The sequence below is a fragment of the Sturnus vulgaris genome, unplaced genomic scaffold (genome assembly GCF_052056855.1).
Source record: "Sturnus vulgaris isolate bStuVul1 unplaced genomic scaffold, bStuVul1.hap1 Scaffold_87, whole genome shotgun sequence".
Taxonomy (NCBI): Eukaryota; Metazoa; Chordata; class Aves; order Passeriformes; family Sturnidae; genus Sturnus; species Sturnus vulgaris.
Window position 1 is genome coordinate 3,140,795 of NW_028276756.1, and position 72,089 is coordinate 3,212,883.

The following is a 72,089-nucleotide window of genomic DNA, read 5'->3' on the forward strand; positions in this document are numbered from 1 at the left end:
AGCTCTCCGTGCCTGCATTTCCCACACTGCAGCATCCCAATCGACCCTTGGTTCCATGGGGACTCACAATGGCAGAAGGGTCTCCTTGGTTCCACAAGGTCCTACAGAGCCCCTTGATTCAACGAGGCCTCAAAGTGTCATCATGGCCTCCAGGATTCCATGAGGCCCCACAGTGTCACAATGAATTCCTTTGGTTCCATGGAGTCCAGCACTGTTCCATGAATCCTCAGTTCCATGGGGCCCTGTAGTGTCACAATGGGCTCCTCAAATCAATGGGGCTGCAAAGTGTCACAGAAGTTTCCATGATTCCATGAGACTCCACCGTGTCACAATGGCCCCTCAATTCCATGGAGCCCCACAGTGTCTCTGTGGCTTCCTTTGTTTCATAAGGCCCTGAAATGTCACAATGGTCTCTTTGTTTCACAAAGCCTCAAATTTTAAAAATGGCCTCCATGGTTTCATGAGGCCCTGCTGTGTCACAATGGACCCTCGGCTCCATGACACTACAAAGTGTCACAATGGTCTCTTTGATTTGCAGTATGAGAATGGACCCTTGGTCCCTTGGAGCTCACAGGGTCACTCTTGTCCCCTTAGTTCCATGAAGCCCTGCAGTGTCACAATGGTCCTTTGGTTCCATGATGCCCAGTACTGTAACAAAGATCTCCTTGGTTCCACGGTGTCAGAATGGCCCCTTGTCTCCCATGGAGCCCCACACTGTCACTGTGCTCCCCTTGATTCCATGAGGCCCTGCCGTGCTACAATGGCCCCAATGGCTACAATGGTCTCCAGGGAGACTCTCTACAACCACCTGAACAGAGGCTGTAGTCAGGTGGGGGTCGGTCTCTTCTCCCAGGCAGCACCTGACAGAACGAGAGGACACAGTCTGAAGGTGAGCCAGAGGTAGTTTAGGTTTGATATCAGGAAAAATTCTTCAGTAAAAGAGTGATTGGGCACTGGAATCTTCTGCCAAGGCAGGTGGTGGAGTCATTGTCCCTGGAGGCATTTATAAAAAGACTGGATGTGGCACTCAGAGTCATGGTTAAGTTTTTGAGGTGATGTTAGGTCATAGGTTGGATTTGAAGATCTCAAAGGTCATTTCCAACTTCGTGATTCTGTTTCATAATAATCTCCATTGTTACATGAGGCCTGCAGTGTCACAATGGATGTTTGGTTTTATGAGTTCCCACAGTGTAACAATGGACCCTTGGTTCCATGAGGTTCTGTAGTATAACATGGTCACCTTGGTTCTGGGAGGTTCTGCAGTGTTACAATGCACCCATGGTTGCAGGAGGTTCCACAGTGTCACCATGGCCTCCTTGGATCTGCAGTATAACAATGGCCCCTTGGTTCCATGTGGCCCCACAGTGTCACAATGGCCCCTTGGTTCCATGAGGCCTTTCTATGTCACAATGGACTTTTGGTTCCATGAGGTTTCTCAGTGCCACAATGGTGTCCTTGGAGCTGCAGTGTCACAATGGACCATCAGCTCCATATGGTCCCACTCTGTCAAACTGGATTTTGGTCCCATACTGTCAAAAGGCGCCTTTGTTCCTTCAGGATCCATAGTGGAATATTTGACTCCTTGGTTCTGTGAGGCCCTGCTGTCACCAAATCTCCAAAATATCAGAATATACCTCCTTAATGTTAATTTGGTGTTAAAGGGGGCATCATTTTATTCAGGCCTCAGGTCCAATGTGAGATAAAAACTAATCTTATGTGCACATGTTATTCTACAAGTGTGTTGCCTATATTTAGTCACAACATGTGCTTTAAAATTTACCCATTCCTATGAAATCCACCCAAAGTTACCAGATTCAGTTTCTATTTTTTCTATCACATCATTCATGAGCCAGATTTCTTATTTTTCTCTTCCAGCTTTTCTGGCTGGGAAAGCAGTCCCCTATATGACTTATTCCTGTGCTAAAAGATCACAGGCGCAGCAAAACTTGAATGAACCCTTTTGGTATCAAGGCCAAGGCTTTGTGTGTGCAGGCAGAGGCAGGCAGGAGGCAGAGCTGTCAGCAAAGGAAGGGGCCAGCGAGGTGGGGCAGCCGGGGGATGACGACAGCCTGCAGGGACAGAGGCGCAGGGCATGGACACCGTAGGACAGCCTGGGCTGCAGAGGGCACAGGGATGGGCAGCAGCTGAAAGGCCCTGACACAGCCAACTCCTGCAGCACTTGGGCCATGCAGGCTGGCCCTGGGCCTGAGGCCAGCAGGGGACAAGTGAGCCTTGCTGTGCTGGGGCCTCATTGCCTCCTTGTCCCTGCTCAGCAGCCTGGCAGGGGCCGCCCCATGGTGCTGCCCTTGGCATTGCACATGCCCAGAGCCCAGTGGCCCGGGAAGAGCCCTGAGGAATGAGGGAGGGACAGGAAATGGGAACTTGGGGTGGGTTTCATTCAAATGGGTAAATTCTAATACACATGCAGCAACTGCATATGAGCAACATGCTTTTACAGTCATGTGTCCAGTCCAGGTTAGCTGTTATCCCCTGCTGGACCTCAGACCTGAATAAATGATGCCCTCTTTAACAGTAATTTAGTGTTAAGAAGTCTTATTCTGATGTTTTGGAGATTTGGTCACTGCATGGCCTTGCAGACCCAAGGAGTGAGCTGTGACACTGGAATCTCATGGCACAAAGGGTCCATTGTGACACAGCAGAATCCCATGGAGCCAAGGGGCCATTTTGACATTGTGGGGCTGCATGGAACCAAAATCCCTTCAGAAACTGCAGGGCCACATGGAACTGATGGTCCATTGTGATACTGCTGATCCAAGAAGACCATTGTGACACCATGGAAACTCCTAAAACTAAAAGGTCATTGTGACAGAGAAAGGCCTCGTGGAAATAAGGGGCCATTGTGACACAGCAGGGCCTGACAGAACCAAGGAATCCATGATGACACTGTATAAACTCATGGAACAAAGGATCCAAGGACACACTACGGATCCAAGGAAGCTGTGAGTGACAACATGACAGTTCATGGAACCAGACGTCCATTGTGACACAGAAAGGCTTCATGGAACCAAGGGTCCATTGTGACACTCTGCAGCCTCCTGGAACCACAAGCCTTGGTGATACAGCAGGGCCATGTGGAGCCAAGGGACCATTGTGACACTGCAGAACCTCTTGGAACAAAGGGTCCATTGTTACACTGGGGAGGCCCTGTGGAACCATGGGGACCATTCTGATACTGTGGTGCTCCGTGAAACAAAGGGGCCATTCTGACAGTGCCAGGCCTCATGGAACCAAGGTGCCAATTGTGTCACAGTGGGGCTTTATGGAAACGAAGGTCCATTGTGACACTGCAGGGCCTTATGGAACAATGGAGACTATTGTGACTCTTTGGGACCCACTAGATCCAAGGGACTATTGTGACAGTGCAGGGCCTTGTTTAACCAAGGGGCCATTTTAGCACAGCAGGGCCTCATGGAATCAAGGGGACCACAGTGACCCTGTGGGGACTCCATGAGACCATGGGGACATTCTGACTCTGTGGAACCAAGGATACCACTGTTACACTAAAGGGTCCATGGAACCATGGAGACCATGATGACACGTTAAGGCCTTGTCTAAACTAAGGACCATTGTGGCACTTCAGGGACTCATGGAAGCAAGGACACAATGGTGACACTGTGAGCTGCAAGGGACCAAGGGGGTACTCTGTCCTTGCAGAACCAAGGGTCTATTGTGACATTGTAGGATGTCACAGAACCAATGGTTTGTTGTGACATTGCAGAGCCTTATGGAATCATGGAGACTACTGTGACTCAACAGGCCTCATTGAACAAAGGGGCCCTTGTGACACTGTGTGGCCCCAGTGAACTAAGGTGACCCTAGTGATATTGTGGGGATTAATGGAACCAAGAGGCAACTGTGGTACTGTGTGGCACTGTTATGAGTGGATGTGGGGGTTTAGATAAGTCCCTGCCATTTGTCTAGGCCTCTAGCAGCAGTCAACAACTTTATTGAGGTGGCCAGCAGCCCAAAACCCACTCTGGTTCGCAAGTTCTTTAATAATGGCTGATTCTGCTGTCTATTATAGAATGAATTCTTGTTTAATAGATAGAAAACTAACAGACATAAGACTTAAACTAATAAGGAATAAAAGACAAAGAGAGGCTTCTAGCAGGTTTATACAGCACAACGTTAAAAGTTACAGCTAGAGAAGAAATAATATAACTTAGGATTCAATGTATCTTACCATCCAATTGTTGGTGAGGTCTCACATTGAGATCCTTTCCTTCAGTCCCCAGGGAAGTATCAGTAGAATCTTTGTCCAAACTACACGGAGAAGTCCTTTACACCTTCAGGGTGTGTCTGTAGTGGTTTCTGCCTCTGTGATAACTCATATGTCTTTTATAGTTTGTAAAACAGTGTCTCTCAGTCAAGAATATTTCTTTTATCTCTTCCCACATCTGCTGTCCAGACTAAGATGTTGATTCTTAGCTGAGACCTGAACCCTTTTAGCCCCAGAGATGATCCCTTGCTGGGTCTCTCAGCCTGGGTTATCTCTTTATACACCAACTGTCTGTGCTAGGGGTGGGTGGACGTCCTGCCACAGGCACCCCTGAACCAAGGAGACCCTTGTGACCCTGCAGGGCCCATGGAACTAAGGGTTCATGTGACAGTCTGGGACCCATGGAACCAAAGGCTGGATGTGACATTGTGGGGCTTCATGGAATACTGGAGACCACTGTGACACTTCAAGGCCTCGTTGAATTAAGGGGCTGTGCAGGACCTTGTGGAAGCAAGGAGACCATTGTGACACTGCAAGGCCCCATGGAAGCAAGGGACAGTTGTTACACTGTGGGGCCCCATGGAAGCCAGGGGCCAGTGTGACACAGCTGGGCCTTGTGCAGCCACGGGGCCATTGTGATCCTGAGGAGCCCAGTGGAACCAAGGGACCCTTGTGACACTGCAGGACTGTATGGAATCACAGAGACCATTGTGGCACTGCAGCCTCATGGAACCAAGAGGCCATTGTGTCATTGTGCAGTCCCATGGAACCAAGGAAAACATTTTGACCCTGCAAGGCATCATGGAAGAAAGGGACAATTGTGATATTGCAGGGCCCCATGGAAACAAGGGAACAGGTAACAGGTCTGGTGGGCTTGGCCAAACTGGTCCAACTGCCCTTGGCTTGTCAAGGGTCTCTTCTCATGTGCCCTTGAAACACTGGGGCTCTGGGCTTTCCTTCAAATGGAAAAGAACTGTCCTTCTCATCCAGGTGCCCGTGGCCAAAATGGGATTCTGCCTCCAAAATTATCAATATTCAGAGATTACTCCTAGACAAAAGCTGCCATTGACAACAAGGCTGGCTGCCCATGGCTTCCTTAGAGCCAGCTCTCATCTGCCTTCAAACACTGAGGCCATGGGTTGTCCTTCCGGCCCAGACATCCATGGCCAAAACTGGTACTTCTCCAAAATTCCCTATGTGCAAGGGTTTAATAGACCAAAAAAGCTGCCAGGACTGACAGGTCTGGCTGGCCTTTGCCTCTGGTGATAGCTTCTAATTCACCCTGAAATACTGGGGCTCTTTGTTTTCCTTCCTGTGGGAAAGAACTGGACTTCTTATCCAGGCTGAAATTGGATTCTGCCACAAAATTCTGTATATCCAAGGGGTGGTCCCAGATGAAAGCTTGCCTTGGCCTCTGGTGGCTACTGCTCATCTGCCCCTGAAGCACTAGGGCTCCATGCTTGCCTTCCTATGGAAAAGAACCATCCTTCTCTCTGTGTGCCCATGGCCAAAATTAGGATTCCACATTCAATATTCTGTATATCCAAGTATTAGTCCCAGACAAAACTGTCAGGAAAGACAGGTCAGTCTGGCCTTGGCCTCTGGTGGCTGCCATTCATCAACTCCTTAAACAGAGGGGCTCCGTGGTTTCCTTCCTGTGGAGATCATGGTGACACTTTCTTTGCCTTGTGAAATGAAGGGGCCATTGTGACACTGTGGGGACCCCATGGAACCAAGGACATCATTGTGGCACTGCTGGGCCACACGGTCCTAAGGGGCCAGTGTGAATCAGCAGGGCTTTGTGGAACCAAGAGGCCATTGTTGCATTACAGGGCCTGGTGCAGCCAAAGGGCCGTTGGGATCCTGCAGGGCACCGTGGATCCATGGAGACCATTGTGGCATTGCAAGGCCCCATGGAATCATGGAGACCACTGTGACACTGTGAGATCCCATGGAACCAAAGAGCCATTGTGACCCTGCAGGGTCTCATGGAAGTAAGGGGCCATTGTGACACTGCAGAAGCAAGAAGAACATTGGAACACTGAGGGATCCAATGAAATCAAGGGCAGATTGAACAGGTCTGACTGGTTTGGCCTCCCGGGGGCCACCTGACAGGTCCAGCTGACCTTGGCATGTCGAGGGTCACTTCTCATTTGCCCCTGGGCACTGGGGCTCCATCCTTGCCTTCCTATGGAAAAGAACTGTTTGTCTTTCCAGGCGCTCATGGCTGAAATTGGTATGATGCAGAAACAAGAACTCTCTAACTAGTAAAAGTTAGAAAGTGGTATGTTTATTATGACGCTGGGCACACCTCAGACAAATGTCCCACAGGGATGTGCAAAATACAAGGGGCTCCTGCCTTCTTTTATCCACAAAAGTCTTACATATCATATAAGTACACAACACACTTTTAATATATGCATTACCTAACCCCACCTATCCCAGTTTGTATTAAAATTAGTTCAATGTCCATTTATGCTTGTGCAATTCTTTCCTTCAGATGGGTCCCTGGGTTTTGAAATGGGTAGGTGATCTTAAGACAAAGTCAGGCAGTCTTCCTTTCTTTCAACTTTTCACCATTGTCTTGTTGGCAGGCTCTCAGGGCCCTTGGCCGTAGTTCAAGCTCCCAAACCTGGGTCTGTCTGGTTTCATCATCCACGTGCAGTTACGGTTTCTTCACTTTAACAATATCCCATCCTCCCGTCCTGACACAGCAAAGTTAAGCAAGTGATTTATTGTCTTAGCTCTACTGGCTCACCACTTCCTATATTGCTTCTACTCTACTCTAATCATCATATGTAAAGCTTCTATTCCTTAGCTTCAGCTCTTAACGCTTTGATTTTTGCTTCATTTCCTCCCTTTTTCCATAGAGTTAATAAATACTTTTACTAATACACAGATTCTTCTTCATCCAACCAAGTCATATGGAAAGTATTCCTCAGGACTGTACCATAGCTCTTGATAAGGAGGTCAGGGCTGCTACTCATCGTAGCATCCTCCAATTCCAAATGAATATCTCAATAGATAAAATCAAACTTATGCTGACTAAAAAAGGCAAAACAATGATTGGGTGAACTAGGGCATTATGTATACCAGATGCCTGCAGTGACCATCCAGAAAGAGCATCTCACCAGTGATGGCTTGCCTCTTGTTTCATTCCTTGCAAAACTTTATGGATTTCTTTTGCATCATGGTGGACAGTAATTAAAATCTTTTCTCCATTCTCTTTGATTTCCTTTTAGATTTCATTGAGATCTGGCTGTTTTATTAACTGTTCTACCAGTATAAAGTTCATGCCAATGGGTGTGGGTGACAGATGGTGGTACATAGTATAGTTGGCTTTTATTAACTGGTGGGCTAGAACAGATTCTGAATATGTAAAATCACATCTGACAATATTAACAAAATTGCAAATGCAACAATTAGAATGGTTTTTAACAGGTAAGTATTTGTTCTTATTGTCTACTCTTCCTGAAGCACAGGCAAGTCTTAAACACACACAGCCTTGGCCAATATATATGAGCACAGTCTTTTGAATGATGTCTGGATGGGTCTCAGTGACACACACCTTGTTCAGTATCTAGGCATGTGTCCTGGGCATCAATGGTATTGCTTTCACAGAGGAATCCCTGTTGTTCTCAGGTGACATAAGATTCTACATTTACACTCTGCCATTTCTTGTTTACTACCTGGGCCCATGCTCTGTGTTCAGAGGGGTAGAGTACTGTTTCTCCATGGATTAATCCTAAAGCAATAATAGGGTGGATAACATAAATGGTGGCATTCTGTATAGAAGGCAGTGGTCACATTAGTGATGGGGTCATAAGTGAAGTTTACCTTAGTCCACCAGGACTGCAGTTTCCTTTCCAAGTTCATGGCATTATCCCAAACAGCTTTTCAGATTTCAATTGGAAAAATGCCTTCACTTCTCTCTCATGGCTAAAGCAACTGTTGACTGCATCCACAACTGTGCCTGTATACAACTAAGAGCTAAAGACTCATTATCCTGAGCTACATGAAATGCTTTCATTATTAGTTTATGGTCTTGATCTTCAGCTTCTCTCAAATTCGACAATACCTTTGAAAATTACCACTCATTGGTTCCTAATGCTAACCAAGATGATTGCAAAGGCTGCCTTATTTTTGCCAAATCACTAGTCACAGTGACCAGCTTGCTCATTAGTATTTCTGAATCAATTCCATTTAAGACTCCTGTACCTATTATTCCTGTTACATCTCTTTGTGTTCTGTTTTTAAAGTGAGCCTGCTTCCCCAACCATGCTGCCCAACATTCAAAGGATGTTTTCAGAAAAGTGGAGCAGGCTGGCTGAATTTTTCAAATGTTGATCTTCATGAGCAGCTCAACATGCTTGAGAGACCATTCTGGGTTAAACAGCAATTGCTGCTGGCCCACGTTTCTTACTACATATGATCCAATTTTATAAATCCTTGGTTCAGGCTTAAGTGGCATGGTTAGGGCTCGGGTGGTCCAGATTTTTTATGCCTGTGCTGGTAAGGTTGCATCATTCTGAGGTTTAACACAGACTTGAGTTACATTGTAATCAACTTCAAAAGCCTCGACTTCACACCCCTCTATTGTAAACCTGAATACAGGACAGTCAGTTAAGCATGTGTCACAACATTCTTTACCAATTCAGATGGGCTTTTATTTGGTTTATTGTTAGAATCCGTCCTGAACAAACACAAATTTACAATCCCAGACATCTTTCCCTGTCCAGACAGTTGTGTTTGTGATTTGTAACACCTGCCACAGAGACTTAGTCATAGTCAGAAGCTCTTCCCTGACACAATGAACACCAGTCATATCGTATATGGGAGGTCTTGTACTATTGTCTCCTGTAGCCATAGTCATGATTATGATCATAAAAGCCACAGCTTTCCAGGTTGCACCTGTTTGATTCTGGCTGGGAATACTTTTCTGGATCGTCACAAGCAAAATCAACATTTTCACCAACAATCTATTCATTTTTTCCCGCATAAGCTTTAGCTTTAGTTCATTATCACCCAGTGTTTCTTTCCAAGGTCTTGTGGAGCCTTTTTCACTTGGGTACGGTGAATCCAGTCACTCTGTTCTTTGATCTTGATTGCAGTAGAACTGGTGAGAAGCACCTAAAATGATCCTTCCCACATGCCAAGGAGAGCCAGACCTGTCAGGCAGCCCACAGGAGCCCCAGCAAGCCACACCTGTTCCATATTTCCTTGGTTTTGTGGGGCTCCACAATGTCACAATGTTCTTCTTGATTCCATGAGTCCCTGTAGCGTCACAATGTTCTCCTTGTCACAATATTCTCCTTGTTTCTGTAGTGTCACAATGGCCCCTTGATCCATAAGGTCTTGCAGTGTCACCATGGCCCCTGGGCTCCATGTGGCCCTGCTGTGTCATAATGGCTCCTTGGTTCTATGGGCCCCACAGCTTCATCACTGACTCTTGGTTTCACTGGGGTCTTGTGTCTCACAAGGGATTTCACCCCCTGATTCCATGAGGCACCAGAATGTCACAATGGTCTCTTTGGTTCCATGAGGTTCCATGGTGTCACCATGGTGTCCTTGGACCTGTATTGTCACAATGGCCCCTTGGTTCTGTACTGTCAACAATGGTTCCTTTGTTCCACTGAGGCCTCGATGCGTCACAATGGCTCCTTGGTTCCGTCATTCCATAGTGTCACATACAGAAAATCATACTATGAAAAGCCAGCGTCCATTAAGGAGATAGGGGAGTCTTCAACTTTATTTCAGTAAAGGGAAAGAGTCCACCAGGGCACACGCTCATGCAGTTTTCTCTCTTGAGGTTCTGGAGGCAGCAGCCTCCATTATCCTAAACTCCCCCGTGCACATTGCCCTCTTCCTTTCCCCATTGGCTGAGGTACTAGGAAGGTACAGCCTTTCTAAATCACCTACCCCATATCCCCTCTTGAACCTGTCATTTTACCCCAAAGTTCATAAACTCAAGCTCATGCAGACCCTTGTCTGTTTCAGGAGCCAAGCTGACTGGGCTCTGTAATAAACCTGTTGCTTGTAGTTAGTAGAGAAACGAAGACCCATTTCAGAGATATTAACACCCATACTTTCAGTCATTGAATTATTTTTAAAGACAACTTACTGATCAGTCACAACGGACTCCACAGTTCCATGAGGCCCCACAGTGTCACAACTGGCCCTGTGTTCCATGAGGTTCCACAGTGTCCCCATGGTGGGTGTCAGAGGCTGGATGAGATCAATGTCCCAGACACCTCAGGATGCTCGGAATGCCCGTGTGGGGCCAGGGCCTGGTCTGGCCTTGGTTTGTGGGACAGAGCCCTGCCTTTACCCCTGGCATGGCACAGCTGCCAATCACACAGCAGGGGTGGTGCTAACCCAGCTCTGATTGGCTAAGCTGTCATTCAATCAAACATCAGAGGTGATGTTAAGCCGGCTCTGATTGGCCAATATGTCCATCACACAGTAGGGGCAGTGATAACCCAGCTCGGATTGGCTGAGCTGTCAATCAGTCACACACTAGCAGCAGGTACAAACACTGACTCTGATTGGGCAAACAACTGGAAATCCCACCCAAAGGGTGGGCCCATACAGGCTCAGGGGATTAAAAGCTGGAGCTCGAGGTCAGCTGTGGTCTGGGTTGTGCTGTCTGCTGGGGTTCTTCTGTGAGCTATGCTGGAACCTGAGCAGCTGGTACCTGTGTGCATTTCTGTCTATAGATCTTCTGTGCTTCTGTTGTTCTCTATTTCTTTGTCAAATCCTACTTACCTGGGACATTTTTGGGTAATTTAACATCTTCAGGGTTAAAGGTTTGTAGGTTAAATGGTCTTGTGTTAATTAAGTTAATGGTATGAGAAGAGTTTTATGGTGAGTTAGAGCTTGTATAAATCCTTCTGCCCAAGTTCTTTGATTGTCTATATTTTGCCTGTAAAAATTTGTGTCGTTGGGATCTCTTAGCTCAGTTGGTTGGAGCAGGGTGCTGGTATCACTGAGGTTGTGGGTTCAGTCCCTGTGTGGGTCATTCACTCAAGAGCTGGACTTGATGATCCTTGTGGGTCCCTCCCTACCAAGAATATTCTTTGCATCTGGCCATGTTAACAATACCTGGCTGGGGTTTCTCCTGTGCACCAAACTCAAGTAAAGGAACCTTTGGTCACCCCCAGCATTTCAGTGTTCTGGGGTGTTCCAGCCCTGCAGGCTCACCATGGCCTCTTGTTTCCATCAGGCTCTGCTGTGTCACACTGGCCCTTGGTTCCATGAGCATCTGGAGTGTCACACAGCCTGATGACATTTGTCCTTGCTGCCCCTGCCATCCCACTGCCCCAGCAACAGCCCCGAGCCACCTGTGAGGGACAGGCCCTGCTGGCCCAGGCCTGGGCTCAGGCCTTGGCCTTTCTGCTTCCTCCACCCAGCCCAGGCCTTGCTCAGCATTGCAGTTCCCTGCTCACAGCCTCGGGCTCCTGCAATCCTGCCCTCAAGGATCTGCTCTCACCAGTCCCTGGGGAGCCTTTGGCACTCCCTGCCCTCAGTGGGGCCACTGATGCTCCAAGGGACTTGGAGTTTTGCTTCTGCCTCCTTGAGCAGCTTCTTCAACCTTCTCTCAGTGCCTGAGGCTCCTGGACTCAGCCCCAAATCCATCATGGGACTGATCAAAATACAGAAAGCCCACAGGAGTACCTTGTCTTCCTTCAATTGTCTCCAGGGCTTGTGCAGCTGTTTGGAGTCAGTTTAGAGTTCACTTAATGAGGAAGATTTCCTAGTGGACCTCATGATTTTTTGTTTTTAATCAATGGATTTCTTTTTTTTACTTTTCAGCTCAGAGAAGAGGTAATTGAATCATTCTCCAAGTTGTCTTGATGCTGAATGTCTCCTTAGGAGGTGTGGGCACACAGAAGAATGAGCCCCTTGCAGGCTGACCCTGTTTGGACAACCTGCTCCTCACCCCCAACCTCACCATGTCTGACATTGCCCACCTGGGACTGACATCCCTGTGCCCTGCAGCAGAACCTTGTCCCCTGAGCTCTGCAGCTGGGTGTCCCAGCCCATTGCACCATGTCCCACCTGCTCTCCTCAGGGCTCTGCCTGCACACAGGCCCAGGAGAAATTTTCCTGTTTGTGAGGAAAGAATGGAAAATCCTGAGCAGGTTTTCTAAACAACAAACCCCACTCAGGAACTACATGCTCAGTCCAGGCTGCCTGGAATGATGTCACCTTTCTGCAAGGGACAGTATGAGCAGAAATGATGTCTGTAAGCAGAATTCTCTGAGTCTTTCAGCTGAATTCTCTGTCCCTGTCCTTTCTCTGGATCTCTGTTGCAGATGGAAGCTGCTGGTGCCATTCTCACCTTTAAGCCCTCTTTTGAATACAGACAGATGTTCCCAGGTGTGTTAAGCAGGTGTTGCTCAATGTTTATTCAAAGCTTTTGTATCCTCATGGAAGCAAGGGGACCCTTGTGACACAGGGGGGGCTCATGGAACCAAGGAGACAATTGTGACAGTTCAGAGCCTCACAGAAACAAGGCTCCATTGTGACACTGAGGGCAATCATGAAATCAAGGAGACAATTGTGAAACAGCCAGGCCACATGGAACCAATGGGCCATTGTGACAATGCAGATCCAAGGAGACCATGGTGACACTATGTGACCTCATGGATCCAAGGGGTCATTGTGACACTGAAGAACTTCATGGAACCCAAGGTCCATTTTGACACTCCAGGGCCTCGTTGAACCAGGGAGACCATTGTGACACTCAGAACCTCATGGACTAAGGGTTTATTGTGACAAAGCACAGTCCCATGGAACCAATTGTCCATTGTGACAATGTGGATCCCAAGAGACCATGGTGACACTATGGAACCTCATGGAACCAAGGGTCCATTGTGACACTCCACGGCCTCGTGGAACCAAGGAGATCATTGTGACATAATGGAATCTCGTGGAACCAAGGGTCCATTGTTACAGTCCAGAACCAAGAAGACCATTCTGACAGTCCAGAACCTCATGGGACCAAGATTCCATTTTTATACAGTGGGGCTTCATGGCACCAAGGAGCCACTGAGACACATCAGGGCCACATGGAACCAGTGGTCCATAGTGATACTGCAGATCCAGGGGCACCATGGTGATACCACAGAGCCTCGTGGAACCAAGAGTCCAGAGTGACACAGCAGAACCTCTTGGAATCAAGGCAACCATGTTAGGCTATGGAACCTCATGGAACCAAGAGACCATGGTGACATTGCAGGGCTTCATTTGAACAAAGGACATGGTTGATGGGACAGAAGTTCATGGAAACAATGGGACATTGTGACATTGCAGAGCCCCATGGAACCAAGCAGACCACTGTGACACTGAGGAACCTCATGGAACCAAGCCATTTTCACACTGCGGACCCAAGGATAGCATTGATAACAGTACAAAACCTCATGGAACTGAGGGGCCATTGTTATCCAGTGAGGCCTCGTAGAACCAAGGGGCCATGGTGAAACTGTGGGGCCTCATGAACCAAATATTCATTGTGACATTGCAGGGCTGCTTTAACCAATTGTCCATTGTAATACTGAGGATCCAAGAGACCATGGTGACACCATGGCAGTTCATGGAACCAAGGGGTTGTTGTGACACACCAAGACCTCGTGGCACCAAGGAGAGCATTGTGGCAGTGCAGAACCAAGGAGGCCATTTTGACAGTATGGACCCAAATGGAACCAAGGGATCCATTGTTATACAGCAGGGCCGCATGGAACCAAGGGGCCATTGTGAAACTGTGCAAGGGCCATAATGGAGACAAGGACACCACTGACACTGAAACACACAGGATAGAAAGTTTTGAACACAGTTTTGAATATCTGAAAACAGATATTCTTCATTACATCATGGTAGTCACCGTGGCAAACCTTCCTACATTCGAGTGCATGGAGCATTGAATGAACAGAGTTTTTATCACACACACTGGTTACATACTCTTTAGCTATTCCCCGCTTTCTTTGAATTTATTGGACATAGTTACACTCCTTATCACAAGTCCTTATATGGTTCTTTGGGGTCTGTCTTCAACATCCAGTGCCCTTTTCAGGGAGCTTCTTCTCAACCTCCACTTTTGAGTTAGGGCAATACTATTGTTTTTTATAATTTCTGCTTTATCAGCCTTGCAGAACTGAGCTGGCATCCTCCTTGCATTTTGTTTGACTTCTGTTTGCCTCAGCTACCTCCTTTGTCTGTTTCTCCAAGGCTGTGCTGTTCTGTTCTCTGCCCTTGATCAATGTAAATGTTGTTCTGTTCTCCTGTCCTTGTCACAGTGCTCGCCCCACGAGGCGTGTTTGCAACCCCCTCCAAGCCATGGGCTTGGGGTGGGCAAGTGTTCCTGAGGGAACAGGGATGGGACAGCTGGGCTGGACTGACCCAAGGAATGTTCCATTCCATGGCACATCATGATCAGCAATAAACTGAGAGAAGCGACGGGCATGGGGCATAGGGAATTGATTTGTTTTTTAAGAACATTTTTATTCAAAACAGCACCTACACATACAGAATCCACTCCTGCTACAATATGGTTAAGTATTTTCTGCTGCTAGGAGATTTCCTGTGGATTTGCTTTGCTTCTGTGTATGGCCTTTGCTTTTTGTGCTTGCTTGGTTTGTGGGATTTTTGTTGTTGCGGGTGGGTCTTGCTTTGTTTTTTGTTTGGGTTTGATTTTCCATATTGAACTGCCTTTTTTTCTGATACATAAATTCAACCTTTTTTTGTGGCTTGGTTGACACCCCATGGCAAGAGAAATTTACCCAACTCAGTCATTTTGCCAAATTACATTTTGCAGTCACCATTAACCAGATGAATTCGGTCACAGACTCCCTACAACTTGGCTGCATCCACAAAGGAATTGAAAATGCCTTTCATGCCATTGTAGACATAATAGAAATGTTCCACACTGATGGTCAAGGGCTGGTCACTGAGGGATGTCACCAGGGAGTGGCTGCCAAGAGGACTCTGTGCCATGGATGACATTTGACCCTCATTGTTCAGCCAAATTCCCACCCACCCCATGTTCCTCTCCTGCAGCCCCGCTCTCTCCAATCTGGCTCTGAGGAGAGCACAGCAGACCATGTCCCAGGCCTGGCTAAAGTCTGGGCACACAACATCCCCTTCTTTTCCCTCCCATGGGGGTTCTGCAATTCCTGCCTTGTGCTGCCAGTGCCTGGAATGGCTGCAGGAGGATTTGCCACCTGCCCTTCCCTGCTGAGCCTGACCAGTCTGTGACTGTCCCAGTGCCCCTCCATGCCCTGTTTGCATACTGGTTCAATGTCTGCCCTTCCCAAGTTCCCAGCACCGTCTGGGATGGCTCTGGCCTTTCCAAAGGGTTTGAGAGAGGTGTCACAGTGACACTACCCAGCCTTCTCAGCATCCTTGACTCCAAAGGCCTTTTCCACATCCCTCAGCTCCTGGTCAGTGCCCAGAGCACAGCACAACCCTGTCCAGGTCCTCAGGGTAGTTAAGAAGGGAGGCAGCTCTGATTTCTCCCCACAGACCCCCACCGCAATGGTCTCTCTGTGCAGTCCATGGCTGTCCTGAATATTTTTTTCCCAGACCCTCCCTGCCTGGGATGTTTCTCCTATGCAGTCGTAACCACAGCCCAGTAATGAATTCAGGTGATTTCCCAGAGTGTAGTGGCCTCAAGGCACTGTTTGTGCCACCAGAACTGTGCCACCCCCGAGTGCTGATGATGGTGTTTGTGCTCACTCGGGTTCATCTCCCAACACACACATGATGCACTGCTGAAATCTCCTCTGTACAGAGCAAACATGGCCTGCTGGCCTGGTCACTTGGTGTCCCTCCATGCAGGGACAAACAACCTCGTGCAGCTGGGGGAGAGGCCAGTGCTGGGTGTGGTGATTGCAGGGGCTGGTGTGGGACAATTGCCCTGGGGCACCTTCCCAGGCTGTGCCCAGAACAAAGACACAGCCCAGGCCCTGCCCTGCTGCTCCCTCAGGTCCATCCCAGGAGCTCTGGCTGTGCCAGGACACTGCTGTGTGCCCCCTGCACACTGCCCCTCTGCCCCAGGCACTGGGCTTTGCTTGGCCAGGGCATTCCTGGAGCACATTACTGACAGCAGCTCTGGAGGAGAGCAAGGCCTTCCTGCCCTGCCCTCAGGAGATGCCCTTTGCTGATGGAGCTGCTGTGCTGGAGCCCAGCTGTGTCCCAGCAGTGCCCATGGCCTGTCCCTGCCTGTGGGCACAGCACAGACACGCAGCAGGACAGTGACCAAACTGCCAGAGCACTGCGGCCTCACAGCCACAGAAGGGCTGGCAAGGAGAGGGGGGAGTTGGGAAGAGCAGATGTGGGAAGAGCCAGGGCCATTGTCCCTGGCTGTGCTGCTGTGCTGGGAGTCTCTTCCCTCCACCTCTGCCCACAGGCACTGCCCTGCAGAGACAGAGAAGAGCTGAGGAAGGATCCTGGACACACAGGGCAGGGCAGGCATTTGTTTTTATTTAAATGCACAGCTGAAAGACCTCTTGCATGTCTTTGTGTTTCAAAAGAAAGGTAGATAGTAATGAAGAAATGGAAAGAGTAACACTACAGTATTTTGTAAGAAATATTAAAACAATAGAAAAAGATACCGTATAAAAAACAGACAAATATAGGAAAATAAAAAAAAAATGAGCTATTAGAAAGTTACATTCAGAAGATTATGCAGCACAAAAGTTTAATGCTTCAGAAAATATAGATTTATCAATTTTCTCAGGGCATCCTTGAGCTCCTGGTTCCTCAGGCTGTAGATGAGAGGGTTCAGGGCTGGAGGCACCACTGAGTACAGAACTGACAGGGCCAGATCAAGGGATGGGGAGGAGATGGAGGGGGGCTTCAGGTAGGCAAACACTGCAGTGCTGACAAATAGAGAGAGCACAGCCAGGTGAGGGAGGCAGGTGGAAAAGGCTTTGTGCCTTCCCTGCTCAGAGGGGATCCTCAGCACAGCCCTGAAGATCTGCACATAGGAGAAAACAATGAACAAAAAACAACACAAAGATGAAGAGGCACTAACTGCAATAAGCCAAAGTTCCCTGAGATAGGATTCAGAACAGGAGAGCTTGAGGATGGGTGGGATTTCACAGAAGAACTGGCCCAGGGCATTGCCCTGGCACAGGGGCAGGGAAAATGTATTGGCTGTGAGAAGCAGAGCAGTGAGAAAGCCACTGGCCCAGGCAGCTGCTGCCATGTGGCCACAAGCTCTGCTGCCCAGGAGGGTCCCGTAGTGCAGGGGTTTGCAGATGGACACGTAGCGATCATAGCACATGATGGTCAGGAGATACAACTCTGCTGACATGAAGAACACAAAAAAAAAAACCTGTGCAGCACATCCAGCATAGGAGATGTTTCTTGTGTTCCAGAGGGAATTGTGCATTGCTTTGGGGACAGTGGTGCAGATGGAGCCCAGGTCAGAGAGGGCCAGGTTGAGCAGGAAGAAGAACATGGGGGTGTGCAGGTGGTGGCCGCAGGCTACGGCGCTGATGATGAGGCCGTTGGCCAGGAGGGCAGCCAGGGAGATGGCCAGGAAGAGGCAGAAGTGCAGGAGCTGCAGCTGCCGTGTGTCTGCCAATGGCAGCAGGAGGAAGTGGCTGATGGAGCTGCTGTTGGACATTTGCTGTGTCTTGGCATGGGGATCTGTAAGAAAAGTAATCATGGAATAGTTCAGTTTGGAGAGGACTTGAAATATCCCAGCCCAGCTTGGTGGCACTTTCCCCCCTCTGCCTGCCCAGGGCTCTGCTGCCTGGAGCTGTCCCTGCCAGCAGCTGCTTCCCTGTGCCCAGGGCTGGGCCTTGCCAGTGCTGCCAGAGCCCAGCCCAGCCCTGGGGGCTCAGCTCTTCCCTGCACACCCCTCCGAGCACAGGGCACTGCCCAGGGTCAGCTCTGACTCTGTAGGCTCTGATGGCAATATCACAGCAACATTGAGGAGGCTGGAAAAGTGACTTTGATGCTGCCTGTGAGGGACGTTCTGCTGATTTCTGTCTCTGCCTTCTTTATTAAGATCCGAGATAAAAAAATTATATTTTTCCCAACCTGAACTGGGAGATTAATATCTATATGCAATTTCCTATCTACGCAAGACAGAGCAGTAGATTATAAAATCACGATTTTCCTTTTTATGCAGCCCCTGCCTCTCTGTGCTCCCTGCATAATCTGTTTGGAAATGTTCTAGATTTAAATGTCATGCTGTGAGCAGTAGTCCTGAACAATGCAGCATCCTCACCACACAAGGAGAACACTTCCAAGCCTTACTAACTGTCTCCTTCTACCCAGACCTTGTCCCCCAGTGCTGGGAGCAGCTCCCAGGGCTGGCTGAGAGCTGTCCCTGGCAGGCAGCAGAGTCCCTGCCCCAGCACAGCAGCCTGGGCTGCAGGACCCTGCTCTGCACCGCAGCCCTGGGCACCCGTGGCTGCTCTACACAAGAGATCATCAGAGAATGTACTCACAGATTCTGCAGGCATTGGGATGTTGCAGCTTTAGGAGATCAGTGCAGGAGCTGCAGCTGCATTGTCCTGCAGCCAGAGGCTTCCTGTGTCAAGGGCTGGGAGTGATTCTGCCGCAGTCCCTTCTGAGCATCTTCCCAGCCCTGACTGATTGAAGCTCTCTGTGCCTCTGTGCTGTGCCTGGGGTGGCTGCAGGCAGTGCCCCAGCCCTGTTAGGCTGGGAGAAGAGCTGCTCATGAAGAGAAATGTGTTTTTGAAGCTCTTCTTGGTTGCCAGGTTCGCCTTCTGTGCCAGGAGCCCAGCCCAGCTCATCAGCACAGACACAGCACAAGGATTTTAATGACCCTCTCAGGGCATTGGTGCTGTCTGCATCAGACTCAGTCGCTCAGTGTGTACTTGAAAAACTTCTCAAGAACTCAAATTTTAATTGAGACACTGAAGTTTCTTCAAGTTTTAATGGGTCCCACTGAGGAACAGAACTGAGAAAGTGTCCCCAGGTTCCAGTTAGAGCAGAACACTGGAGGCACTGATGACAGGTGGGGACAAACAAGGGAAAGATGTCTCTGATGCTGAGCAAACCTGGATGTGTTTCAGGAATGCAAAAGGCCAAGGGCCGAGCTCCAGCCCCTGGCAAGGCACATCCTGTCCCTCCCTCATTGCTCAGGGCTCTTCCCGGCCCACTGGGCTCTGGGCATGTGCAATGCCAAGGGCAGCACCATGGGGCGGCCCCTGCCAGGCTGCTGAGCAGGGACAAGGAGGCAATGAGGCCCCAGCACAGCAAGGCTCACTTGTCCCCTGCTGGCCTCAGGCCCAGGGCCAGCCTGCATGGCCCAAGTGCTGCAGGAGTTGGCTGTGTCAGGGCCTTTCAGCTGCTGCCCATCCCTGTGCCCTCTGCAGCCCAGGCTGTCCTACGGTGTCCATGCCCTGCGCCTCTGTCCCTGCAGGCTGTCGTCATCCCCCGGCTGCCCCACCTCGCTGGCCCCTTCCTTTGCTGACAGCTCTGCCTCCTGCCTGCCTCTGCCTGCACACACAGAGCCTTGGCCTTGACACCAAAAGGGTTCATTCAAGATTTTACTGCACCTCTGATATTTTAGCACAGGAATAAGTCATATAGGGGGCTGCTTTCCCAGCCAGAAAAGCTGGAAGAGAAAAATAAGAAATCTGGCTCATGAATGATGTGATAGAAAAAATAGAAACTGAGTCTGGTAACTTTGGGTGGATTTCATAGAAATGGGTAAATTTTAAAGCACATGTTGTGACTTAATATAGGCAACATACTTGTAGAATAACATGTCCACATAAGATTAGTTTTTATGTCACATTGGACCTGAGGCCTGAATAAAATGATGCCCCCTTTAACACCAAATTAACATTAAGGAGGTATATGCTGATATTTTGGAGATTTGGTGACAGCAGGGCCTCACAGAACCAAGGAGTCAAATATTCCATTATGGATCCTGAAGGAACAAAGGCGCCTTTTGACAGTATGGGAGCTCATGGAACCAAAATCCAGTTTGACAGAGTGGGGCCACATGGAGCTGATGGTCCATTGTGACACTGCAGCTCCAAGGACACCATTGTGGCACCGAGAAACCTCATGGAATCAAAAGTCCATTGTGACACAGAAAGGCCTCATGGAACCAAGGGGCCATTGAGACACTGTGGGGCCACATGGAACCAATGGTCCATTGTTATACTGCAGATCCAAGGTGGCCATGGTGACACTGTGGAACCCCCTGCAACCATGGGTGCATTGTGACACTGCAGAACCTCCCAGAACCAAGGTGACCATGTTATACTACAGAACCTCATGGAACCAAGGGTCCATTGTTACACTGTGGGAACTCATAAAACCAAACATCCATTGTGACACTGCAGGCCTCATGTAACAATGGAGATTATTATGAAACAGAATCACCAAGTTGGAAATGACCTTTGAGATCTTCAAATCCAACCTATGACCTAACATCACCTAAAAACTTAACCATGACTCTGAGTGCCACATCCAGTCTTTTTATAAATGCCTCCAGGGACAATGACTCCACCACCTGCCTTGGCAGAAGATTCCAGTTCCCAATCACTCTTTTACTGAAGAATTTTTCCTGATATCAAACCTAAACTACCTCTGGCTCATCTTCAGACTGTGTCCTCTCCTTCTGTCAGGTGCTGCCTGGGAGAAGGGACCGACCCCCACCTGACTACAGCCTCTGTTCAGGTGGTTGTAGAGAGTCTCCCTGGAGACCATTGTAGCCATTGGGGCCATTGTAGCACGGCTGGGCCTCATGGAATCAAGGGGAGCACAGTGACAGTGTGGGGCTCCGTGGGACAAAGGGGCCATTCTGACACCATGGAATCAAGGAGATCTTTGTTACAGTACTGGGCATCATGGAACCAAAGGACCATTGTGACACTGCAGGGCTTCATGGAACTAAGGGGACAAGAGTGACCCTGTGAGCTCCAAGGGACCAAGGGTCCATTCTCATACTGCAAATCAAAGAGACCATTGTGACACTTTGTAGTGTCATGGAGCCGAGGGTCCATTGTGACACAGCGGGGCCTCATGAAACCATGGAGGCCATTTTTAAAATTTGAGGCTTTGTGAAACAAAGAGAACATTGTGACATTTCAGGGCCTTATGAAACCAAGGAAACCACAGAGACACTGTGGGGCTCCATGGAATTGAGGGGCCATTGTGACACGGTGGAGTCTCATGGAATCATGGAAACTTCTGTGACACTTTGCAGCCCCATTGATTTGAGGAGTCCATTGTGACACTACAGGGGCCCATGGAACTGAGGATCTGATGGAACAGTGCTGGACTCCATGGAACCAAAGGAATTCATTGTGACACTGTGGGGCCTCATGGAATCCTGGAGGCCATGATGACACTTTGAGGCCTCGTTGAATCAAGGGGCTCTGCAGGACCTTGTGGAACCAAGGAGACCCTTCTGCCATTGTGAGTCCCCAAGAAACCAAGGGTCCATTGGGATGCTGCAGTGTGGGAAATGCAGGCACGGAGAACTCTCAGGGCCTTGTGCATACAGGCTCAGAGATTGAGATGGATACAGGGTTTGATCTAAGACCTTGGAGAAGCCTTTGAGAATTAGATCATTAAAGTGACACAGACATGAAACAAGACTATAAGTTTGTAGTTTAAATAGAAATATGTATTCAGCAAACAGAAATATCTATTATGTAAGCAAAGCAGTATGTTAAGTAAGATAGTAAAAGATTTTAAAATTTAGTAATAGATCCTGTTTTAAATTTAGTTAGAAACTTAAGATGTGTCAGTGTAGGTTTGTGAAGGATTATATGATTTACTGAAAAATGATGCATTGCAGCAAAGGCATGAGAAGCAAAGCAATTAATGATTGGTATAAAAAGACACTAGCAAAGTTCATAGAAGTATTTGATTGGCTACAGAACTAACATAAGGCATTGTAACTAAGAATGAGGCAGGTTCTGATATTATGGCATTGGATGTAACACCTTTAATGTCTCACTCTTCTATGAGAGTGATGCAATAAAGCAATAAACCCTCTTTTACAATGTTTCTAAGATTCCCCATCCCTCATAATATTAATCTCCCATTAGGGATTTTTTGGACATCAGGATTATCCATTAAAATCAAAGGGGATATAAGGACACCAGGTCTTTCCATTAAAGTCAATGTGGATTTTGCGGAAATTTCGTGCTAAAATAGGGAAATCTGGGGGAAATGTTGGACTGAATTATGGGAATTTCCACTTCCAGTGCTGATGCTCTGGAAGTCCTGGATGAATTCCTGGAAGCCAGTTCTGAATTCCTGATCCCATACCTGGGGCCTGTGCTGTGCCTCCAGGTAAGCCCAAAAATCTCAATTTTCAGCTCAAAATCTGGGAATTCTGAGCCCAAAATTGGCATTTTTAACACCAAAAAATTTTGCAACATCAGGTCTATCCATTGAAGTCAATGGGAACTGAGGGACACCAGGTCTAACCTAGTGAAGTCTTTTGTGGATTTAGGGACCCCAGGTCTACCCATTGATAGGGCTTGATCAGGAAGGGTTACTGGTTAAACTGGGAGCACTGGGAAGGGCTAAGGGGGAGGAACTGGAACTACTGGGGGACAACTGGAAGCACTAGAAAGGAGGAAAGGGACAAACTGGGCAAACTGGGAGCACTGGGAGAAATGGGAGGGCAAATTAGTCAAACTAGGAGCTATTCCTGGGAGCAGATAAGGGGAGCACTGAGGATACTGGGAGTACTGGGGCATAACTGGGACCACTGGGAAAGATTAGTGAATATAACTAGGGATAAACAGCACACCAGGTCTACCTCATTAAAGTCAATGGGTATTCAGGGACACCGGGTCTACCCAGTCAAAGCAATGAGGATTTAGGGAGACCAGTTTTTGGGGACTCCATGGATTTTGGGTTTGGATCCAGGTGTCCAAGGGGTACCCAGGTGTACCCAGGTGATTTTGGGGGGGATCCAGGATATTTTAGGGGTACCCAGGTGTACCCCAGGTGTAACCAGGTGATGTTTGGGGCACCCAAGTGTCCTGACTGGCCATGACGGGCCTGGAGAAGATGATGACCACCATTGCACCATCCTGATCGACCTGGAAACAGATGACCCTCAGTGGCTGGGAGGCTGTCGAGGGGCACCCCAACATTCAGAGGGCACCCCAAAACTTCAGGTGAGGTGTGGTTACTGTGCTGCAAAGAGAAAGAAAGGCAGCAACACACACGGACCTCTTTTGGGGAAAAAAGGCCAACTTTATTGTACGGACATCCCGTATTTAAAGTGTGTTATGTGCAGCTAGGACAGGACAGTAGTTCATTGGACAATTGGGACAAACATCCCTGGGACAGCATGTCTGGATGTCCCATGGGAAAGACACCAGGTGTTAATCTTTATTATGAATTCCTTTCTGTTTTTCACCAAGTTATCACTCGGGAGACTGCCTCCTTAACTGAAGCTGTAGTCAGCTTGTCAGCCTGGGAATGGACCTGAGAGACAGGAGAAATCCAGGCCTGAGAGGAATTGCCAAGCTGTAATTTCCTATCTCTCTAAATGTGTGTGTCCACAGCGAGGGCCCCAGGAGGGGAGAGATCCCCAAGGTACCTTGGGAGTGGATGCAGCACAGGCACACCCAGGTACTTTGGACTCTGGGGTCGGTGAAAGCAGTGTTCTGCACCAGCTCCAGCTCTGGGCTGGGAAAGGGGGCACTCAAATATCTGAATACCCAGGTGTGTGGTAGTTCAGGTCTACCCATTAAAATCAACAGTGATTTAAGGCACCAGGCCTACCCATGGAAGTCACTGGAGATTTAGGAACACCAGGCCTACCCATTCAACCCAACAGATCCCACCACCTCCCAGTTTAGGTGAGGGAGGGGCTGGAAAATTTTGGGGATCCCACAGAACTGTGGGAATTTTTCCAGGGAATCCCCCACCTTCCTTCAGCTTTTCAGAGGGCAGCACCCTGGCCTCCCCCTTGCTGGAGCTCCTGGCGGGCATCAACAGCTGCAGGTGGTGGTGCCAGGCCAAGAAGTTGGAGAAGTCACAACTCATCAGGGCCCCAGCGAAAGCCAGCTCAGCCTTGGGGTTCTGCCTGGCCACCAGCACCCACCAGTGTTCCCAGGTGTGGACTAAGAGGGCACCAGTATAAACCAGTAAGCATTAGGGGTCGCCCCTGAGCCCCTGAGCCCATGTAGGCAGCTCCCAGTAGAAACCAGTAAGGCCACAACAACCTGAAGTCAGTCCCAGTAGGTCCCAAGCCCCATCCCAGCATAAACCAGTAAGACCAGCATCCCCAGAAGTTGCTCCCAGTGCCAAGCAACTGCAAGTCTCCTCCCAGTATAACCAAATACATCACAGTTTAACCCACTAAAATCCAGAATATCCAAGTATAACTGAGTAGAAACCAGTAGAAACCAGTACAAACCAGTATAACCCTGTCACTCCAGGACCACATCCCAGTATAAATGAGTATAACCCAGTGACACCCTGCACTGCATCCCAATATAAACCAGTATAACCCAGTATAACTCACAGTCGGCCACCAGGTCCTCCCAGCCAGCAGGGGGCACTCACACACCCCTGCTCCCTTTCCCAGTAGAACCCAGTGCAAACCAGTAACCCCCCAGCACCCCATCCCAGTACAAACCAGTATAACCCAGTACAACCAGTACACACAGTGCTAGGTCCACCCAGACACTCACACACCCTCTCCCAGTGCAACCCAGTGACTCCAGCCCTGTCCCAGCACACCCTGGACCCCATCCCAGCACAAACCAGTACAAACCAGTACAAGCCACTCACAGTTGCAGGGGTCATCCACCAGGAGGTGCTCGCACAGTGCCAGGTCCTCCCGGCCAGCAGGGGGCGCTGCAGTGTCCATTGTGACCCTACAGAACCAAGGAAACCCCTGTGACACTGCGGGGCCCCACGGAACCAAGAGTCCATTGTGAGACACCTGGGCCACGTGGAGCCAAGGAACCATTGTGACACTGGGGAAACTCATGGCACCAAGGGGCCACTGTGACATTGTGGGGCCTCATGGAACCTGTGAGCCATTGTGACACTGCAGGGCCTTGTGGAACCAAGGAGACCACGGTGACACTGTGGGGCCACATGGAACCAAGAGTCCATCGTGACACTCTGGAACTACAGAGACCATTGCTGAGAGTATGGAACCTCGAGGAACAAAAGTCCATTGTGACAGATCAAGGCCTCATGGAACCCAAAAGAGCATTGTGACACCGTGGGACCCCATGGACCCAAATCTCCATTGTGACAGTGTAGAACCTCATGGAACCAAGGGGCCTTTGTGACACTGCAAGGCCTCAGGGAACCAAGGAGTCCAAAGATCTCAAATAGTCCTTGCAGGGTTCTGCCTTGGATGAAGGGGAACCTCCTTGTTGGCACCCTGGGCATGACACACACTAATAGAAGATGTCTGTAATGGTGAAATTTATGAGTTTTAGATTCCTTCGAAAAAACCAAGAAAAGCCTTGTTTGCTTGAGTGCAGGCAGTTCTCCAAGCAAAGCAGGTCCCAGGTGAGTGAGGACAGACAGGATGGGGTTGGGCAATGTGGAGCAAGGCTGTCCACACTGGCTCAGACCTCAAGACACAGCTTCTGTGAGCAGGCCAGACCTCCTGAGGAGAGACCCTGCATCAATATCAATCACAGAATGCTGCAATCACCTCTGCTCTAAAGAGAACAGCAATGAAATACACCCTTCAAAATAGGAATGGGTATTTCTTAGCTTTTGGAAATATTTCTCCATGACTGCATTTGAAAACCTTCCTAATGAATGGCACCAGACCAGAAGTAAATCAAGGCAGAGCCATGGTTTGTCAGGACTTGCTTGATCCCAATCAGCCCCGTGGTGCATTTGGTGCTGAACCCTTGAACCTCAGGGCCTGAGAGGAGATTGCACAAACCTTTCCAGGAGTCCAAGGCAGAAGAAAAACCCAAAGTGTCTCAAAGCATTAATGGGTCCCACTGAGATCCATCCCCAACACAGGCTCCTCATGGACTCCTTGGAGGAGAGAACTGGAGGCCAGGATTGCCCAAAAACCTCTCAGAGAGTCAGAGAGGAAAGGAAAATCCAAACTACCTTTAAAACCTTAAGTATCTCAAAGTGTTAATGAGCCCCACTGAGTGTCAATACAAAGCTCTCAAGGGACTTGTAAAGCAGTAATTGGGGGCATCACTGCATAAACTACTAAAAGAATTCATGTAAAAAGGGAAACTCCAAGTACCTTAAAAAAACTGAGTACCTTCAAGTATTAATGAGCCCCACTGAGTATCATTACTGACAAAGCCTCTCAAGGGACTAATTAAAGCAGAGAATTGGAAGCTGTCACTGCACAAACCTCTCAGAGACCCAGTGTCAAAAAGTAGAACTTAAATTAACCCTGAGTACCTTGAAGTGTTAATGAGCTCCACTGAGTGTTGTTACTGACAAAGGCTCTCAAGGGACTAATTAAAGCAGGTAATTGGAGACCATGATTGCACAAAGCTCTCAGAGACTCCAAGGCAAAAGCAAAACCCAAACCTTGAGTATCTCAAAGTATTAATGAGCCCCACTGAGTGTTAATACAAAGCTCTCAAGGGACTAATTAAAGTAGATAATTGGGGGCATGATTCTATAAACTATTAAAAGAGTTGGTGTCAAAAGAGAAAGACTTGACATTTCTTTGTTCCCCCCTGTCATCTCTGCTTCGAATTTCCTGCTCTAACTGGAACCCTGGTGCATTTTCTCAGTTGTGTCCCTCATTGGGACCCATTAAAACTTCAAGAAACTACAGCATTTTAATATGAGTTCTTGAGAAGTTTTTTGAACACTCTCTCAGGGAATGATTCTGATGTAAACATTTAATGAACCAAGAGATTCATTAAAGTCCTTGTGCTGTGTCTGTGCTGATGAGCTGGGCCGGGCTCCTGGCACAGAGGAAGCTCCCAAGGTGAACCAAGAGAAGCTTCAAAAAGACATTTCTGCTGAGGAGCAGCTCCTCTGCCAGCCCAGCAGGGCTGAGGGCACTGCCTGCAGGCACTGAGGGCACAGGAGCCAGGCACAGACAGGCTCAAGGCAATCAGGATTGGGAAGACATTGAGCTGAGACTGCACTTGGGGAAACATCTTCACAGCCCTGGACATGGTGAGTGTGTGGGTGCAGGGCAATGTCCCCTGTGCTCCTGGAGGGATCTCCTGGAGCCAGCACAGCCCACAGCCTGGGGGATGTGTCAGGAGGACTGTCCCAGATCCAGGGACGGCTGCAGGGGCTGAAGCTGGGGCTGCAGCCAGGGCTGCCCAGGGCTGTCCTGCAGAGCAGCTCCTGCAGCCCTCAGGGCTCTTGGCCAGCCCAGCCCATGTGCCACTTGCCAGAGGCAGCTCTCAGCCTGCCTGGCAGCTCCCCATGCACTGTGGGGAGGAGTTGGAGGTGCAAGGAGCCACCCCCATCAGGGCAGATTCCTCCTGCTGTGGAGATGGTGCTGCATGGCCAGGGCTGCTCTCAGCTTTCTCCTCAAGGCAAGGCAAAGGGGCTGTCAGGTGTGTCTGTGTCACTGACACTCCTGCACTGTCCCCCTGGGCATCAGCACATCTGCCTCCCATCTCCCTCACAAAGTGCCTCCTCACCCTCCTGTGCCTACAGACAGCAGCAGCAGCACCTTGGCTTGCAGCATCTCAGTTTGTGTGAGCTGCCCTTAAGGCCCTGCTGGCAGGGAGATGGCCCTGGGCAGTGCCCTGTGCTGGGAGGGGTGTGCAGGGCAGAGCTGAGCCCCCAGGGCTGGACTGGGCTCTGGCAGCACTGGCAGGGACAAGGCTTGGATAGAGAGAAACAACTCCCAGCAGGCAGAACTGCAGGCAGCAGAGAGCCAGACCAACATTTGGTATGCCGCTCTCTTGATCAGAATAGGGCAAAAAAGAGTTTAGGGAAAACTGTTTTGAAATTGGATCCTTCAAAAAGGCTATTTTAATTTTCCAGCACATTTGAAGTGCGATCACCTTCAATTAGAGGCAGGTATTATAAGCAAAGGGTCTCTGTATGGGATCAGGTCAGACTGCACTGTGTCAAATGTAGCCTTGTTTCCCCTCTGGGCTCCTCAGCATTCATACTGAGAAAAATGCTGACAATGAGGCAGTAACTCAGCAGCAGAAACTCAAATTCAAAAATAAAAGTTTTTAGTGAAGTTCCCCCACAGGAAGAAAATCAGTTTTGAGAGGATTCCTATCTGAATTGTACAGGATTCTCTCAAGGAAATGTCTCCCAGCTTATCAATGTGTTCTTTTAACAGCCCACAATGCCCAGAGTGAGGAAATGTCCAACAGCAGCTCCATCAGCCACTTCCTCCTGCTGCCATTGGCAGACACGTGGCAGCTGCAGCTCCTGCACTTCTGCCTCTTCCTGGCCATCTCCCTGGCTGCCCTCCTGGCCAACGGCCTCATCATCAGCGCCGTAGCCTGCGGCCACCACCTGCACACCCCCATGTTCTTCTTCCTGCTCAACCTGGCCCTCAGCGACCTGGGCTCCATCTGCACCACTGTCCCCAAAGCCATGCACAATTCCCTCTGGGACACCAGACACATCTCCTATGAAGGATGTGCTGCACAGCTCTTTTTTTATATGTTCTTCATGTCAGCAGAGTATTCCGTCCTGACCATCATGTGCTACGACCGCTACGTGTCCATCTGCAAACCCCTGCACTACGGGACCCTCCTGGGCAGCAGAGCTTGTGCCCACATGGCAGCAGCTGCCTGGGCCAGTGGCTTTCTCAATGCTCTGCTGCACACAGCCAATACATTTTCCCTGCCCCTGTGCCATGGCAATGCCCTGGGACAGTTCTTCTGTGAAATTCCTCAGATCATCAAGCTCTCCTGCTCTCACTCCAACCTCAGGGAATTTGGACTCATTGCAGTTAGTGCCTGTTTAACACTCATTTGCTTTGTGTTCATTGTTTTCTCCTATGTGCAGATCTTCAGGGCTGTGCTGAGGATCCCCTCTGAGCAGGGACGGCACAAAGCTTTTTCCACCTGCCTCCCTCACCTGGCTGTGGTCTCCCTGTTTCTAAGCACTGCAGTTTTTTCTCACATGAAGCCCCCCTCCATCTCTTCCCCATCCCTGGATCTGGTGGTGTCAGTTCTGTACTCTGTGGTGTCTCCAGCTCTGAACCCTCTCATCTACAGCCTGAGGAACCAGGAGCTCAAGGCTGCAGTACGAACACTGATGACTGGATGGTTTTGGAAACAGTAAACTGCTGGCCAATTTCTGCAAATCACTTGTAATAAAGGTCATCTTTGATACTTCCTGTTGGTTTCATTTTGGAGCTTTTTTCCCTTGTTTTAGTTTTTTTTCATATTTTCCACAAAAAATGTCATTGTGTGTGTTATTTCTCATATTTTGTCTCTCCACCTTTGTTTCAGCCCCAGACTATGTCAATGAGGAGCTGGGCTCTATGTGGCTTTAAATGAACTAAAGGATTGTCAGTTATTCACCACTCCTCAGGGCACCATTTGTCAGTTGTGGTTACTTCCTTTAAAGAGCCAAGCAGCTAATAGTTGCTATAAAGTTGTTTATTGCAAAGGCACATCAGTCTCAAAAGGCAAAGAGTCACAAGCGTTCAAGTCCATGCTAAAGTTTTGGTATAGAGTCCTAAATAGGTAAAGTCCCAGTCAGAAGCAGAAGCTGCTCCCAAAGGTCCTGAAGGGCCGATGTTGCTGGGGCAGCTCCTCTCTTCTTTGGGTGATAATGATGGCAGTGAGGAGAGAAGTGAGAGGGCAGGAACAAAATCAAAAGGCAAGAAGCAAAAGGTGAGTCTCTCCCCAGTGCATAGATTCTTATATCCAAACTTCCCAACAAGCTAAAGACACAAACTCAAACCTAGTTCTAGTTTCTTAGCACACCAGCTATGTATAAACTACATATATGTTCTATCTTGTTCTATCTAAAAAAATGTAAGCAATATTCTTAGTATAGTTTTATTATGTCTTAAACTATGTTCCTGGAGCCTCCACAGAAACACTTGTATCTAAGGCTATATTTTTCAACCCTCACTAGAACTCATGCTTCTACACTGGTCTCTGAGATCTTTACTACCTAAAAGCACTTAAAACTTATTCTTCCTTATTCTAAAACTTAAACTTACACCTCTACTTTATGTGTGAGTGGCTTAATATACTTGAATCCATCCAAAGGTTTTAATTCAATCCCTGCACCCTGAATTCTTCAGAGAGACTCTTGACTTGCAGACTTCAACATCTGTTGTCTAGTCTGGTGTGTGATCAGAGGGGGGTCAACATCCTCTGAGTCTGCATCCTCATCCCTTTCCTGTCTTTTCTGGGGAGACCTCAGCAAATCGTCTGCCAGATCTTGTTCCTGGGCCACAGTCTGGTAAACCTTATCAGATTTTGTGCATCTTTGCCCTATACTACACACTGAACAACACTGCTTGAGCTTTCCTCTCTTAGCCTTATCCTCCTTCTCTAGGGTCAATACCAGAGGGTCAGATGGAGCCCTGAGCCCACAGTCCCTCTGCCATTCGGGGTGATTTTGAAGGGAGAAATCATATCTGCATATGATACCTCTATCCACTTCCCTTCCCTCCTAAGAAATAGCATGAGCTGTAATAGCGTGTTAAAATCCAAAGTTCCACTGGGTGGTCACTTCACTCCATTGTCCAATTTATATAAAGGCCACCAGGCCTTGCAGAATCTAATAAGGTCTCTCTTGTTTCTGTGCCTCCGTGTGCAGCAACGTTTTTCCAATGTGCAATAATACAGCCTAATGGACTGGCCTTAGGGAACTTTTTACTTTGTCCAGTTCTCATTCTCTTCTCCTTGTCTTGTCTTGTTTCCACCTAAACTTTTCCTCGTACAATTTCACTGTTCTTTCCCAGTTTTCTTCCCACACACAACCCCAATTTGCAGGCACCCAATGTAACTTTCTACACACTAGCTTCAGAATTTTAGGTTCAACACTGACTTGGTTAGGATAGTTTTGCAATTCAAACTTGGGGCATACATCCTGCTGGTTATTAGAGCAACAATACCAATGTATTTCACAATCTCTACACTGTAATAAACCCCAAGCCAGATGCCTTGATCCTCTGACAGCTCTAAATCTCCCACAAAGACAAATTATCCTGTTCACCCCCTCTGGAATACTCAGAATCCCTACTTCAGGTTGTTCCCAGTCCAAGGTTACCAATCTCCCTGCAGAGGTTTCTTATATCCCTCCTAGACAGACCCGTTCATTCCCTCTTTTTATCCAATGGCTTATTGGATCAATATATTCCCAGGGATCAAGTCCAAACCACTGCTGTGAGGATACTCCTTCAATTTGTCTATCTACTCTTAAAACAAACACTAGCCACTCTGTCTTCAATCACAACACTTCTCCCTTCTCACTTGCACTCACCTCACACTGACCGCACTCCTTTGCTTTTCTCCGGCTGCCTCAGTCGCCCGAGGCTGGAAAGGCACATAGAGCTCCACACTCGATCATTCACTCACTGACACACTCAACAACTCAACATGTCCCGAGTTAACAGTCACACAAAACAGCAGCAAAATCAAGGGTTCACTCAACTCACCCCAGAGTCGCTAGCGGGCTGCTCTATCAGCTCAGTGAGACCCCTCTGTCAGTGGCGTTATCAGCCGGGGATCGACCCCTCTCCCTCTGTCTCTGGGCCCCTTGGCCAGCAGCTTGCAAGCCCACTGAGACTGTGCTGAGTGTCAGACGTCTCTGTACGACTCACCAGCAGTCCTGTTATAGATATTTATTATATACTGCTTCATCCACACTGCCAGCAGGTCGTTTGATGTCCCCAAGGCAAGAGAGCCAAGGTTCAGGATCCCTCCAGGAAAAAATCCCGGGACACCCCTCAGGGTGTCTGCCCTGGTGGTGCTCCCTCAGCCAGACAGATCTCCTGGCTGGCTCGCCAATAATGAAGCGCAGGAAAACTCCACAACTCGTAAAATTGCAAAGTAGCGCTGAGGTGCATGGGGGATAGCTCCTCCAAAAACATGCACACCTTTGGTGACCTGTGCCTCTCTTTCTATTCTCTACAAGTTAGGATTGCACAACGCACCTAATACATATTCATTTCCTAACCCTGCCTGTCCCCTCTTGGTATTATAATTAACTCCACGCCTCTTTGTGACTGCACACTGCTCCTTGTTGGTCGCTCTGGTGGTCATCTGGGGGTCCTTGGGATGAAGTAAACAGTCTTCTTCTCAGTTGAACTTTTCACCCTGCCTTCTTTGCACATGTGTATTAGCTTTTACTCACCTTCCAGACCTTGATACCAGTTTTCACTTGCTCAGGGGTCTGAGGAAACCTCCTTATATGGAAGAAGCTTTGTTCTTCCACCCTGTTTATGCATTCTTCTTCCATCTTATCTTGTAGCCTTGCTCTGTTCTCCTGTTCTTGCAAAGACAATGAACATTAAGCATTCATAGAATCATGTCACCCCCCTTCTAGTTAAAGCATCCTCTTGTATTTTTAATCTTAATACTTTAATTTTAATTTTAATTTTAATTTCCCTCTGTTTCATCATGAGTTCCCCACAGTGTTCCAGTGATCTCCATAGAAGGAAAGAATCAAGCCCCAGTGGTGCAGGGGCAGTCACCAGAGGACAAGGCCAGCCAGACTTGACAGTACTGGCAGATTTTGCCTGGGAGCAACCCTTGGATCTACAATATTTCAGAGGTGGAATCCCAATTTCAGACATGGACACATGGAGGACATGGATGGTTCTTTTCGATAGGAAGGAAAGCACAGAACACTGATGTTTCAGGGACAGATGAAAGGCAGACATCAGAGGCCAAGGCCAGCCAGGCCTGGCAGCTTTTGTCTGAAAGCAACTCTGGGATATAGGGAATTTCAGAGGTGGAATCCCAATTTTGGCCATTTCTGTGTAGATTAGAAGGATGGTTCTTTTCCATTGGAAGGAAAGCACAGAGCCCCAGTGTTTCAAAGGCAGATGAGAGGTGAATCCTGGAAGGCAAAGCCAGCCAAACCTGTTTGTCCTGGCAGCTTTTGTCATGGAGGAATCCTTGGATATATGGAATTTGGGAGGAGGAATCTCAATTTTGACCACAGACACCTTGAGAAGGACAGTTCTTTTCCCCTGGAAGAAAAGCCTTGAGCTCCAGTGTTTGGAAAGCAGGGGAGAGGCAGCCCCCAAGAGGCCAAGGGCAGCCTGACCTGCCTGTGCTGGCACCTTCCAGTTAACATGCCTTGGTTCCATGAGGCCCTGCAGGGTCACAATGTTCCCCTTGCTTCTGTAGTGGCACAATGGCCCAATGACACCATGAGGTCCTGCAATGTCACAATGGCTTCATGCTTCCACAAGGCCCTGATGTGTCACAATGGCCCCTCGGCTCCACGTGCCTTCTCTGTGTCACAATGGCTCCTCTACACTACAGGCTTCACAAGGTCAGAATGAACCCTTGGTCCTTGGGGCCCTTGATTTTCATAAAGCTCTCCTTGATTCTATGAGGCACCAGAGTGTCAGAATGGTTCCATGAGGTTCCAAAGTGTCACCATGGTCACTGTCAGAGGCTGGATGAGATCAATGTCCCAGACACCTGGGGATGAGCTGTCAATCAGTCACACAGTGGGGTGGTGCTGACCCAGGCTCTGATTGCCCCAGCAATCACAAGTCCCGCCTGGGGGAGGCCCACGAAGGCCCAGGGGCTTAAAACACAGAGCAGGTGCTCAGCCCATGGTCCATACCCTGCCTTCTCCTGGGGTCTGTGTCTCACCCACACTGGAACCCTAGGAGCTGGGAGCCATGTGTGTGTCTGTCTATAGAGCTTCTGTCCTTCTGTCTCTCTTTCCTCTCCTTCTAATACTCTTTATATGGAAGAGTTTTGGGCACCTCAACAATGTAAGTGTTTAAAGATTTCTAGATTAAATAGGCAAATTTAATGAAGTTCTGGCTATGATAAATGTTTTATATTGACTAAGATTTTGTATTAAATCCTTTTCCAAAGTTCCTTGATTTTCTATAATTTAAAAGTAAAATTTTATGTATTTTTGACCTCTAGAAAATATCTGGCTGGGGTTCCTCCTTTGTACCAAACTCGAGTAAAGGAACCTTTGGTCACCCCCAGCATTTCAGTGTTCTGGGGTGTTCCAGCCCTGCAGGCTCACCATGGCCTCTTGTTTCCATCAGGCCCTGCTGCGTCACACTGGCCCTTGGTTCCATGAGCATCTGGAGTGTCACACAGCTTGATGACATTTGTCCTTGCTGCCCCTGCCATCCCACTGCCCCAGCAACAGCCCCGAGCCACCTGTGAGGGACAGGCCCTGCTGGCCCAGGCCTGGGCTCAGGCCTTGGCCTTTCTGCTTCCTCCACCCAGCCCAGGCCTTGCTCAGCATTGCAGTTCCCTGCTCACAGCCTCGGGCTCCTGCAATCCTGCCCTCAAGGATCTGCTCTCACAAGTCCCTGGGGAGCCTTTGGCACTCCCTGCCCTCAGTGGGGCCACTGATGCTCCAAGGGACTTGGAGTTTTGCTTCTGACTCCTGGAGCAGCTTCTTCAACCTTCTCTCAGTGCCTGAGGGTCCTGGGCTCAGCCCCAAATCCACTGTGGAGGTGATTAAAATACAGAAAGCTCTCAGGATCTCTTTGTCTTCCTTCAATTGTCTTCAAGTCTGCAGGGCTTGTGCAGCTGATTGGAGTCAGTTTGGAGTTCTGTTAAGGAGGAAAATTTCGAAGTGCACCTCATGATTTTTGTTTCTATTCAGTTGAGTATTTTTTTATTTTTCAGTTCATTGTAGAGGTGATAGAAGCATTCGCCAGGTGATCTTGATGCTGAATGTCTCCTTAGGAGGTCTGGGCGTGTAGAAGAGTGAGCCTGACACTGATTGGACAACCTGCTCCTCACCCCTTCAGTCACCATGTCAGACATCGCCCACCTGGGACTGAGTCAAAACATTAAAATAAAAATTATTAAATTTTACTTGGAATTAAAAGGTGCCTATTAATAAAATTTTAGTAATAGTTTTTTGTTTATACTAATATTGTTCTATATTTTTCTTACTTCTATATTTATGTAAAAAAATCTATACATTTTTATCAAGCAAAAAATATTTTGTTCATTGGTTCTAAGTAACACTATTCCCATCATTAATTAATTTGTCAATTGACCACTATTGGGTATTGATTCCTCCCTCTTTATGTTTATAAGTCCTATTTTTACTCCTTTAGTGCTGTTTTTTTTAAATCATTTTCTCAGACAGGGTAAAAGGGGCCACTCTGGGGGAGCCGGGTGGGAATTCGATGCGGCACTGAGGGATTCTGATGGACACTTCGGGATCCGGGCGGCCACTTGGGAGGCTCTAACGGGGCTCTCTGGGCCGCGGGGATTCATGGGAGTTGTAGGCACAGGTATAACACGGTTCAATGGAGCTGTGGAGCACCATGGGAGTTGTAGGCGCAGCTCCAAAGTGTCTCGGTGAAACATGGGGCATGACCAGAGATGACGTCACAACTGCAATGGCATGCTACGGGAACCGCGGAGCATGATGGGAGCTGTAGTCCCGGAAGTAGCTCGGTGTTTGGGGGCCCGGGAAGGCATTTCGGGGACACTTTTACGTCCGAGCCGCGATTTGAGGTCCTCAGGACAGAACGTGAACGGTTCGGGAGCACTCTGGGGGAACCTGGGGAGCTCTAACCGGGCTCTTTAGGGTGCAGAGAAGGGCAGGAGTTTTAGGCGCCAGATTATGTAATGTGAAACTCAGAAGCCGCCGGGGATGAGAGGAAATGAATTCCCAGAAATGACTGTATCGGGAATCTGTGGGGTTGGGATCATTCAGGGGATCGGGGGATGCTTTTAGGGGGTCCCGAATGGGTGCTGTGGATGTACTTAGGGATCCTGGAGAATCTGGGGGACACTTAAGGGACATGTGGGGACGGATACCGGGGTTCTGTGGGGCGTGGGGCATGACGGGCGTTGTAGTCCCAGCTCCAATGGGGTTCTATCGGTCCGTGGGGCATGATGGGAGTTATAGGCAAAAAGAAAAGATGGCGCTGACACCAGGCAGCGCCCCTAAGCCTCGATCCCCGGCGCTGATTGTTTGCAGGCAATGATGGGCAGAGGGGGGAGGAGCCCATTCAACCCCTCCAATCCCTCCCAGTACAGCCCAGTACAACCCCAGGACAGCCCAGTACACCCCAGTGCCCCTCCAGGCCCTCCTTGTACACTTGAGTTCATTCCTATTCCCTTCCAGTTCCCCCCAGTGTCATGCATAGTATGCCTCAGTGTCCCCCAATCTTCCAACACTGTGCCCAGTGTGATAAATGTGATTCGTGCTAATTAAAATGTAACTATATTAACAACATTGTATTTAGATCAATAGAAGACAATTGTTACAGAGTGAGGGGGGAGATGGGTGAGACAGGACACAGGACATCTTCCAGATGTTGGGAGTCGAAGAAGAAGGTTGGAAGAAAGTCAAACAAGAATAGTAGAAGGACGTAGGTCTGACAAGCAGCATCTAGAAATAGAAAGTTTTGACCTTGAAATGGGCCAAAATGGGATGATTCCAAGCATGGGACTCAATTAAAGTCTTGTTATGGAAAACATCTGCTCAGTCACACAGTGCACCTGAGCTACCTGCAGGTCACACCTCGGTCACTGATGAAGACGATGAGCCTTCATCGGAAATAAGACCCTCAAAAGGATGAGAGACCCCCTAACCCATTATAGAGCATGCACTGTACACACAGTGACGGAAATTTTAGGAATAGAAACTAGGAGGAGTTTTCTAGAACCTTCTGTAGCCTACAGTATATAAGTGGGATTGTTAGCCTGGATGCTTTGGTACGTGAGGAATGGGAGCCACTCCCTGTACCCCCGGTCAATTTTGCTTATGCTTTATACGAACCTCAATGATACTGAATTACTTACTGCCAAATTTTGTATATTCTCAAATATATGCTCTTTGATTGTTTCATCTCCAATACTTTAATTGTCATCTCCAATACTTTGATTGTATTCGTTTTTGTTACAATTTAAAAATCTACTATTAAATTTAATCTTGTTGCTTGATAAATTGGAAAAATAGAACATCATTCATAACACCAGGTAAGCAGTGGTGGTCGAATAAACGTCCTTATCCCAATTCACAAACTCTGCGGAGACAGTCAGTCTCACAGATAACCGTCTGGTCCTTGTAGATAACCACCAGTGAAATCTGGAAGTCTGCTCCTTGAGATTGGCAGCACTGATCAAACAAAGGCAGGAAGGGCTATCGGGAAGACTGATATTGCAAGCTGGTAGTCCATGCAGCTTACTTGGAAAACATAACATAGCATAATATAACAAGGTGATTTTAAACAGAACTATTTAATCATATAATTTCTTTTATCTAGTGTCCATGCTTCAGTTCAGAGCTTAGTATTCTGGTTTATACAAGCCCCAATGCTTTTGTGATTAACACGGATCTTTTATGGATGGTCCCAGGATGGAGGCAGAGGGGATGGAGCCGGCTGGGGTGGAGAAGGATGCCCCGAGAGTGGAGGGGGATGGGGATGGAGGCGGGGGAGATGAGGGTGGATCCAGGGCAAGGCGGGCACGGCCCGGAAGCGGATCCTGGCGGCGGCTCCTCCTCCCGGGGCAGCGCGGGCGGATGATCCTGGGGAGCGGCCGCGGGGTGCGGGACGGGACCGGGAGAACGGGGGGATAGCGGGGAACGGGGGGATAGCGGGGAACGGGGGGGATAGCGGGGAACGGGGGGATAGCGGGGATTGGGGGGGATAGCGGGGAACGGGGGGATAACGGGGAACGGGGGGGATAGCGGGGAACGGGGGGATAGCGGGGATTGGGGGGGATAGCGGGGAACGGGGGGGATAGCGGGGATTGGGGGGATAACGGGGATTGGGGGGGATAACGGGGAACGGGGGGATAGCGGGGAACGGGGGGGATAGCGGGGAACGGGGGGATAGCGGGGAACGGGGGGATAGCGGGGATTGGGGGGGATAGCGGGGATTGGGGGGGATAGCGGGGATTGGGGGGATAGCGGGGATTGGGAGGATAGCGGGGAACGGGGGGGATAGCGGGGATTGGGAGGGATAGCGGGGATTGGGGGGGATAGCGGGGATTGGGGGGGATAGCGGGGATTTGGGGGATAGCGGGGAACGGGGGGGATAGCGGGGATTGGGGGGGATAGCGGGGATTGGGGGGATAGCGGGGATTGGGGGGATAGCGGGGAACGGGGGGATAGCGGGGATTGGGGGGGATAGCGGGGATTGGGGGGGATAGCGGGGATTGGGGGGATAGCGGGGATTGGGAGGATAGCGGGGAACGGGGGGGATAGCGGGGATTAGGGGGATAGCGGGGAACGGGGGGATAGCGGGGATTGGGGGGATAGCGGGGATTGGGGGGGATAGCGGGGATTGGGGGGATAGCGGGGAACGGGGGGATAGCGGGGAACGGGGGGGATAGCGGGGAACGGGGGGGATCCTCTGTGTGGGTGCCGGTGCCGGGGCTGTGGAAGGAAGGGGAGGAGGAGGAGGAGGAGGCGCTGGCCGGCCCGGGATGAGCGCTGGCATGTATTATCTGAGGCGAGCTGATGTCTCTCACCGCTTTAGCTCTAGAATTACTCTGAGGCCCGGCCATCCCTCCCTCCCTCCCTCCCTCCGGCAGCGCAGCTTTTGCCCGCGGTGCCATCGAGTCCCCGGGCCGGGCTCTGAGCCCGGAGCTCTGCTCAGGCCGGCCCTAAAGCCGCAATGTTTTGTGCTTCCCGCAGGTGTGTGGTTAAAGCCGGGACATTCCAGGCCCGGTGTCTGATGCAGCGTTTTGGAGAGTGCCCAGAGCTGCAGGTGCCAGTGGCACAGGTGAGGTTTGGGGTGACCCAGGCGCTCCCAAGGCTTTGGATGTGCAGCCCCTGGGAAGGCTCCCTGTGCCTGTGCTGGGCTCCTGTCAGCTCCCCAGGCATGGGTTTGTGGGCAGGGAAAGGAAAGGAGCCAGGGCCTCGTGTTCATCTGGGTCCTTTTGTATCTAAAGTCCAGATTTGGCTTCTGGTGCTGTATTTTCTACTGCAATTTAAACATTCTGTTTTTAATAAAACTATTTTTGGTGTCGTTTTCCTGTCCCTGGAGACACAATGGCCATCGTGTGGGAAGGAGGGAGAGCTCAGGAAGGAGAAAGGATGGGGGAAAGGTGCTTGTAATTTTACTTCTCAATGTCCTCTGATTTTTTGGGCAATAACTTCAGGTCGTTCTCCTCCATGGAGTGTGTTTGGCCAGTGATCAGGGCGAGGTTTCTCCCCGTTCTTATCCCAGGGCAGGAGCCTTTCAGCGTGGGCTCTGTGCCACTGGGTGGCCTCGTGGTTTTCTGTCTCTTGTGATCGCTGTGTGCATCTCCAGGGAGGCAAACGAGGCCATGCTGAGCCTCGAGATGCAAAATGTTCCCATTTGCCACGGAAATGTTCGTGTTGGCCAGGCTGGGAACATCTCAGCATGTCCAGGGCCGGTGAGGGATGGGGTCCAGCACTCCAAGTGACGCTGGGACCAGAACCACAAGGACCATTTGGAGCCACACTTGAGCCTGGGGATGACCTTGACCTCAGCCTGACGCTGCTTCACCCCAGGACAGGAGAGCCACCATCAGCTTTTATTACCCACCCATAAAAGCTTCACCTTTGAACCTCCCCAAATCCCATCTGGGACCCCCCCACGGGACCCCCCCAAACTCTGGGACCCCCCTCCAGCCCCCTCAGCCACGCTGTGGCCGCAGCTTCATCTCAGTGAAGGGGATGGAGACGTTGAAGCCTTTCCAGGGGAACCAGTGGATGCCCTGTGGGGGAGCTGGGGGGTCAGAACCCTTGGAGAGTTCCAGAGACCCCCATAAATCCCCATAGAGACCCCACAGACGCCTCCCAGATTCCTATGGGCACTCATGGACCCCTAGGGATCCCCACAGACACCCCAGAGACCACAGAGATCCCCACAGGCCCTACAGGACCACATAGGCCCTATAGATCCCACAGACCCTTTTTCCACAGGACCCTATGGAACCCTATGGACTCCCACAGACCCCTATGGACCCTCAGAGAGCCCCATGGACCCTCCCAAAGATTCCCTCATACACCCCCAGACCCCTCCATAGTCCTATAGCCCACCCTAGACCTCCTGTGGGGGGACATGTCAGGGACCCCCAAACTGAGCAGGAGCCACCAAAACCCACCCGAAACCCCAATACCCCCAGGGACCCCACAGACCCTGCCAACCAATGAACCCCAAACCCCCAGGGATCCCAAATCCCATCAGGACCCCACAGAATTCCCCAAATACCCCATGGACCCCAAAACGCACCAGGAAACACCCAGGAATCCCAAAACCACCAGGAACCCCAAAACCTACCAGACATTCTCAAAACCCACCAGGGACCCCAAAACCCACCAGGGACCCCACAGACCCCTGTCAGCCAGTGAACCCCAAAACCCCCAAGGATCCCAAATCCCAGCAGGACCTCACAAAACTCCCCAACACCCCAGGGATCCCCAAACCCACCAGGGACTCCCAAAACAACCCAGGGACCCCCAAACCCACCAGGAACCACCAAAACTCAGCAGAAACCCCAAAATACCCCAAGGACCCCGAAAATTATCAGGCACCCCGAAATCCACCAGAAACCCCAAAACCACCAGGGACCCCCAGGGACCCCAAAACCCACCAGCGACCCCACAGTCCTCTGCCATCCAGTGAACCCCCAAACCCCCCATGGATCCCAAATCCCATCAGGACTCCCAAAAATTCCACCCCAAACCCCCCCGGAACCCCCCCCGGCCCCGGCGGTGCCGCTGAACGCTCCCACGCGGAGCCGGTACCGCTCCTGGGCGCTGCCCACGGCCAAGTCGCGATAGATCGCCAAGGCCGAGTCGCGACCGGCCCGCAGCTCCACGCGCAGCTCCGTGGGGGTCGCGGCCGTCGGCTCGTGCAGCGCCTCGTTCCCTGCACCCTAAAAATCCTCCGGTACCCCCAGGACTCCTGCGGGGTCCCCTCGAGATCCCCCGTCCCCCCCCCCAATGCTCTCCCTGAAATATTGGGGACCCCCAAAGTGCTGGGGACCCCAAAAGTGCCCCATGAACTCCTGGAGACCCCCCAAATCCTTCCCGGACCCCAAAACCGGATCTGAATGTTTGGGACCCCAGAAGTGTCCCCTGATCTCCTGGAGACCCCCCAAATCCTTCCCGGACCCCAAAACCAGATCTGAATATTTGGGGGGACCCCCCCTGGATCCTACGAGTTCCCCTCTCGGACCCCTGGGGATCCCCCAAATTTTGGGGTCCCACCGAGTACCCCCCGCTGCCGCCCCAGGGCTCTCCTCAAAGTTCCCCCAAACCCTGGCAGTGCCTCCCAGTCGCCCCAGATATTTTTATAGGTCCCCCCCAAAATCCCCAGGGCCCCCCAAAATCCCCAGGGCCCCCCCGGCCGAGCCAGAATTCGCCGCTGACGTTGCCGAAGCCGCGGGCGTACGAGTCCCACCCCCTCCAAAACCCCAAAACCCCTCTGATCCCCCAAACCCCAATTTCCATCCCATAAACCCTAGAGAACCCCTCCAGTCCCTCCCAGTGCCCCCCAGTCCCCTCCCAGTGCCTTTCCAGCACCCCTCAACCTCTCCAATGCCCTCCAACACCCCCTGCGGGACACCCCCAGTTACCCCAAACCCCCTCATTTCCCCCCCATAATCCCTGTAGAGCCCCCACCCCCTCCCAGTATCCCAAAGTTCCCTCTCAGTGCCCCCCAGCACCCCTCAACCTCCCCAACACCCCCTGCAGGACCCCCAATTGCCCCCAAACCCCCTCAGGACGCCCTAGTTGCCCCCAAACCCCCTTATTTTCCCAAAAAACGCCATAAATCTTCCTCTAAACCCCTGTAGGACCCCCCAGCATTGCTCCCAGTGCTCCCAGTGCTCCCAGTCGCACCAGGCAGCCGCCGCCGTCCGTGTCCATGTCACAGAAGACGCGGAGGGGCCGGGCCGGGTCCCCCCCGAGGAAGATGAGGGTGTCCCGGGAGGGTCCCGGCCCGTTCCGCTGCTCCTCGGCGCAGTCCCGGGGATGGGGGTGCGGGAGTGGGGCTGGGGGGAGCATTGGGGTCACCTCAGACACCCCAAAAAGTTTCTGGGAATTCAGGGGTGGCCCCTCCCCAAAATGACACAGGCACCCCCCAATGCCTCCATTCGAAATTTGGGGGTCTGGGTGACACCCCCAGGATCTGAGACCCCCTCAGAGGACCCAGGGCTGGAGCTGTCCCCCCAAAAGACACAGATCTCCCAAAAAAGCACCCAGGGGTACAGCTGTCCCCCCTCAAAGGACACAGACCCCCCAAAAAAGGGCCCCAAATAACCCCCAAATGACTCCCAAAATCCCAAATAACCCCCAGAAACCCCAAATAACCCCCAAACCCCCAAAATAACCCTCCAATCACTCCATAAACCCCAAATATCCCCCAAATAACCCCAAATAATCCCAAATTAACCCCCCAAACCACCCCAAAAACCCAAATAACCCAAATAACCCCAAATAACCCCAAATACCCCCCACTTCCCCCAATAACCCTACCCCCATTTTTGGGGGTCCAGGTGCCCCTCCCTCCCCCATAGCTCCCCCCACTCACGAGTGTCAAAGGTGGCCTCCAGGGGGACACTTTTGGGGTGTCCCCCTCGGCCCCACAGCCGCACCCCATAGCGCCCCGCGGGCTCCAGCCCCCAGAGCTGCTGCGATGTCGCCTCGGGGGGCAGCCACAGGGTCTGGGGGGGCACGGGGGGTTTTGGGGTACCCCAATGGGGACAGCGGGGTCCCCAGGGGGGGTATTGGGGTCTCAAAGGCATTATTGGGGTCCCCCAGAGCTGTATTGGGGTTCCCAGAGGGTCACTGGGGTCCCTCAAGGAGATATTGGGGTGCCATTACCAAAGGAGGGTAATGGGATACCCCGAGGTGTTACTGGGGTCCCAAGCAGATATTGGGGGACACCCGGGGGTTTTTAGGTTCCTTTTGGGGGGTCGTTACCTGCTGGGGCCCCCCGGGGGGGCCGTACTCCAGCTCGTAGCCATCGGGGGGGCCCGGGGGGGTCCCAGAGCAGCCAGGCACTGCGGGGTCACAGCGAGCCCACCCACAGGGTCCCTGGGCCACCTGGGGAAGGACACACTGCTGACATCTACAGCAGCCCCAAATCCCCTTCTGATACCCCAAAAACCACTGTGGTCACCCCAAGCCCCCCACCCCCACACCCCAAACCCTCCCATGGGCCCCCCATCCCTGCCCTCACACCGTGCCCGATGGACATGGCCCAACTCCCCCAAATTTTCCCCCAAAGACCCCCCCAGTCACCCTCAGCCCCCAGTTTCCCCCAATGCCTGCCAGACCTGTTTCCTCCAGGACCTCCCAGTCCCCTGAGTTCTTCCCAGTTTCCCCCAGTCCTCTCCAGTCCCCAACTCCACCCCAATTCCCCCCTGACTCAGTTTCCCCTCATTCTCCAATTTCCCCCCCATTCCCAGTTCACCTCGATCTCCACCAGTCCCTTCAGTCCCCAGTTCCCTCCAGTTCCTCCCAGTCACCCCCAGGCCTCAGAGCCCTCAGTTGCCATCAGTTCACCCCAGTCTCCTGTTTCCCCCAGTTCTCCAAACCTCCCAGTTATCCCCAGTTCCTCCAGTTCCCCCAGTCCCCAGTTCCCTCCAGTTCCTCACAGGCCCAGTTCCCCCAGTTTCCCAAACCCCCCAGTTGTCCCAAGTTGTCCCCAATTCCTCCAGTTCCCCCACTTCTCCTGCCAGTTGCTCCCAGTGCTACATTGCCCCTAATCACCAGTTTCCCCCAGTCCTCTGGCTACCCCCAGCTCCCAGTTTTGCCCAGTTCTCCCAAGTACCCTCAGCCCCAGTTGCTCCCAGTCCCCCTCTAATCCCACTGTTCTCCCTGGTCCCTGAACTGTCCCAATCCCCCCAAAACTGTTCCCGGTCACCCCAACAACGAATCCCTCATATTCCTCCAGTTTCCCCAAGTCCCTCCCAGTTCACCCCCAGTACCCCCCAAATCCTCCCCAGTGCCCAGTTTCCCCCAGTCTTTGCCAGTCCTCAGCTCCACCCCAGTTTGCCCCAGTTTGCCCCAGTTCCACGCAGTTTCACCCAGGCCCCACATGACCCCAGACCCCATTTCCAACCTGTCCCCCTTAGCTTATCCCAGTTCCTCCCAGTCCCCAGGTGATCAGAGTCCCTCCAGGAGTTACACTCCCCCAAATCTCCACTCCCCTCCAATCCCTGCTCTCACTTTCCCCTGAATCCCCAAGTCCTCAGTGCCCTCCGAGCTGCCCCTGGGCCCCACTCCCAGCCCTGTCCCCACTCCAGCTCCATTCCCAGAGGGGTCCTGGGGGAATCCCCGCAGCCCCTCACCAGTGGTGGCCTCACTGGAGACGTGGTCGCTCCTTTTGCCTCCCCTCAGCCCATAGAGGTGGAAGCGGTACCGGCGGGACGGGGACAGCCCCGGCACCGTCACCGAGCGGGACTCGCCATCGATGGGCAGGGCCTGGGGCTGGCCCTGGGCATCCCGGTACTGCAGCACAAAGGAGTCAAAGGAGCCCTCAGGGATGTTCCACTGCAGCTGCACAGAGTTGGGGCTGCCACTGGAGACCTTCAGCTCTCCCAGCACTGCCTGTGCCAAGGAGGCCTCAGATGGAGGGGCCTCAGTTTGGGGATGTGCAGTTTGGAGAACGTCAGCTCTGGGGGCCTCAGTTGAGGTGTCCATTGAGGGTGAGGGCAGATCCTCGGGGTCGGCTGCAGCAACAACAGAGAGGGGACACTGACGGGTGTGGGCATTGGTATGTCCATCCATTTGTCCATCCATCATCCACCCAATTATCCATTATCCATCATGCACCATCTCCTCCCAGTCCCTTCTCACCATTCCCTCCTCACCCATCACTGAGCACCCAATGACCCCAGCCCATCCAATCAACCACTGACTCTTCCATGGACTTACTGACCAGCATCTGCCATCATCCACCATCTTCATCATCATCATAATCAACATTATCCATCATCCTGATTTCTCCAATATCCACCATCATCCATCCATCCATCCATCCATCCATCATCCATCATCCCTCCATGCATTCATCCATCATTCATTCATCTGTCCATCCATCCATCCATCCATCCATCCATCCATCCATCATCCATCCATCCATCCATCCATCATCCATCCATCCATCATCCATCCATCCATCCATCCATCCATCCATCCATCCATCCATCCATCCATCATCCATCCATCCATCATCCATCTATCCATCATCCATCCATGCATCATCCATCCATCCATCCATCCATCATCCATCTATCCATCATCCATCCATGCATCATCCATCCATCCATCCATCCATCCATCCATCCATCCATCCATCCATCATCCATCCATCCATCCATCCACACTTTCATCTCCTGGATCATTCATTCCAGTATCCATCATCCACAATCCCTTAGTCCAACCACATGGCTTTCAATGTGGCTTTTCCTACAACTGATTCATCAGCTTCTCCCTTTATTGGATCATTGAACAATCAAGTGATTGGATCTGTCAAAACACCTGCCCCAACACTCATCATCCTCATTGTCATCATCATCATTCATCCATCCTCCATCCATTATTCTTCCATCCTTTACCCATCCTTTTCCCTTCAGCCAGTCCTTAAATTCATTCTCCTTAATTGCCCTCACCTCCCAAGCCTCACCCCAACACCCTTACCCTTACCCAGGACACAAACCAGCCACAGGTTCAACCACACGTGCTCCCATCTGGCCACCTGTGTATTCATCACCAATCCATCCAAGGCACCCAGGAGCCCCTCATCCACTGATCCATCACCCCTCCATCCTCATCATCCAACACCCATTTGCCATCACTCCTACCCTGAGCTGCTTCCAACTCCTCAACTCTGGGATGTAGGATGGGGGGGAGCATAGCAGGGATGATGGACGAGATGGATGATGGGTGATGGATGATGGATGATGGATGATGGATGATGGATGATGGATGAGATGGATGATGGATGAGATGGATGATGGATGATGGATGATGGATGAGATGGATGATGAATGATGGATGATGGCTGATGAATGATGGATGATGAATGATGGATGATGGATGATGGATGATGGATGATGGATGATGGCTGATGAATGATGGATGATGGATGATGGATGATGGATGATGGATGATGAATGATGGATGATGGATGATGGATGATGGATGATGGATGATGGATGTTAGATGGATGTTAGATGGATGATGGATGATGGATGATGGATGCTGATGATGGAGGATGACAGAGTCACTGTGTCATTAGAAGGGTCAATGATTGATGTGATGGTGCCAGTGTCAGGGTTTACTCAACCCAGGTGCTAATGGGATGGTGGAAAGGTGCTATTGGTGCAACCATGAAATGTGGGGAAGTATGGATGGAGCTGGAATGGAGAGAGGATCAAAGTGGGATGGAGACAGGATATGTGGATGGAGGGAAGGAAGGAAGGAAGGAAGGAAGGAAGGAAGGAAGGAAGGAAGGAAGGAAGGAAGGAAGGAAGGAAGGAAGGAAGGAAGGAAGGAAGGAAGGAAGGAAGGAAGGAAGGAAGGAAGGAAGGAAGGAAGGAAGGAAGGAAGGAAGGAAGGAAGGAAGGAAGGGAGGACAGTGGGGTGTCCAGAAGGAGATGGTTGCTTTGGGTGATGATTGAACACTTGAAAGGACAATTAATGGATGGACAGAGGAATGTTTGGGGAGAAAATATAAATGGATGGATGGATGGATGGATGGATGGATGGATGGATGGATGGATGGATGGATCCCAGTGGTCCCCAAACAATGACTGTTCAGTCTTGGATCCTTCCACCAACCTATTGACCAACAGCCCACCATCATCTGTCATCCATCGACCCATTATCAAACATCATCTATCATCCATCATCCACTGACCCATCATCATCCATCATCCATCCATGGGTCTACATATCCCTACTCGCCATCCCTCTGGCCTCCACATTCTCACCCCCATCTCAAGCCCCAGAAGCATTTCTCAGACTCCCCAAGCTTGAAGGACCATCTGAGGGCTTGGATGCACCACAGGGGCGGATGGGTCCTGAGCCCCTCTCTCACCTGTGATGACATCAGTGGACACATGGTCTATCCTTTTCCCACCTTGCAATCCATAGAGGTGGAAGCAGTACTGGTGGGACGGGGACAGCCCTGGCACCGTCACCGAGCGGGACTCGCCATCGATGGGCACGGCCTGGGGCTGGCCCTGGGCATCCCGGTACTGCAGCACAAAGGAGTCAAAGGAGCCCTTGGGGACGCTCCACTGCAGCCCCACAGAGCCTGGGGTGATGCTGGAGACCCTCAGCTCCTCCAGCACCGGCTGTGCCCGAGCGGCCTCAGATGGGGGATGGGCTCTGTTTTGGGGTCTTCTGAGGGCCAGGGCAGCTCCTCTGGCATGGCTGCAGCTGTGGTGGAGAGGGAATAGTGATGGGCCTGGGCAACTGCTTGTCCATCAACAAGTCCATCTATCATCCACCCAATCACCCATCCATCTGTCATCTACCCATCCATCCATCCATCATCCATCCATCCATCCATCCATCCATCCACTCATCCATCCAATCCATATCCATCCATTCCTTCAATCATGTGTCTTTCCATGAAACTTTTGGTTCAACTGCATCTTTTACTTCTCCATCCATTGCATCATCCAACCATCAAATGACTGATCTGATCCTCAAAACCACCAATAAACTGCCCCAAACCCATCATCCATCCATCCATCCATCCATCCACCCATCCATCCATCCATCCTCCATCCACTGTCCATCCACTGCCATTCCATTGTCCATCCATCATCCATTGTCCATCCATCTTCCATCACCCATCATCATCATCCATCCATCTGTCTTGGGGTGACTGTATGATGCCTGTATCCCCAAATCGTCTGTTCTGTTGGTGTTGAATATTAAATTCTGCAACTTTAAGACTGGTTCCAGGAGTGGAGGGGGGGAAAGAAGAAGTGCAGAGTTTGTTATCAGAGACTGCACGGGCTCCCCCACATTCCTGCTCACAGACTGTGTTGTCTGCAGTGGACAGAGAGAGCTCTCCTTTGCTCTTGGTTAGTTTTTTGGCTAGCTGAGGCAGAGAAACTCCCTGGATTGGTTTTTTTTTTTCCTTTTTATTTTTTCCTGGAACTGTTTGAACCTGCTCTGGACTGAAAACCCAGAGGAGCACTGGGAGCTCACACCTGTGGCCCACCAGGCCTGGCCTGGGCATTCCCCAGCACAGGAGGGACTGAGAACAGACTGAGTGAGCTGGGCAGCCACGGAAAGAACTCTTCTAAATCTGCCATCTCTTGGGAACAGCGAGAGGTTTTGCTGTTTGATATTGTTCATTGTTGTGCTGGGAGGTGTGTTGCCTGTTGAATAAGCAGTTTTCTTTTTTTCCACTTCTCTCCAATTTTTTTTTCCTTTTTCCTAGAGGGACCTCATTCAGAGGTTTCCTCCCAGATTTGTACTAAACCAGGACAGGGAGAAATGAAACAAAATTTTGGGCTTTTTCCCACCAAAAATTGGGACTTTTCAGCCCTGAAATTGGCACTTTTAACCCAAAACTTTTTGGACATCAGGTCTACACATTACAATGAATTGAGGTTTTCTTGGAAGTCTTTAAAATCAATGGAGATTTTTAGGGACACCAGGTCTAGCCAAATAAATGCAACAGGGATTTAGGGACACCAGGTCTACCCTATTGAAGTGAAAAAGGGTTTTGGAACACCAAGTCTATCCATTACAGTCAATGGGCATTTTGCAGAAATTTGGGGCTAAAATGGGGAAATTTGGGTACATTTGAGGGAAATATTGGGCTGAATTCTGGTAATTTCTGCTTAAGGATTGCAGTGCTGACACTCTGGAAGTCTTGGATGAATTCCTGGAAACCAATCCGGAATCCCTGATCCAATACCTGTGGCCTGGGGTGGAGCTGTTGCCTCCAGATAAGCCGGAAAATCTCAGTTTTCAGCCCAAAGTGTGGGAATTCTGAGTCTAAAAGTGGGATTTTTAGCACCAAGAATTTTGAGACATCGAGTTTACACACTGAAATCAATGGGGATTTAAGGACACCAGGTCTACCCATTCAACCCAGCAGAGCCCAGCACCTGCCACTTTAGGCAAGGAGGGACTGGAAAATTTTGGGAATGCCGTGAAATTGTGGGAATTTTTCCTGTGAATGCCTCACCTTCCTTCAGCCTTTCAGGGGGCAGCATCCCAGCCTCGCCCTTCCCAGAGCTCCTGGCAGGCACCAGCAGACGGTGGTGCCAGATGGAGAAGTTGGAGATGGCACAGCTCAGCAGGGCTCTGGCAAAGGTCAGCTTGGCCTCGGGGTCCTGCCTGGCTGCCAGCTCCCACCGTGTTCCCAGGCGTGGACTGGGAGGGCACCAGTATAAACCAGTAAGCACTGGGAGCCACCCTCGAGCTCCTGAGGCCTGTGGCAGCAGCTCCCAGAATAAACCAGTAAGGGTAAATGCACCTGCTCTCAGTGTGATCTAGAGGCTCTCAGTGTGGTCTGGGGGCTCCCAGGTTTATACTGGGAGGGCACCAGTATAAACCAGTAATGCCTCATGCACACAAACCCAGTCTCAGTGCAATCTCGAGGCTCCCAGTGCAGTCTCAGTGCTCCCAGGATTATACTGGTTGATCCCCAGGACCACATCCCAATCTAAACCAGTATAACCCAGTATAAACCAGTGACCCCCAGGACCACATCTGTAGAAGTCGGTCCGGAGTTTCCCTCATTTGCCTCACGGCCATTGCAAGAAGACCCCGAGGCCCCCACCCAATTGTGGCCTGGCCAAGGTGGATGCTTGCCAAGGGACTGTGTGCAGGTGCTCGCTGTGCTCCATGGTACACTGCTCTCGAGCAGGCACTAGCTGGAGCAGCAGGTTCTGTACACCTGTTTATTGCAGCAACCCTCACAATGGTCCATCAATCTCCCTACTCCTTGGCCAGAGGCCACTTGCTTTGGAGAAGGACTATAAAAGAGTGACCCTCTGGGGAAGACTCCTGAGATCTCCCCACGGATGAAGACTCATCTCTTGGCTGGCCCGTGAGGACGCCCGTCTCGTCTGTTGGTAGCTCTTTTCCCATCCCCCTCTTTTTCTCTCTATGCTTTGTTTCCTGTATCTTCCCCTCTATTGCAACTGAGTTGTTGGCATTCAATAAAAATGCTTTGCTGTGAATAAACTGATTTTGTCCCCCACTGTTTGCCTTTTTGCACCTCTGAGATCAAACGAACCATCACGACCCCCGCCCTGTATTAACAGCGGATCATGACAACATCCCAGTATAACCCAGTGCAACCCAGCAACCCCCAGCACCCAATCCCAGTAAAAACCAGTTCAACCCAGTAACCCCAGTAACTCCAAGCACCCCCAGCACCCCATCCCAGTATAAGCCAGTGCAACCCAGTATAACTCACAGTTGGCCACCAGGTCCTCCTGGCCAGCAGGGGGCGCTTACACATCCCCATTCCTTCTCCCAGTTCAAGCCAGTAACCCCCAGCATCCCATCCCACTATGATCAAATGTAAACCAGTACAACCAGTACACACAGTGCCAGGTACTCCTGGCCAGCAGGGGATGCTCACACACCCTCTCCCAGTTTAATCCAGTACAACCCAGTGACCCCAGCCCCATCCCAGCACGTCATGAACCCCATCCCAGCACAAACCAGTACAAACCAATACAAACCAGTACAAACCACTCACAGTTGTGGGGATCAGCCGCCAAGAGGTGCTCACACAGAACCAGGTCCTCCTGGCCAGCAGGGGGCACCATGGTGCAGCCCAGCACCCAGCCCCTCCCCATAGGATTTGGGATTCACCCCCAGGCACTGCTCCATGAACAAAAGCTCCAACGGCACCCTCAAACCTGTATAAACCAGTAGAAACCAGTACAGCCCAGAATGGACCAGTATAAGTTATAAAAAACAATGCAAAACAGTAAAAATCAGTGTAAGGCAAACCAGTATAGACTATTATAGGCCATTACAGACCAGTGCTACCAGTATAAACCAGTGTTGACTGATACAAACCGGTATAAGTAGTGAAAACCAGTAAAAAACAGTGTAATGCAAAGCAGTAGAGACCAGTAAAAAACAATATTGACCAGTACAAACCAGTATAAGTGGTAGAAATCAGTACAATGATTCAGGGGGCAGCGCCCCGGCCTTGCCCTTCCCGGAGCTCGTGGTGGGCACCAGCAGCCACAGACGGTGGTGCCAGGAGGAGACGTTGGAGACATCGCAGCTCAGCAGGGTCCTGGCAAAGGTCAGCTTGGCCTTGGGGTCCTGCCTGACTGCCAGCTCCCACCGTGTTCCCAGGCGTGGACTGGGAGGGCACCAGTATAAACCAGTAAGCACTGGGAGCCACCCCTGAGCTCCTGAGGCCTGTGGCAGCAGCTCCCAGTATAAACCAGTAAGAGTTGATGCAGCCAAACCTGCTCTCAGTGCGATCTAGAGGCTCCCAGTGTGGTCTGGGGGCTCCCAGGTTTATACTGGAAGGGCACCAGTATAAACCAGTAATGCTTCATGCATCCAAACCCACTTCCAGTGCGGACTAGAGGCTCCCAGTGCAGTCTCAGGGTTCCCAGGTTTATACTGGGGGAGCACCAGTACAAACCAATAAGCACTTGGAGTCACCCCCGAGCACCTGAGGTCCATGGTGGCAGTTCCCAGTATAAACCAGTAAGGGCAGCACAACCTGAAGTCACTCCCAGTAGGTCCCAAGCTCCATCCCAGTATAAACCACTAAGGCCAGCATCCCTAAATATCACTCCCATTATAAACCAGTAAGGCCAGCACCCCCAGAAGTTGCTACCAGTGGTTACTAAGTGTCCCCAAGACCCCTCCCAGTATAACCCAGTAAAATCCAAAATACCCCAGTATAACTCAGTAAAAACCAGTATAACCCAGTCACCCCCAGCACCCCATCCCAGTATAAAACAGTTCAGCCCAGTAACCCCAGTAACTCCCAGCACCCCCAGCACCCCATCCAAGTATAAAACAGTTCAGCCCAGTAACCCCAGTAACTCCCAGCACCCCCAGCACCCCATCACAATATAAACCAGTATATCCCAGTATAAGTAACAGTTGGCCACCAAGTCCTCCCGGCCAGCAGGGGGCGCCATGGTGCAGCCCAGCACCCAGCCCTGGTGGTGCCACTCCCCATAGGATTTGGGATTCACCCCCAGGCACTGCTCCATGAACAAAAGCTCCAATGGCACCCTGAAACCTGTATCAACCAGTATAAACCAGTATGGACCAGTGTAAGTTATAAAAACCAGTAATAAACAGTAAAATCCAGTGTAAGGCAAACTGGTAGAGACCAGTCAAAAGCAGTATGGACCAGTAAAAAGCAGTATGGACCACTGCAAACCAGTATAAGTGGTAAAAACCAGTACAAAGCAGTGAAAACCAGCATAAACCAGTGAAAAATAAGGCAAACCAGTATAGGCCAGTGTAGCCCAACATAAACCAGTATGAACCAGTACAAACCAGCAAAATCATTAAAACCAGGAACAACCAGTAAAAACCAGTATAAATCAATAAAAATCAGTATAAGGCAAACCAGTATAGACCAGGATAGCCCCGCATAAAGCAGTAAAAACCAGTACAGACCAGTATGGACCTGAACAGACCAGTCAGGGCTCTCCCACTCCCTCCCAGTCCCTCTTTAACCCTTCCCAGTGCCCTCCCAGTATAAACCAGTATAAACAGTTATAAACCAGTATAAACCAGTAACCACAGACTCCCTTTTAACCCTTTTTTACCCCCTCTAGACTCCTCCCAGTGCCCTCCAGTCCCAACCAGTGCCCTTCCGGCCCCTCCCAGTCAAAACCAGTATAAACCAGTACAAACCAATATAAACCAGTACACACCAGTCCCCTCCCAGTGCTCCCAGTGCTCGTCTCTGCAGGCTCAAGCAGGTGCCCACGTCGGGATTGGCCGCCAGGACTGACCCTGTGAGGGACAGCACCTGGGTGGGCAGCGCCCCCTGCTAGCCAAGTGAATCCCAGTATAAACCAGTATGAACAAGTATAGACCAGTATGAACCAGTATAAATCAGTAAATCCCAGTTTCTTCCCAGTAACTTCCAGTTCCAATAAGAGATAACACCTGGGCATGAGGTGCTCCCTGCTGGTCAGGTAACTCCCAATTCAAACCAGTATAAACCAATATGAACCAGTATAGCCCCAGTAAATCCCAGTGCCCTCCCAACCCTTTCCCAATCCATCCCAGTATATCCCAATAACCCTCCCATGGACTTCTCAGTTCATCCCAGTAACTCTCACTTACCTCCCAGTATGGCCCAGTCACCCTCCCAGTTCAAACCAGTAACTCCCAGTTCAAACCAGTTCCCTCCCATTAACCCCTCAGTTCAAACCAGTGACTCTCCAGTATAAACCAGTAAAGCCCAGTGACCTCTCAGTGACCTCCCAGTATAAACCTGTATAAATCAGTGACCTCCCAGTCCCCCCATCCCCTCCTAGTTTGTCCCAGTCCATCTCAATCCCTCCCAGTACACACTAGTCCCAAAACAGCTAAAAACCAGTATAAACCAGTACAAACCAGTATAAGCCACTACAAAAATCACCCTTCAACCAGAGTTCTCCCTCTTCTTAACCCTTGAATCCCATCCCAGTTCCTCCCAATCCCCCCCAGTCCCCGTCCAGTACAAACCAGTACCCCCAGGAAGGCGTCCGTGGCCTCCCAGTACTGCCTCAGTTTCTCCTCCCGCTGCCGGTGCAGGGCTGGTTCCATGAGTTTCCATTCCATCAGGATGATCTCCTGCATTCCATGAGGCCCTGCAGTGTCACTGGGGAGCCTTTGTTCCATGTGTTCCCATTGTGACACAATGGTCTCCAGCGCTCTGTGAGGCTGAGCCCTGAAACTGTGGACACTTGGTTCCATGAGATTCCCTGTTGTCACTGCCAGGAGAATCCACAAACACCAGAGGTTTATGTCCAAAAAGGAGACAGAGCAGTCCTTCAACTTTATTTGAATAAAGGGAGAGAGTTCACCAGGGCACGATCCCCTGGGGTTTTGTCTCTCCAGGTTTCAGAGGGCGCAGCCTCCTTTTATCCTGAACTCCCGGCTGCACGTTGCCCTCTTCCTTTCCCCACTGGCCGAGGCACTAGGAAGGTAAAGCCTTCCTGAACATCCTGCCCCATATCCCCCCTTGAACCTGGCATTTCCCCCCAAAGTTCAGGAGTTCAGCCTTGTGCAGAGCCTTGTCTGTGTCAGGAGCCAAGCTGGCTGGGCCCGGTAACAAACCTGCTGCCCAAAGTCAGTAGAAATGTTACAACCCATTTCAAACCCCTTAACACCCATCCCTGCACCCACCAAATGATTTGGAAAGACAAGAGCACACATCTTTCCTCTCACATTGATGGTTCCTGTGCTGGTGACAGTCTTTTAAACCCAGCCTTCAGCCTGAGCTCTCTGCTGTTGCAGTTCCATGCACAGAGGTTGTTGTCTCTCAGCCCTTCCATGGGCAGGCCGGTGTTCAGCCATCTCCAGGACAGCAGGGCCCCAGCCCACGTCACTGTGCCCTGGGGAGACAAAAACCATCACTCCAAATGTCCCCTTCTCCTTCTTCCCAGGCATTTGGGCCTGCCAGTGGGGTTTGGTGCTGGGTGCCACAGGGAGAAGGAGACCCCTGTGACACTGTGGGGCACATGGAACCAAACATCCATTGTGACACTACAGAACCTCACAGATCCAAGACTGCATGGTGACACTGCAAGGCCTCAGGGAGCTGAGGGTGTCCAAAGGTCTAAAGCAGTTCATGCGTGGCTCAGCCTTGAGAAGAGAAACCTCCCTGGGGGCAGCTTGGGCTTGGCACACAATTAAGAAGGGCGGTTTTTGTAATGGGGAAATTCAGGAGTTCTAGATTCCTTCAGAAAAAGAAAAGGAAGAAAACCATCTCTTTTCCTGAGTGTAGCCAGTTCTCCAAGCAAAGCAGGTCCCAGTTGAGTGAGGACAGACAGGATGGGGTTGGGCAATGTGGAGCAAGGCTGTGCACACTGGGTCAGACCACAAGGCACAGCTTCTGTGAGCAGGCCAGACCTCCTGAGGAGAGACTCTGCATCAATATCAATCACAGAATGCTGCAATCACCTCTGCTCTAAAGACAAAACAATGAAATACACCCTTAAAAAGAGGAATGGGTATTTCTTAGAAGCTCTTGGAAATATTTCTCCGTAACTGGATTTGAAAATCTTCCTAATGAACGGCACCAGGCCAGGTGGAATCAAGACAGAGCCATGGTTTGTCAGGACTTCCTTGATCCCAATCAGCCCTGTGGTGCATTTGGTGCTGAACCCTTGAACCTCAGGGCCTGAGAGGAGATTGCAGAAACCTTTCCAGGAGTCAAAGTCAAAAGAAAGCCCCAAAGTGTGTCAAAGCATTAATGGGTCCCACTGAGGTCCATCCTCATTACAGACTCCTCATGGACTCCTTGGAGGAGAGAACTGGACACCAGGATTGCCCAAAAACTTCTCAGAGACTCAGAGAGAAAAGAAATCCAAAGGAAAATCCAAAGTACTTTTAAAACCTTGAGTATCTCAAAGTATTAATGAGCCCCACTGAGTGTCAATACAAAGCTCTCAAGGGACTCATTAAAGTAGATAATTGGGTCATGATTCTATAAACTACTAAAAGAGTTGGTGTCAAAAGGGAACCTCCAAGTACCATAAAAAAATTAAGTCCCTTGAAGCATTAATGAGCTCCATTAAGATTTGTTACTCACAAAGCCTCTCAAGGGACTAATTAAAGCAGATAATTGGAGGCCATGATTGCACAAAGCTCTCAGAGATTCCAAGGCAAAAGCAAAACCCAAAGTCATTGCAAAAACCTGCAGTCCCTGGGAGCATGAAGGAGCCCCCAGGGCCGTTCCTGACCAAGGCTCCCCAGGGACTGGTCCCAGCAGATCCCTGAGGCCACTGGGATGTGGGGGGATGCTGAGGGCAGGACAAGGGGTGCCAGTGGCCAGCCTTGCTGGGGCTGTGCCAGGAGGCCCCAGTGGCTCAGGACAAGGGGTCTCCTCCCAGCCCTTGGTGGCACAGACCCTGCTGTGCCCCAGGGCACCAAGACTTGGCTTCTCTTTGTCCCCACCTGTCATCTCTGCCTCCAATATCCTGCTCTGACTGGAACCTGGGGACACTTTCTCAGTTGTGTCCCTCAGTGGGACCCATTAAGACTTCAAGAAACTTTGCAGTTGGATTCAGACTTGGAGTTGTTGAGAAGTTTCTTCATCTCCCTCTCAGGGACTGATGTTCAGGGCCTCAGCACAAACCCCACGAGAGTCATTAAAGTCCTTGTGCTGTGTCTGTGCTGATGAGCTGGGCTGGGCTCCCTGCACAGAAGGTGATCCTGGCAACCAAGAAGAGCTTCAAAAACACATTTCTCATCATGAGCAGCTCTTCTCCCAGCCCAACAGGGCTGGGGCACTGCCTGCAGCCACCCCAGGCACAGCACAGAGGCACAGAGAGCTTCAATCAGTCAGGGCTGGGAAGATGCTCAGAAGGGACTGGGGTAGAATCACTCCCAGCCCTTGACACAGGAAGCCTCTGGCTGCAGGACAATGCAGCTGCAGCTCCTGCAGTGATCTCCTCAAGCTGCAACATCCCAATGCCTGCAGACTGTGTGAGTATATTCTCTGATGATCTCTTGTGTAGAGCAGCCAGGGGTGCCCAGGGCTGTGGTGCAGAGCAGGGTCGTGCAGCCCAGGGCGCTGTGCTGGGGCAGGGACTCTGCTGCCTGCCAGGGACAGCTCTCAGCCAGCCCTGGGAGCTGCTCCCAGCACTGGGGGACATGGTCTGGGTGAAAGGAGACAGCTGGTAAGGCTTGGAAGTGTTGTCCATGTGTGATGAGGATGCTACATTATTCAGCACTGCTCCCAGAATAACATTTAACTCCACAATATTTCTAGATAGACTAAACAGGGAGCACGGTGAGGCAGGGGCTGCATAAAAACGAAAATCCTGATTTTATAACCTACTGCTCTAGGTTGCTTAGGTGGCAAATTGCATCATCTATCAGTTCAGATTGGGGAAAAATATATTTTTTTTTTTCTCAGATCTTAATAAAGCAGGCACTGACAGAAATTAGCACAGGATCCCTCACAGACAGCATCAGTGTCACATTCCAGCCTCCTCAGGGTTGGTGTGATGTTGCCATCAGAGCCTGCACAGGTGGAGCTGGCCCTCGGCAGTGCCCTGTGCTGCGAGGGGTCTGCAGGGCAGAGCTGAGCCCCCAGGGCTGGGCTGGGCTCTGGCAGCACTGGCAGGGCCCAGCCCTGGACACAGGGAAACAGCTGCTGGCAGGGACAGCTCCAGGCAGCAGAGCCCTGGGCAGGCAGTGGGTGGAAAGTGCCACCAAGCTGGGCTGGGATATTTAAACTCCTCTCCAAATGGAACTATTCCATGATTACTTTTCTTACAGATCCCCATGCCAAGACACAGGAAATGTCCAACAGCAGCTCCATCAGCCACTTCCTCCTGCTGCCATTGGCAGACACGCGGCAGCTGCAGCTCCTGCACTTCTGCCTCTTCCTGGCCATCTCCCTGGCTGCCCTCCTGGCCAACGGCCTCATCATCAGCGCCGTAGCCTGCGGCCACCACCTGCACACCCCCATGTTCTTCTTCCTGCTCAACCTGGCCCTCACTGACCTGGGCTCCATCTGCACCACTGTCCCCAAAGCCATGCACAATTCCCTCTGGGACACCAGACACATCTCTTACATAGGATGTGCAGCTCAGCTCTTTTTCCTTCTATTCTTCATTGGTGCAGAGTATTATCTCCTGACCATCATGTGCTATGACCGCTACGTGTCCATCTGCAAACCCCTGCACTACGGGACCCTCCTGGGCAGCAGAGCTTGTGCCCACATGGCAGCAGCTGCCTGGGCCAGTGGCTTTCTCAATGCTCTGCTGCACACGGCCAATACATTTTCCCTGCCCCTGTGCCATGGAAATGCCTTGGGCCAGTTCTTCTGTGAAATCCCCCAGATCCTCAAGCTCTCCTGCTCCAAATCCTATCTCAGGGAACTTGGGCTTCTTGTGATAACTGGCAGTTCATCATTGTGTTGTTTTGTGTTCATAGTTTTCTCCTATGTGCAGATCTTCAGGGCTGTGCTGAGGATCCCCTCTGAGCAGGGACAGCACAAAGCCTTTTCCACCTGCCTCCCTCACCTGGCTGTGGTCTCCCTGTTTCTCAGCACTGGCCTTTTTGCCTACCTGAAGCCCCCCTCCATCTCCTCCCCATCCCTGGATCTGGCACTGTCACTTCTGTACTCCGTGGTGACTCCAACCCTGAACCCCATTATCTACAGCCTGAGGAATCAGGAGCTCAAGGCTGCAGTGTGGGGAAGGATGAATGGATGCCTTCAGAAAAATTAAACTGCTGGCAAATTTCTGCAAATCACTTGTAATAAAAGTCAACTTTGATACTTCTGGTTGGTTTGGTTTTGGGGTTATTTTTTCTTTGTTTAACTTATATCATGTTGTCCACAAAACAAGATGTTGTTTCTTCCATTTCTCATTTGTTCATCTTCCGGGTGGCCATAGACTGTGTCAATGAGGGGCTGCACTCTTGGTGGCTATAAACAAAATAAAGGTACTCCGAGCAAATTTTTCTCCAGAGATGCCCCTTTTGTTCCCTTCTCTGGAGCTGCAGCACCAATGTCTGTGTGCAGGGCTGGGGCAGATCAGTGCTGGCACAGCAGCTGTGCCCAGCAGCAGCAGCACTTGGTGTTGCCACTGCTGCTCCTGTGCCACTGCCCCACTGCCCTCCTGGCCCTCGTCTTGCTGCAGGGCCTGAGTGCTCTCGGGGCCGGGCACAGCCCTGGGGGTGGCAGTGCCGGGGCTGCAGCAGGGACAGGCCATGGACACAGCTGGGGCAGCGCTGATGCCTCAGGCCAGGGCCTGGGGCTTCCAGGCTCCTTGGCCAGGCTCTCTCCACAACACTTGGCCAGCCCAATGCTGAGCACAGAAAAGCCCCGGGAGCAGCCCCAGGCTGGCCGTGGGCAGGCTGGGGGCAAACAGCATGGCTGGTGCTCTGCAAGCTCCCTGCAAGGGGGACACCCTGGCAAGGAGCAGCAGAGCAGGGGATGATCCATCCCTACTGCGCTGGACACCCCAGGGCAGCGTCCCAGAGCGTCCTCATGCACCTGCCAACAACATCCCCCCTCTGCAGCCCTGGCCTCTCCCCCAGCTCACACAGGAGCCGCATCCTTGCAGGCACACACACGGCAGCACTGGCTCAGGAGCCCCTGTTTGCATTGCACACAGCAGGCTCAGCACCCTCATGGTGCTGCTGTGGGGACATGGAGCTGAGTGAGCACAAATGCCATCAGCCCCTGGGGCCAGCAAGGGCTGGGGGACAGCGGGGAAACCACTCAGCTTTGTCGTGGCCTCTGAAGTCAGCCAGAAAGTTTGTTCCCATGAGCTGTGAGTTTCCTGTCCCACTGCAGATGATGTTGCTCAGAGCCAGGGCTGCCTGGCAGCCACTCCCAAAATGTCCTGAACATTTCCTTTGCTTCATCTTTCCTATCTTTACTCTTGCTAGAAATTTTTCTAGATTTCTTCCTATTGCCCATCCCTTTACCCTCCTCTGCAAACAACCCATCTGTTCCCTTTCCTCTCTGGCCCCACTCCTCATTTCAGTTCCTGAGCTGGCACCATGGGAACATCACTAGGGAAGCAGGATCATCCTCCAAGTGACTCAGGAACTGTCTGCAGGGTCATGCAGTGCCTCGTGCTGCTCCCTTGCCAGAGGCACCACAGGCCAGGGGGGCACATCTGGGCTGCTGTGTCTGGGTGTGGGGCTCCCTGTTGTGGCCAAAGAGGAGGGGCTGGAGAGGCTCTGCAGGACTGACAGGATGGGCTTTGGGGCTGTGTGGAGAAGCTGAGGGCCCTGGGCTGCTGGACCTTGTGAAGAGGAGGCCCAGGGCTTATCGTGCAAATGCTCCAGGGCTGGTTTCAGAGAATCACAGAATCAGCAATGCTGGAAAAGACCTTGGAAATTATCAGGTCCAGCCTGTGTCCTGGCACCACCTTGTCTCCCCTGAGCTTTCTTTTCTCCAGGATAAACAACTCCAGCTTCCTCAGCTGCTCCTCACAGGACTTGTGTTCTAGACCGCTCACCAGCCTTGTTGCCCTTCTCTGGACATGCTCCAGCCCCTCCATGTCCTTCCTAAATTGGGGGCCCAGAACTGGACACAGCACTCGAGGTGCTGCCCAACCAGGGCCGTGTACAGGAGAACAATCACTGTCCTGCTCCTGCTGGCCACACCATTCCTGATCCAGGCCAGGAGCCATTGACCTTCTTGGCCATCTGGGCACACTGCTGGCTCATGTCCAGCCTGCTGTCCATCAGTGCCCCCAGCTCCCTTTCTGCATGGCCACTGTCCAGCCACTCTGTCCCCAGCCTGTAGCACTGCAGGGGTTGTTGTTGCCAAAGTTCAGGACCCAGCACTTGGTCTTGTTAAACCTCTCCTTGGATTTGGGCCCTGGATCCAGCCTGTCCAGGCCCGTGTATAGAGCCCTCCTACCTTCCAGAAGATCCACACTCACACCCAGCTTAATGTCAGCACGATTCCATACGGTCTTAGAGTGTCACAATTTCATGAGGCCTCCCAGTGTCACAATGTCCGTTTCGTTCCATGGAGCCCCAGGGTGTCACAAAGTCCCTTGGATCCTTGTACCCTGCAGTGTCACAATGGATCCTTGGTTCCATGAGGTCTCACAGTGCAGCAATGCTCTCCTTGGTTCAACAGTGTCACAATGACCTCCTGGTTATACAAGGTCCAGCAGTATCACAGTGGTCTCCTTGTTTCCAAAAGGACAAAAAGTGGCACAACTGTCTTCTTGATTTCATGAGGTCGCATGGAGTCACAGGGACCTCCGAATTCCATAAGGCTCCACAGTGCCACAATGGACTCCTTGTTCGCACAGTGCCACAATGGACCCCTGCTGACACAAGATCCTGCAGTGTCACAATGGTTTCTTGGTGCCATGACACCCTGCAGTGTCAGTGTCACAGTGGTGTCTGAGTCCCTCTGCAGAGACCTCCTGCCCTCCAGCACATCCACACTCACCCCCAGCTTCGTGCCATCTGCACATTTGCTGATGTTGCACTCTATGCCCTCATCCAGATCATCAATGCAGATATTGAAATCCACGCTGGCTGCCTCTGATCCCTCAGCCATCCTGGAGGTGCCCTGTGATGGCACTCAAGGTGATCTGTTCCATCACCTCACCAGGCACCCAGGTCAGGCTGACAGGCCTGCAGTTCCCCACATCCTCCTTCCAGCCCTTCTTGGCCATGGGCTCACATTGGCACCTCCAGTCCTCTGGCACCTCCCTGCTGAGCCAGCACTGATGAGAAATGACGGAGAGCAGCTTGGGGAGCTCATCCAGCAGCTCCCTCATCCCCCTAGGATGGATCCCACCTGTTCCCAGAGACACCAGTGAGCATCTGAGTGGCTCAGCAGGTCCCCATCTGCTTCCTCCTGGATTACAGGGGTCTGTTCTTCTCCCTGTCCCTATCTCCCAGCTCAGGAGAACACTTGTCCTGAGGACATCTTGTCTTATTGTTTGAAACTGTGGCTATGAATGGGTTAAGTAGCTCAGCCTTTTTCTCATCTTCAGTTTCTCTATTCCCCACAGCATCCAATAAAGAGCTGAGATTCTCCTTGTTCGCCAGTTTACTAATAACTTACTTATAGAAATATTTTCTATTATTTTTCACAGAAGTGGCCAGGTTAAGTCCTAATTGAGTTTTCACTTCTCTTATTTTCTTTCTGCATGACCTAATAACATCCTTAAACTCTTCCAGAGTTGCCTGCACCTCTTTCCAAATATGGTGCACCCACTTTTTTCCCTGAGTGCCTAGAAAAATCTCCATACCCAGCCAGGCCAGTCATTTTCCTCACTAGATCACTTCTGGCACATTGGGACAGGCTCCTTCTGCTCATTCATGACTTCTTTTTTGAAGTGTCTCTATCTGTAAGGGTAGGTCTGATGTTTCCCTCGATTTTGCCTCCCGACCGTCGCAAAGAGACCTCGAGGACCCCCACCCAGGCTGACTCCGAACAATGGTTTCCTGGCCGGGCCAAGGTGGATGCTCGTGACTGTGTGCTGGTGTATTGTGTTCACTGGACTGTGCTGTCATGGCACCAACCAGAGGTTGTGTTGTACCAACTGAGGACTGCTTGACTGTACCTGTCTCCTGCAGCACCACACAATGGTCCATAAATCTTCCCACCTCTTGGCCAGAGGCCGCTTGCTTTGGAGAAGGACTATAAAAGAGTGACCCTCTGGAAAAGACCCTTTGAGATCTCTCCACTGATGAAGACCCGTCTACCCCCTGGAGAAGACCCCTGAGATCTCTCCGTGGATAAAGACTCGTCTATGGGATGACCTGTGAGGATGCCCGTCTCGTCTGTTGGTAGCTATTTTCCAGTGAACTGACAGTTGTTTGGAGTGTTTTCCAACTTGAGGTACAGAATACCTCTCTTAGTTACATCTACACTGACTCTTATGCTGTGTTTGAAGGAGGTACAGAGTGGCTTCCTTTTTGGCAGCAAAATGATTGGGAAGTTAACAGAATTCCAGTCCGTGCTACACACTGGATAGTTCCATCATTTTAATCTCCTGCCTCCTGGATGCAGACTCTGTTTGTGTTTACTTTTCACAGAAGAACACTGAGGGACATGAAGAAGCACCCCCTTAGTGCTGGATAAGAACAACAATGTTTTTCCTCCCTTTTTAGTAACACAAGGTGATGATGTCACGATAACATGTGAATTAATTGCTGAATCCCTCATCGAGCCTGCATACAGTTATGGCACAGGACTTTATGGCCGTGTTTTATATTGTGAAATTCACAATTAGAATTGTTGGCTAAATTTAATTTCTGTACAATTTTGCTATAAAATCATGTGTGGTAAAAACAATATAAAATACTGGGGACAACTTGATGTTAATGTTGAAAAACTTACCACCTACCCACCGGTTATGCTGAGCACTAGGATTTTTTGAAATTGGACCCTATGTAATTAGAAAAACTGTCCAACAACAAAAATTGTTTAATCCGGCATGGTCTCTGAAACAAATCAAATTGCTGATGCAAAATCATGTCTCAGAAGTTCAGCCAGCTTGTTCACCCTTTCTACAGACTTCTTTTGAAGAGTGGACAACCTGGTTGTGAAAACGGAATCCTTCTAAGAAATGAATGGCAAGAGACATAAGCGGTGTTGTGGGAGCAGGATTGGGAATTTTGAATAGCATCAATTCAGAAGTACTAATGAATAAATTGGCTACCACAGCTGGAGATGTAACCAAATTACAACAGCCCCTGCAATATCAAATATATTGCCAAATTGGGAAAAGGTAAACACAAAATAACATCCCTCTGTGTCTCAGCTGTATCCAGGCCCAGTTGTGGATGCAGTCAGTTGCTGCTTCAATTATAAGAGAAGGTGAGGAAGGCACTTTTCCCACTGAAATTCGAAAAATAGTCTAGGACAGTGCCACCAATTTTGAAAAAGAATTCCAGTCCTGGTGGAACTTAGTAAATTTTACCTATGAGCCCAGCACAAACACAGCCACAGCCTTTGTACCGTCAATTCGTAATGCTTCAGTGCATTCAATATTCCCCATCATTGCATTGGGGTTGAACCATGATGGAGCTATTCTCTATCCTTTCGAGCACAGGGAATGGGCCCGTCAAATTGGTGGGAAGTGGCAAATGAACATTTGGAAACTTGCATTGTCCAGGAACAACAAGGGTTTATCTGTGAAAGTAATGCAATCAGAGCTCAAGATATCTGCTTGGACACAGAACAGAATGTTTGCAATTTTGAAATTCATCCAAACGAGATTCCTGAAACAGTACTGGTATAGGTAGGCAATGGATATGCATGCTTTAGAACTGCTTGTGATAGTGTTTTCATAGAAAATTTAGTAGTGAATACTAAAAATCATTCAAACTTTTGTGTCGGTAACTTTACTAGGATTTCAGGATGTGATTTTTCCTATCTAGCCCCAGTTACTTTTTACCATCTTTTGCAGTCAAATTACACACTGATCCACCATCTATTGCCCACTCCAATTGGAATGAACCTCTCTCTGGTGAAGCAATTGTTGCTACACCAAGATCTGATCGAAATTTTGGAGAAGATCAAGAAAAACAGACAGAAAACTCTAATAGCTGCTCATCACAATGTGGAAAAAATACATCGTGTTTTGGAAAGAGTAAAGACAGATGCTGGACACAGGTGGTGGGATACTCTATTTGGGTGGTCACCTACTGCTACAGGTGTCCTGAACAATTTGTGTCATCCCACCATTGTTCTCTTGATTTTCATTTTAATTGGTTTTGTTTTATCAGCAATCCTATACATTATGAGTTGGAGAATAATGAAACAGTTAGCACAATTGTCATCTGTGACAGATGTATCCAGATCGGTCACTGTTGACATCCTTAGGGTTATTGACACAAGGTTTTAAATAGGATAAAATATGATTTTTTACTAGAATCGATTATCTTCTAATTGCAATTAAAAGTGTTTAATCAAAAATTTGCTTTATTTACAATGAAAAATTGATTTATTTCTAATCAAAAATTGAAAATTTAAAAAATTGAACAAATTGTTTAAGATTGTTAATAATCAAAAATTGAATATAATTGATCTGTTTTGTTTTCCTTTTTTCTCCTTTTCCTTATCCTTTCCCTTATATTTTTCCTACTTTCCTGTCTCTGTTTTCCGGGATATGCTACCAACTTGGACGAGACCTGAAGATGCCACAACTGAAGACTTCACCACAACTCTACAAAGGGGCACTCTTGACGACAATTGTGAGTCACGGGGTGGTGTAAGGGTCGGTCCGAAGTTCCCCTCGATTTTGCCTCCTGACCGTCACAAGGAGACCTCGAGGACCCCACCCAGGCTGACTCCCAACAATGGTTTCCTGGCCAGGCCAAGGTGGATGCTCGTGACTGTGTGCTGGTGTATTGTGTTCACTGGACTGTGCTGTTGTGGCACCAACCAGAGGTTGTGTTGTACCAACTGAGGACTGCTTGACCGTACCTGTCTCCTGCAGCACCACACAATGGTCCATAAATCTTCCCACCTCTTGGCCAGAGGCCACCTGCTTTGGAGAAGGACTATAAAAGAGCGACCCTCTGGAAAGAACCCTTTGAGATCTCTCCACTGATGAAGACCCATCTACCCCCGGAGAAGACCCCTGAGATCTCCCCACAGACGAAGATTCTTCTATCGGATGACCCGTGAGGACGCCCGTCTCGTCTGTTGGTAGCTATTTTCCCATCCCCTTCTTTCCTTCCTCTCTCCCTATACTTTGTTTCTTATACCTCTCCCCTTTACTGTAACTGAATTGTTGGCATTTGATGAAATGCATTGCTGTTGTTGAATAAACTGATTTTCTGCTGTTGAATAAACTGATTTTGTCCCCTGCACTTTGGCTGTTTGCACCTTTAAGATCAAAAGAACCATCACGACCCCCGCTCTGCATTAATAACGGATCATGACACTACATTAATATCTACCTTTCGTTTGAAAGACAAAAACATTCAAGAGGTCTGTTCCCTGTGCATTTAAATAAAAACAAGTGCATGCTTTGTCCTCTGTACTGAGGATCCTTCCTGAGCCCTTCTCTGTCTCTGCAGGGCAGTGCCTGTGGGCAGAGGTGGAGGGAAGAGACTCCCAGCACAGCAGCACAGCCAGGGACAATGGCCCTGGATCTTTCCACATCTCCTCTTCCCAACTCCACCCTCTCCTTGCCAGCCCTTCTGTGGCTGTGAGGCCTCAGTGCTCTGGCAGCTTGGTCACTGTCCTGCTGCGTGTCCATGCTGTGCCCACAGGCAAGGACAGGCCATGGGCACTGCTGGGACACAGCTGGGCTCCAGCACAGCAGCTCCATCAGCAAAGGGCATCTCCTGAGGGCAGGGCAGGAAGGCTTTGCTGTCCTCCAGAGCTGCTGTCAGCAATGTGCTCCAGGAATGCCCTGGCCAAGCAAAGCCCAGTGCCTGGGGCAGAGGGGCAGTGTGCAGGGGGCACACAGCAGTGTCCTGGCACAGCCAGAGCTCCTGGGATGGACCTGAGGGAGCAGCAGGGCAGGGCCTGGGGTGTGTCTTTGTTCTGGGCACAGCCTGGGAAGGTGCCCCAGGGCAATTGTCCAACACCAGCCCCTGCAATCACCACACCCAGCACTGGCCTCTCCCCCAGCTGCACAAGGTTGTTTGTCCCTGCATGGAGGGACACCAAGTGACCAGGCCAGCAGGCCATGTTTGCTCTGTACTGAGGAGATTTCAGCAGTGCATCGTGTGTGTGTGGGGAGATGAACCCGAGTGAGCACAAACACCATCATCAGCACTCGGGGGTGGCACAGTTCTGGTGGCACAAAAAGTGCCTTGAGGCCACTACACTCTGGGAAAACACCTGAATTCATTACTGGGCTGTGGTTACGACTGCATAGGAGAAACATCCCAGGCAGGGAGGGTCCAGGAAAAAAATGTTCAGGACAGCCATGGACTGCACAGAGAGACCATTGGGGTGGGGGTTTGTGGGGAGAAATCAGAGCTGCCTCCCTTCTGAACCACCCTGAGGACCTGGACAGGGTTGTGCTGTGCTCTGGGCACTGACCATGAGCTGAGGGATGTGGAAAAGGCCTTTGGAGTCAGGGATGCTGAGAAGGCTGGGTAGTGTCACTGTGACACCTCTCTCAAACCCTTTGGAAAGGCCAGAGCCATCCCAGAGGGTGCTGGGAACTTGGGAAGGGCAGACATGGAACCAGTCTGCAAACAGAGCATGGAGGGGCACTGGGACAGTCACAGACTGGTCAGGCTCAGCAGGGAAGGGCAGGTGGCAAATCCTCCTGCAGCCATTCCAGGCACTGGCAGCACAGGGAAGGGATTGCAGAACCCCCATGGGAGGGAAATGAAGGGGATGTTGTGTGCCCAGACTTTAGCCAGGCCTGGGACATGGTCTGCTGTGCTCTCCTCAGAGCCAGACTGGAGCGAGCTGGGCTGCAGGAGTGGAACATGGGGTGGGTGGGAATTTGGCTGAACAATGAGGGTCAAATGTCATCCGTGGCACAGAGTCCTCTTGGCAGCCACTCCCTGGTGACATCCCTCAGTGACCAGCCCTCGACCACACTGTGGAACATTTCTATTATCTCTACAATGGCATGAAATGCAATTTCAATTCCTTTGTGGATGCTGCAAAGTTGTAGGGCGTTTGTGACTGAACGCATCCAGTTAATGTTGACTGCAAAATGTAATTTGGCAAAATGACTGAGTTGGGTACATTTCTCTTACCACAAAAAATGGTAGAACTTATGTATCAGAAAAAGGCAGTTCAATACGAAAAAATCAAACCCAACCAAAAAAAAACCAACAAAGCAAGACCCACCCACAACCACACAAAAACCCTACAAACAAACCAACCACAAAAAGCAGAGGCCGTACACAGAAGAAAAGCAAATCCACAGGAAATCTCCTAGCAGCAGAAAATATTTAACCACGTTGTGGCAGGAGTGGATTCTGTATGCGTAGGTGCTGTTTTAATAAAAAATATCTTAAAAAAGAAACTAATCCCCTATGCCCCTTTCTTCTCTCCGTTTATTGCTGATCATGGTGTGCCATGGAATGGAACATCCCTTGGGTCAGTCCAGCCCAGCTGTCCCATCCCTGTTCCCTCAGGAACACTTGCCCACCCCAAGCCCGTGGGTTGGAGGAGGTTGCAGACACACCTCATGTGGGGCGAGCACTGTGAGAAGGAGAGGAGAACAGAACAACATTTACACTTATCAAGGAAAGTAGAACAGAACAGCACAGCCTTGAAGAAACCGATAAAGGATGTAAGTCCCGCATACAGAAGTCACACAAAATGCAAGGAGGATGCCAGCTCAACTCTGCAAGGCTGGCAAAGCAGAAATTATGCAAAACAAGGAAAATGCCATCATTCAAAAGCAGGGATCGAGGAACAGCCACCTAAAACATTGGATCTCAAAGACAGACTCCAAGGAACCACGTAAGGATTTTTGAAAAGGGGTGCAATTATGTCAAATAAAGTGAAAGGAAATGGGGATAATTCATGAATAGATAATCAGTGTGTGTGGTAAAAACTGTTCATTCGATGCTCAGTGCACTTGAATGGATGAAGGATCCCCTGAGTGACCAGCATGATGTAATAAATAATACCTGTTTTCAAATACTCAAAACTGTGCTTAAAAGTTTCTATCTTGTGGGTTTCATTATCAGTGCTGCCCTTGACTCCATTATGCCCCTTGCACAGTTTCCCAATGGCCCCTTGGTTCCACGAGGCCCTGCTGTATAACAATGGACCCTTGGTTCCATTTGGATCTGTACAGTCAAAATAGCCTCCTTGGTTCTGCACTGCCACAATGTTCTCCTTGATTCCACAGGGCTTTGGTGTGTCACCAAAGCCCCTTGGTTCCATGAACTCACATGGTGTCACCACAGTCTCTTGGATCTGCAGTATCATAATGGACAATTGGTTACAAGCACCCCCACAGTGTCACAATGAATATTTGGTTCAACGGGGCCCCAGAGCGTCACCATGGCCCCTTGGTTCCACGAGGCCTCGCTGTAGGACAATGGCCTCTCAGTTCCAGGACGTTTTGTACTGTCAATGCTCTCCTTGGTTCCTCAGTGTGAAAATGGCAGCTTGGTTCCATAAGGTTCCTCAGTGTCACAGTCGTGTCCTTGGTTCCATGATGCTCTGCAGTGTCACAGTGTCCCATTGTTCCCATGAGGTCCTGTCCTATCAACCATGTCCTTTGTTCAAATGAGGCCCTGCAATGTCACGATGGCCTCTTGGTTCCATGAGGTTCCATAGCCTAACATGGTTGCCTTGATTCCAAGAGGTTCTGCTGTGTCATACTGGACCCTTGGTTCCAGGAGGTTCCATTATGTCACAATGATCTCCTTGGTTCCACGAGGCCGTGGAGTGTCACAATGGACCCTTGGTTCCAGGAGGTTCCGTAGTGTCACCATGATCTCCTGGGACCCACATTGTCACAATGGACAATTGGTTCCATGGGAACCTGCTGTGTCACAGTAAACCCTCAGTGCCATGAGGTTCTGGACTGTCACAATGGTCTCCCTGCTTCAACAAGGCCCTGGAGTGTCACAATGCCTGCTTGGTTCCATGAGCTTCCATAGTGTCACAATGGTCTCCTTGCTTCTGCAGTGTCATAGTGGACCCTTGGTTCTATAAGGTTCCTAAATGTCACTGATCTCCTTGGTTCCAAGAATTTCTGTGCTGTCAACAATGGTTCCTTTGTTCCAATCAGACACCACTAGACGCTGGGTTCCATGAAATTCTTCAGTGTCACAGTGGCCCCTGAGGTCCCACAGTGTCACCATGGCCTCCTGGGATCTGCATTGTCACAATGGACTATTGGTTCCATGTGGCCAGGCTGTGTCACAATGGTCTCCTTGATTCCCTAATTCCCCTCAGTGTCACAATGGAGCCTTGTTTCTGTGAGGCTCTGAACTGTCACAATTGTCTCCTTGGTTCCATGAACCCCCATTGTGTCACAAGGATCTCCTTAGCTCCATGAGGATACAAAGGCTATTAATAAACACTGAGCAACACCTGCTTAACACACCTGGGAACATCTGTCTGCATTCAAAAGAAAGGTTAAAGGTGAGAATGGCACCAGCAGCTTCCATCTGCAACAGAGATCCAGGGAAAGGAGAGGGACAGAGAACTCAGCTGAAAGACTCAGAGAATTCTGCTTACAGAGATCATTTCTGCTCACATTGTCCCTTGTAGAAAGGTGACATCATTCCAGACAGCCTGGACTGAGCATGTGGTTCCTCAGTGGGGTTTGGTGTTCAGCAAACCTGCTCAGGATTTTCCATTCTTTCCTCACAAACAGGAAAACTTCTCCTGGGCCTGTGTGCAGGCAGAGCCCTGAGGAGAGCAGGTGGGACATGGTGCAATGGGCTGGGACACCCAGCTGCAGAGCTCAGGGGACAAGGTTCTGCTGCAGGACACAGGGATGTCAGTCCCAGGTGGGCGATGTCAGACATGGTGAGGCTGGGGGTGAGGAGCAGGTTGTCCAAACAGGGTCAGCCTGCAAGGGGCTCATTCTTCTGTGTGCCCAGACCTCCTAAGGAGACATTCATCATCAAGATCACTTGGGGAATGCTTGTATCAGCTCTTCTCAGAAATGAAAACTAAAAAAATACTCACATGATTAAAGGAAAAAAGTAATGAGGTGTACTTTGAAATCTTCTTCCTTAAAAGAACTCCAAGCATTCTCCAAGCAGCTGCAAAAGCCCTGGAGACTTGAAGACAATTGAAGGAAGACAAAGAGCTCCTGAGAACTTTTTGTATTTAATGATCCCCGTGGTGGATTTAGGGCTGAGTGCAGGACCCTCAGGCACTGAGAGAAGGTTGAAGAAGCTGCTCCAGGAGTCAGAAGCAAAACTCCAAGTCCCTTGGAGCATCAGTGGCCCCACAGAGGGCAGGGACTGCCAAAGGCTCCCCAGGGACTGGTGAGAGCAGATCCTTGAGGGCAGGATTGCAGGAGCCCGAGGCTGTGAGCAGGGAACTGCAATGCTGAGCAAGGCCTGGGCTGGGTGGAGGAAGCAGAAAGGCCAAGGCCTGAGCCCAGGCCTGGGCCATCAGGGCCTGTCCCTCACAGGTGGCTCGGGGCTGTTGCTGGGGCAGTGGGATGGCAGGGGCAGCAAGGACAAATGTCATCAAGCTGTGTGACACTCCAGATGCTCATGGAACCAAGGGCCAGTGTGACACAGCAGGGCCTGATGGAAACAAGAGGCCATGGTGAGCCTGCAGGGCTGGAACACCCCAGAACACTGAAATGCTGGGGGTGACCAAAGGTTCCTTTACTTGAGTTTGGTGCACAGGAGAAACCCCAGTCAGATATTTTCTAGATGTCAAAAATACATAATATTTTACTTTTAAAGTATAAAAAATCAAGGAACTTTGGAAAAGGATTTAATACAAAATCCTAGTCAACATAAAACAATTATCATAGCTAGAACTTCATTAAATTTGCCTATTTAATCTAGAAACCTTTAAACACATTGTTGAGGTACCCTAAACTCTTCCATATAAAGAGCATTAGAAGGAGAGGAAAGAGAGACACAGAAAGACAGAAGCTCTATAGACAGACACACACATGGCGCCCAGCTCCTAGGGTTCCAGTGTGGATGAGACACAGACCCCAGGAGAAGGCAGGGTATGGACCATGGGCTGAGCGCCTGCTCTGTGTTTAAAGCCCCTGGGCCTTCGTGGGCCTCCCCCAGGTGGGACTTGTGATTGCTGGGGCAATCAGAGCCTGGGTCAGCACCACCCCACTGTGTGACTGATTGACAGCTCATCCCCAGGTGTCTGGGACATTGATCTCATCCAGCCTCTGACAGCGACCATGGTGACACTGCTGAACCTCATGGAACCAAGGGTCAGTTGTGACAAGGACAGCAGCAGATTCAAGGACACCATGGAAACACCATGGAACCTCATGGACCCAAAGAGACCATTGTGACACTCTGATGCCTCATGGAATCACGGGGACCATTGTGAAACTCAGGACCCCTATGGAACCAAGGGTCAGTGATGAAGCTGTGGGGCCTGTAGAACCAAGGAGTCATTGTGATACTGAAACAAGGGGAATAAAAATTGAAATAAAAGAGTAAAATTTAAAAATACAGGTGGATGCTTTAACTAGAAGGGAGTTGACAAGATGCTACGAATCCTTAAAATTCGCTGTCTTTGCAAGAACAGGAG

At 50.4% G+C, this 72,089-nt stretch overlaps 1 protein-coding gene and 1 non-coding gene across 2 annotated transcripts; both read left to right on the forward strand.

Moving 5' to 3' along the window:
- Positions 1-28,513: 28,513 nt before the first annotated feature.
- On the forward strand, positions 28,514-29,446 carry LOC148217315 (olfactory receptor 14J1-like). The gene has a single exon (XM_088158741.1). It carries the CDS (start codon positions 28,514-28,516, stop codon positions 29,444-29,446), a length of 933 nt encoding a protein of 310 aa, XP_088014867.1.
- A 9,285-nt stretch (positions 29,447-38,731) lies between these two features.
- Positions 38,732-38,815, forward strand: LOC148217316 (small nucleolar RNA SNORD45). The gene has a single exon (XR_015801122.1). It is a non-coding gene; the product is annotated as a small nucleolar RNA SNORD45 (small nucleolar RNA).
- The last annotated feature ends 33,274 nt before the right edge of the window (positions 38,816-72,089 follow it).

What these genes read in the sequence shown, in the direction of transcription:
- LOC148217315 (XM_088158741.1), top strand. Translation starts at nt 28,514, where the DNA reads ATGTCCAACAGCAGCTCCATCAGCCACTTCCTCCTGCTGCCATTGGCA.